Consider the following 72,089-nt stretch of genomic DNA (forward strand, 5'->3'; position numbering starts at 1 on the left):
ATATGTACACAGTGTGATAAAGTAATGAGATCTGATTATACCTACAGATATAAGATAAAGACACATGTATATGTACACAGTGTGATACAGTAATGATATCTGATTATACCTACAGATATAAGATACAGACACATGTATATGTACACAGTGTGATACAGTAATGAGATCTGATTATACCTACAGATATAAGATACAGACACATGTATATGTACACAGTGTGATACAGTAATGAGATCTGATTATACCTACAGATATAAGATACAGACACATGTATATGTACACAGTGTGATACAGTAATGAGATCTGATTATACCTACAGATATAATATACAGACACATGTATATGTACACAATGTGATATAGTAATGAGATCTGATTATACCTACAGATATAAGATAGACACGTGTATATGTACACAATGTGATACAGTAATGTGATCTGATTATACCTACAGATATAAGATACAGACACATGTATATATACACAATGTGATACTGTAATGAGATCTGATTATACCTACAGATATAAGATAAAGACACATGTATATGTACACAGTGTGATAAAGTAATGAGTTCTTATTATACCTACAGATATAAGATACAGACACATGTATATGTACACAGTGTGATAAAGTAATGAGATCTGATTATACCTACAGATATAAGATACAGACACATGTATATGTACACAATGTGATACAGTAATGAGATCTGAATATACCTACAGATATAAGATAAAGACACATGTATATGTACACAATGTGATAAAGTAATGAGATCTGATTATACCTACAGATATAAGATACAGACACATGTATATGTACACAATGTGATAAAGTAATGAGATCTGATTATACCTACAGATATAAGATACAGACACATGTATATGTACACAGTGTGATACAGTAATGAGATCTGATTATACCTACAGATATAAGATACAGACACATGTATATGTACACAATGTGATAAAGTAATGAGATCTGATTATACCTACAGATATAAGATACAGACACATGTATATGTACACAGTGTGATACAGTAATGAGATCTGATTATACCTACAGATATAAGATACAGACACATGTATATGTACACAGTGTGATACAGTAATGAGATCTGATTATACCTACAGATATAAGATACAGACACATGTATATGTACACAATGTGATAAAGTAATGAGATATGATTATACCTACAGATATAAGATACAGACACATGTATATGTACACAATGTGATACAGTAATGAGATCTGATTATACCTACAGATATAAGATACAGACACATGTATATGTACACAGTGTGATACAGTAATGAGATCCGATTATACCTACAGATATAAGATACAGACACATGTATATGTACACAATGTGATACAGTAATGAGATCTGATTATACCTACAGATATAAGATACAGACACATGTATATGTACACAATGTGATACAGTAATGAGATCTGATTATACCTACAGATATAAGATACAGACACATGTATATGTACACAGTGTGATACAGTAATGAGATCTGATTATACCTACAGATATAAGATAAAGACACATGTATATGTACACAGTGTGATAAAGTAATGAGATCTGATTATACCTACAGATATAAGATACAGACACATGTATATGTACACAGTGTGATACAGTAATGAGATCTGATTATACCTACAGATATAAGATACAGACACATGTATATGTACACAATGTGATACAGTAATGAGATCTGATTATACCCTACAGATATAAGATACAGACACATGTATATGTACACAATGTGATACAGTAATGAGATCTGATTGTACATACAGATATAAGATACAGACACATGTATATGTACACAATGTGATAAAGTAATGAGATCTGATTATACCTACAGATATAAGATAAAGACACATGTATATGTACACATTGTGATACAGTAATGAGATCTGATATACCTACAGATATAAGATACAGACACATGTATATGTACACAATGTGATAATGTAATGAGATCAGATTATACCTACAGATATAAGATACAGACACATGTATATGTACACAATGTGATAATGTAATGAGATCAGAGTATACCTACAGATATAAGATACAGACACATGTATATGTACACAATGTGATAATGTAATGAGATCAGATTATACCTACAGATATAAGATACAGACACATGTATATGTACACAGTGTGATAAAGTAATGAGATCTGATTATACCTACAGATATAAGATAAAGACACATGTATATGTACACAGTGTGATACAGTAATGATATCTGATTATACCTACAGATATAAGATACAGACACATGTATATGTACACAGTGTGATACAGTAATGAGATCTGATTATACCTACAGATATAAGATACAGACACATGTATATGTACACAGTGTGATACAGTAATGAGATCTGATTATACCTACAGATATAAGATACAGACACATGTATATGTACACAGTGTGATACAGTAATGAGATCTGATTATACCTACAGATATAATATACAGACACATGTATATGTACACAATGTGATATAGTAATGAGATCTGATTATACCTACAGATATAAGATAGACACGTGTATATGTACACAATGTGATACAGTAATGTGATCTGATTATACCTACAGATATAAGATACAGACACATGTATATATACACAATGTGATACTGTAATGAGATCTGATTATACCTACAGATATAAGATAAAGACACATGTATATGTACACAGTGTGATAAAGTAATGAGTTCTTATTATACCTACAGATATAAGATACAGACACATGTATATGTACACAGTGTGATAAAGTAATGAGATCTGATTATACCTACAGATATAAGATACAGACACATGTATATGTACACAATGTGATACAGTAATGAGATCTGATTATACCTACAGATATAAGGTACAGACATATGTATATGTACACAATGTGATACTGTAATGAGATCTGATTATACCTACAGATATAAGATACAGACACATGTATATGTACACAGTGTGATACAGTAATGAGATCTGATTATACCTACAGATATAAGATACAGACACATGTATATGTACACAATGTGATACCGTAATGAGATTTGATTATACCTACAGATATAAGATACAGACACATCTATATGTACACAATGTGATAATGTAATGAGATCTGATTATACCTACAGATATAAGATAAAGACACATGTATATATACACAATGTGATACTGTAATGAGATCTGATTATACCTACAGATATAAGATACAGACACATCTATATGTACACAATGTGATAATGTAATGAGATCTGATTATACCTACAGATATAATATACAGACACATGTATATGTACACAGTGTGATACAGTAATGAGATCTGATTATACCTACAGATATAAGATAAAGACACATGTATATGTACACAATGTGATACAGTAATGAGATCAGATTATACCTACAGATATAAGATACAGACACATGTATATGTACACGGTGTGATACAGTAATGATATCTGATTATACCTACAGATATAAGATACAGACACATGTATATGTACACTGTGTGATAAAGTAATGAGATCTGATTATAGCTACAGATATAAGATACAGACACATGTATATGTACACAGTGTGATACAGTAATGATATCTGATTATACCTACAGATATAAGATACAGACACATGTATATGTACACTGTGTGATAAAGTAATGAGATCTGATTATAGCTACAGATATAAGATACAGACACATGTATATGTACACAATGTGATACAGTAATGAGATATGATTATACATACAGATATAAGATACAGACACATGTATATGTACACAATGTGATACAGTAATGAGATCTGATTATACCTACAGATATAAGATACAGACACATGTATATGTACACAGTGTGATAAAGTAATGAGATCTGATTATACCTACAGATATAAGATAAAGACACATGTATATGTACACAGTGTGATAAAGTAATGAGATCTGATTATACCTACAGATATAAGATACAGACACATGTATATGTACACAATGTGATACAGTAATGTGATCTGATTATACCTACAGATATAAGATACAGACACATGTATATGTACACAGTGTGATAAAGTAATGAGATCTGATTATACCTACAGATATAAGATACAGACACATGTATATGTACACAATGTGATACAGTAATGAGATCTGATTATACCTACAGATTTCAGATACAGACACATGTATATGTACACAATGTGATACAGTAATGAGATCTGATTATACCTACAGATATAAGATAAAGACACATGTATATGTACACAATGTGATACAGTAATGAGATCTGATTATACCTACAGATATAAGATAAAGACACATGTATATGTACACAATGTGATACAGTAATGAGATCTGATTATACCTACAGATATAAGATAAAGACGCATGTATATGTACACAGTGTGATAAAGTAATGAGATCTGATTATACCTACAGATATAATATAAAGACACATGTATATATACACAATGTGATACAGTAATGAGATCAGATTATACCTACAGATATAAGATAAAGACAGATGTATATGTACACAGTGTGATACAGTAATGAGATCTGATTATACCTACAGATATAAGATACAGACACATGTATATGTACACAATGTGATACAGTAATGAAATCTGATTATACCTACAGATATAAGATACAGACACATGTATATGTACACAATGTGATAAAGTAATGAGATCAGATTATACCTACAGATATAAGATAAAGACACATGTATATGTACACAATGTGATACAGTAATGAGATCTGATTATACCTACAGATTTCAGATACAGACACATGTATATGTACACAATGTGATACAGTAATGAGATCTGATTATACCTACAGATATAAGATAAAGACACATGTATATGTACACAATGTGATACAGTAATGAGATCTGATTATACCTACAGATATAAGATAAAGACACATGTATATGTACACAATGTGATACAGTAATGAGATCTGATTATACCTACAGATATAAGATAAAGACGCATGTATATGTACACAGTGTGATAAAGTAATGAGATCTGATTATACCTACAGATATAATATAAAGACACATGTATATGTACACAATGTGATACAGTAATGAGATCAGATTATACCTACAGATATAAGATAAAGACAGATGTATATGTACACAGTGTGATAAAGTAATGAGATCTGATTATACCTACAGATATAAGATACAGACACATGTATATGTACACAATGTGATACAGTAATGAGATCAGATTATACCTACAGATATAAGATAAAGACGCATGTATATGTACACAATGTGATACAGTAATGAGATCTGATTATACCTACAGATATAAGATAAAGAAGCATGTATATGTACACAGTGTGATACAGTAATGAGATCTGATTATACCTACAGATATAAGATACAGACACATGTATATGTACACAATGTGATACAGTAATGAAATCTGATTATACCTACAGATATAAGATACAGACACATGTATATGTACACAATGTGATAAAGTAATGAGATCAGATTATACCTACAGATATAAGATAAAGACACATGTATATGTACACAATGTGATACAGTAATGAGATCTGATTATACCTACAGATTTCAGATACAGACACATGTATATGTACACAATGTGATACAGTAATGAGATCTGATTATACCTACAGATATAAGATAAAGACACATGTATATGTACACAATGTGATACAGTAATGAGATCTGATTATACCTACAGATATAAGATAAAGACACATGTATATGTACACAATGTGATACAGTAATGAGATCTGATTATACCTACAGATATAAGATAAAGACGCATGTATATGTACACAGTGTGATAAAGTAATGAGATCTGATTATACCTACAGATATAATATAAAGACACATGTATATGTACACAATGTGATACAGTAATGAGATCAGATTATACCTACAGATATAAGATAAAGACAGATGTATATGTACACAGTGTGATAAAGTAATGAGATCTGATTATACCTACAGATATAAGATACAGACACATGTATATGTACACAATGTGATACAGTAATGAGATCAGATTATACCTACAGATATAAGATAAAGACGCATGTATATGTACACAATGTGATACAGTAATGAGATCTGATTATACCTACAGATATAAGATAAAGAAGCATGTATATGTACACAGTGTGATACAGTAATGAGATCTGATTATACCTACAGATATAAGATACAGACACATGTATATGTACACAATGTGATACAGTAATGAGATCTGATTATACCTACAGATATAAGATACAGACACATGTATATGTACACAGTGTGATACAGTAATGAGATCTGATTATACCTACAGATATAAGATAAAGACACATGTATATGTACACAGTGTGATACAGTAATGACATCTGATTATACCTACAGATATAAGATAAAGACACATGTATATGTACACAATGTGATACAGTAATGAGATCTGATTATACCTACAGATATAACATACAGACACATGTATATGTACACAGTGTGATAAAGTAATGAGATCTCATTATACTTACAGATATAAGATAAAGACACATGTATATGTACACAGTGTGATACAGTAATGAGATCTGATTATACTTACAGATATAAGATACAGACACATGTATATGTACACAGTGTGATACAGTAATGAGATCTGATTATACATACAGATATAAGATAAAGACACATGTATATGTACACAGTGTGATACAGTAATGAGATCTGATTATACATACAGATATAAGATACAGACACATGTATATGTACACAATGTGATATAGTAATGAGATCTGATTATACCTACAGATATAAGATACAGACACATGTATATGTACACAATGTGATACAGTTATGAGATCTGATTATACCTACAGATATAAGATAAAGACACATGTATATGTACCCAATGTGATACAGTAATGAGATCTGATTATACCTACAGATATAAGATACAGACACATGTATATGTACACAGTGTGATACAGTAATGAGATCTGATTATACCTACTGATATAAGATACAGACACATGTATACGTACACAATGTGATACAGTAATGAGATCTGATTATACCTACAGATATAAGATAAAGACACATGTATATGTACACAGTGTGATACAGTAATGAGATCTGATTATACCTACAGATATAAGATAATGACACATGTATATGTAAACAATGTGATACAGTAATGAGATCTGATTATACCTACAGATATAAGATACAGACACATGTATATGTAAACAATGTGATACAGTAATGAGATCTGATTATACCTACAGATATAAGATACAGACACATGTATATGTACACAGTGTGATATAGTAATGAGATCTGATTATACCTACAGATATAAGATACAGACACATGTATATGTGCACAATGTGATACAGTAATGAGATCTGATTATACCTACAGATATAAGGTAAAGACACATGTATATGTACATAATGTGATACAGTAATGAGATCTGATTATACCTACAGATATAAGATACAGACACATGTATATGTACACAATGTGATACAGTAATGAGATCTGATTATACCTACAGATATAAGATAAAGACACATGTATATGTACACAGTATGATACAGTAATGAGATCTGATTATACCTACAGATATAAGATACAGACACATTTATATGTACACAGTATGATACAGTAATGAGATGTGATTATACCTACAGTTATAAGATACAGACACATGTATATGTACACAATGTGATACAGTAATGAGATCTGATTATACCTACATATAAAAGATAAAGAAGCATGTATATGTACACAATGTGATAAAGTAATGAGATCTGATTATACCTACAGATATAAGATACAGACACATGTATATGTACACAGTGTGATAATGTAATGAGATCTGATTATTATACCTACAAGCTCAACCCATTGTATTAAGTTGTGGCTTCAAAACACAAAATCAGCTAATTCATATACACAAATAAGCCTTAAAAAAGCAAATTCTCATACATTTTATACTCTGCAGCTGGTAAAAAAAAGTAATTGGAAACACATTAAAAAGGGTCAGTCAAGTAAAAAAAAAACTTTCATGATTTAAATAGGGCATGTAATTTTAAACAACTTTCCAATTTACTTTTATTACAAATTTTGCTTTGTTCTCTTGGTATTCTTAGTTGAAAGCTAAATCTAGGAGGTATATATGCTAATTTCTTAGACCTTGAAGGCCACCTCTAATCTGAAAGCATTTTGACAGTTTTTCACCACTAGAGGGCGTTAGTTCATATGTTTCATATAGATAACATTGAGCTCAGGCACGTGAAGCTCCTAAGAGCAAGCACTGATTGGCTAAAATGCAAGTCTGTCAAAAGAACTGAAATAAGAGGGCAGTTTGCAGAGCCATAGATACAAGGTAATCACAGAGGTAAAAAGTATATTATTATAACTCTGTTGGTTATGCAAAATTGGGGAATGGGTAATAAAGGGATTATCTAACTTTTTAAACAACAAAAATTTTGGTGTTTACTGTCCCATTAAAGGAAAAAACTATTTAATTTTACAGTATACTGTCCCTTTAAGTTGCATACTAGACTGAGATTTTTGAGCCCTGTGTTTGTTCCTTTAACTCACATCTATTTCTTTATTCTAGGCTGGGATTACACTGCCCAATGACTGACACTCCTTGGCTTCTGCGGAACGACTCACCCACACCATGGGCAATTTGGTCAGCAGACCCAGCTGCTTGGGGGAAAAGAGCAGAAAGTCTGAGAAGCTTCTTAAGGAGTGCTGTCTGAAGAAGGAGACAGTGGTTGACATTACAAGCCTTAGGAATAACGCAGAGATCTGCACAAGCTCAGGGGAAAAGAAACAGAATGAACTGGTGATCGAAAAAGAGTTAAATGTCACACCTACGTCTTGTAAGAGCTCAAGGAACGAGCCTCTGCCTAAGCAGAACAACACTGAAGCCAAGATCCAGAATGGGGCAGTCAGAACCCAATCGCCCAAATCCACTCCAGACCATGTGGCAAATGTCTGGACTCCACAAAGGGGGACACTGCAAAGAGCATCTGGGAGTAGTTGGTCATGGAAGCCTTATGCCACCAAAGAGGTGACAGAAGTGACAGAGGTGACAGAAACCGTTGTCACAGAGATTGTGGAGGTTACTCAGTACCCGTCAGGTGACAAGAGTGGGGAGCCTATTGTCACCAGGACTGTGAAGGTGCTAACAGGATGTGCAGGGGAGATGTCCGAGGTTAATATCTGTCCTACTTCATAGGTCTGGTCTGATGCTGTATTTGTAGCTACAGCCTTTTACCAAGCTACTTGATAACGCCCATGATAATCAGCATACATTTGCATGACAAATTGTACAGCTGCTAGGGCTGATTTTATATCATCATCAATTGTTTAATATTATTCATTATCTACATCAGGGACAATCTTAGCTTTTGCGGGCCCTGGGCACGGAAAACTTGTGAGGCCCCACAGCCCAGTGCTCTTATTTCCCTCCCCTGTATGGCCCACCATTGTCCCATTTATTGTTACCTATTTAAAGAATAACCATATATTTTACATCTCCTGATACAATAAAACACTTATTCATAAACTAAATACAGGATATTGCACCTTCACATACCCTCAACCCTGAAAGCACGGAGCCCAGGGAGGATGCCCCTCTTGCCCTGCCCAAAGGGAAGGCCTTATCTACATTAACCTAACACTTATACATATCGTTCATAGCAGTGTACCAGCTGGTGAAAAATCTACTAACCTCTTCAAGTGCCTAATGTCTCATATTGGGCTACATTATAAGCTTTGGGTAATTGATAACTTACAGCGTGTTATTTTGAGCTCGGCCTCGCACAACCAATAATACACAATCAGATGTTAAATATTGTTGGTTAAAATGTTTCCCCAAACCACACTTATATAGCATGTCCTATATCCTATACTATTGCGGTACCAGTGCACGCGTGATCATATTAGAAAGCATCGGTTAAGTGTTGCACTCGAGTACAATACGAAATACCACTGTCTCTTTTAACGCTTTTGATAACCAGTGATAACATATTCTTTTCTATTGCACAGTAAAATAATATGGAAGATGTAGTGACGAACTTAATCAAAAGCCTGGCTACTTGAGAGGAATTCCTGTTTTCACTTAGCGTTATTCAGTATTAATATTAGTGCAGCTTACGCCTCAATCTGCATCTGCACTATCTAATATTAACTCCTATATAAATTTACTGTCATCTGCATAGTGAAAAAAACCACAACAGACAATCGGCTTCATCAGTTCACACTTTGCTTTACTGTGATCTCATGGGGTGTCATGGGACAATCATCCTGATTGGATGTTTAAAGCTGCTTCACAATGGGATGGGGTTAATTAAGACATTTGAGGAAAAATATCTTCCTTTCTTACATGAAGATTATATGTACATGATATTTGTTAGTCAGCTTTTTACAGACATGATGCATCACTTTTAAGTTATCCAGCATTTGGGTATCATTACTCATTACTTGCACATCTGTATCATGAAACATTTTAGTACAACAACCTCTGGTGCCAGGAGATGCCCCTATATACTAAGCACATACTGAGAGTAGTATAGAAATCAGATAGAACAGTCAGGAGATGCCCCTATATACAAAGCACATACTGAGAGTGTGGCAAACCTTGCCACTTATGAACTATGCAGGAATTGTTATTTAGGCTAATGGTTAAAATGTATGTTAAACTGTATGTTACTGTTTAAACTCCCTGCTGTTTCAGTTGGGAAACCCCTTGTAGGGGAGACTGTTTTTAAAAAGTGTTTGTTTTTCCAGTTGTTGAATAAGTTGTTGTTGACTCCCAAGCTATGTGTCGTCTAGTTCTTGGTGGAAAGGGGTTATTATTACAATTACCAAGAGTAGTTACTTGCTTGTCTCTGCTTACCCAAAAGATATTACAGATCCCACCGCTGCCACCAATTGTAGCAGAGAGGCAGTAGGATCTGTAATATATTTTGGGTAGGCAGAGACAAGCAAATAACTACTATTGGTAATTGTAGCAGAGAGGCAGTAGGATCTGTAATATCTTTTTGGTAAGCAGAGACAAGCAAATAACTACTCTTGGTAATGGCACTAACTTGGCAAGTGGGCCTGGCACACACTGCAATAAGATTACACTAGCAGACTGATGTCTCACAGTCAAAAAAGTTTTTTTTTTAAATATTTAAACTACTGTTATAAACGCTGGCAGGCAGGATACTGCAATTAAATTACACTAGCAGACTGATGTAAAAGTTTTTTTTTTTAAATTTACACTAATGTTACACCAGATATGACTGGTGGCACTGAGCAAGTAGGCACAGTATATGCTGTAAGCCTGACACACAGGCTGGATGGCAGTGGCAGGCTGGCCTGGCAACTGAAATTAGATTACAATAGCAGACTAATGTAAACGTTTTTTTTTTTTTTAATTTACACTAATGTTACAACAAATATGACTGGTGGCAAGCGACGGGATTCAAACCGCACAGCAAGTCATAGGACATGTGATGTATATGAACAGACGGTGAATGGGGACAGATTATACCAGACTAAAGAGAACTGCATTGAAGGAATTACTGGAGGCGAGAGGAATTATTGCCAGCAATAAAACCAAAGCAAGGCTGATTGCAGAGCTCATGGAGGGAGACCGGGTAGCAGGTACGTACCCATGGCGAACAACAAAACTGAATTCCAAAAAGAGATGCGGACCCGGTTGGCTTTTTTTCCGCTACCCCATTCGGAGGAGCTTCTGACATGGACATCAGCAGACGTACAGGAGTACTTGATGGTGACCTGACAAACCACCCCGAGACCCGGAGAGCGGCTACCAGTACACTCCAGTGCTCAGTACACTCCAGTGCTGGTACAGGGAAAGCTAAGATTCCCTACCACGCATTCAAGGATCATACAGACACGGAGGATATCGATGGGTACCTACAGGACTTTGAGCGATTATGCCAACTGCATAATATTAGTACCGCTGACCAAGTTCCCCTACTGGCTGGCAAGTTATCTGGGCGGGCCGCTGAAGCCTACCGCACCATACCAGATGAGGACAGCAGGGACTACCAGAAGGTAAAACAGGCCATCCTGACTAGGTATGCTATTACACCGGAGGCATACAGACAGCGGTTCCGAGACCTGAAGAAGCTGGAGAAAGATACCCACACTGAGTGGGCGCATCGTCTAACCAGTGCCGCTAAAGGCTGATTGCAGGCAGCCCAAGTCACCCAGTTGGAAGACCTTTTACAACTCCTGTTGATGGAGCAATTCTTCCAAGGGGTGTCCACTGAATTGCAAAACTGGCTGAGAGATCGAAAACCGTGCACGGTACATACCGCAGCGACCTTGGCCGATGAATACCAAGACGCTCGGAGAGCTCAACGAACACAGCAACGCTCCAGTATTGGGGTCACCCCAACCCCCACTGCAGCTCCCACACCTCTGCTACCCCATCCTGGAGGGGGAATCTACCCACCCCCTCACCGATACCAGACTTGATCAGCTATCCGTTGCCATCTTTGTAACCAACAAGGGCACATTCAGAGAGACTGTCCCAGGAACAAGAACAAGAACCGATCCACATGGAACAACCAGAACAACTTGTCAAACACCATAACCTTGCTCCGGCAACATTTAGTTTCCACCAATCAACTCACCGGAGACTGTGTAGCTGTCCGGGTGGCCGGGGGAGCCATTTACAAGATTCCCACGGCCAAAGTACACTTGGATTGGGGAGCAGGGTCGGGGAACATAGAAGTGGGCCTTATGCAAAATTTGCCCGCAGACGTTATTTTGGGCAACGACTTAGGGGAGCTGACTTCAGCGTTTGCACCCCGAACCTCCACACAAGCAGCACTGCCCGTGGTTACCCGACAACAGGCCCGCACCAACACACTGACTGATCACTCTGAGGCTCAGGTAAGCAATCACCCCCCTAATGTCTCTTGGGCCCCTCCACTAGAGTTTGGTAGCGAAGTGGCCACTGACCCCTCATTGCAAGTATATAGGGATAAGGTAAACCAGAATCAGGCGGGGTTGGAAGGAGAGAGGTATGGTTGGAACAAGGGGTTACTGTACAGGTATACTGAGAAGATAGTGGCCGGATCTATTCCCCTGTCCGTTCAGCAGTTAATAGTACCTCAGAGGTATAGACGAGAACTGCTACGGGTTGCCCATGATATTCCGCTGTCAGGCCACCTAGGAGTTAGTCGGACGAAGCACCGCCTAACTCAGAATTTCTTTTGGCCAGGGATCACCAAAGATATTAGGCAGTATTGCCAGACGTGTGACACCTGCCAACGAGTAGGGAAAAGAGGAGACCGATATAAGGCAAAGCTACACTCCCTCCCCATAATTGAGGAGCATTTTAGTTGAGTGGCGGTGGACTTCATTGGCCCCCTAGCCAAGCCTAGTCCCTCAGGGAAGAGGTATATACTCACGGTCGTGGATTATGCCACCCGATATCCCGAGGCGGTGGCTCTGGCTAATATTCATGCCGAGACCGTGGCGGATACCCTCATCAAAATCTTCTCCCGCATGGGATTTCCCCGGGAGATTATTTCGGACCGGGGCACCCAGTTTACGGCTGAGATTACCCACCAGTTGTGGAGAGCATGTGGGGTGAAACCCATTGTAAATTCCGCTTATCACCCCCAGTCTAATGGGCTCAGTGAACGGTTTAATGGAACACTGAAACAGATGCTCCGCACGTTCATAGATACCCAGAAGAACTGGGAGCGGTTTCTACCCCATTTGCTTTTCGTCTACCGGGAGGTACCTCAGGAGTCCACGGGGTTCTCTCCCTTTGAATTATTATTCGGAAGGAGGGTACGGGGTCCCCTAGATTTAATCCGAGAGCATTGGGAGGGGGAAGTCACTAGTGACGGTACTCCTATCGTATCATACGTGCTGGAGTTTAGGGAGCGCCTGGAGGCCCTGACTCGGACCGTCCGCTCCAACCTTTAGGCGGCTCAAACCCGTTGGCGCCGTTGGTATGATAGGGGCGCCAGGGACCGCAGTTTTCAGACTGGGCAGAAGGTGTTAATCTTAAAACCGGTCAAAATGATAAACGGCAGGCCTCCTGGCAGGGCCCATGCAAGGTGGTGGAACAAATCTGTGACACCACATATGTGATCGGCCCATGTACTGGAGCAGGCGGTAGACGCATGCTCCATGTAAATATGTTGAAGCCGTACCAAGAATGTGCAGAGGAGGTGAATGCTATTTGCGCCCCTGCCGTGGACGACGCAGACAGTTTACAATTGGGTGAGCAGTTAAGTCCTCGGGAATGAGCTCAAATAGCAGAGCTACTGCAGGAAAAGAGAGACACGTTCTCCAACGTGCCTGGATATACCAGACTGGCCACCCATAGGGTAGAAACCCCAGGTCACCTCCCCATGCGTCAACCTCTTTATCGCATACCAGAATCGGTGAGAGAACATATGCGGAAGGAGATTGACGAGATGCTACAGTTAGGAGTGATTGAGCACTCGGACAGCCCCTTGGCCTCGCCGGTAGTTCTAGTGCCGAAGCGAGACGGCACGACCCGCTTCTGCGTAAACTATCGGAAACTTAATGATAAAACCGTCTCTGACGCCTACCATATGCCCCGGATAGATGAGCTCCTGGATAAAATGGCTCAAGGCCAGTACCTCACCACCATAGATCTGTGTAAGGGGTACTGGCAGATCCCACTAGCCGAGGATGCCATTCCCAAATCAGCGTTCGTCACCCCGTTTGGCCTGTACCAATTCAAGGCCATACCATTCAGGATGAAGAACGCTCCGGCTACTATCCAGCGAATGGTAGATCGGCTACTGGATGGGTCCCAAGAGTACGCATGCGCCTATTTAGACGACATAGCTATATTTAGCAGCTCCTGGGACGAGCATTTGAACCATATAGGGGTGATCCTAGATCGCATTAGGGAGGCAGGATTAACCCTTAAGCCTAGCAAATGGGCACCGAGTAGGTAGCGGGCAGCAGAAGCCCAAACCGGCCAAGGTAGAGGCTGTAGCCAAGTGGCCCACTCCCCGTACCAAGACCCAAGTGCTAGCCTTTCTAGGTACCGCAGGCTATTATAGGACGTTTGTACCTAATTATAGTACCCTAGCCAAACCCCTCACCAACCTCACCCGTAAAAACCTTCCTAAGATTGTTACCTGGAGCCCAGAGTGTGAACAAGCATTCCAAGAACTGAAAAACGCTCTCGTAAATGCCCCTATCCTTGCTGCCCCGGATCCAACTAAACGCTTTCTCGTCCATACAGACGCTTCTATGTTTGGATTGGGAGCCGTGTTGAGCCAAGTCGGGGCTGATGGAGGCGAGCATCCTGTGGCCTACCTAAGCAGGAAACTGTTACCCCGAGAAGTTAGCTATGCCGCCATTGAAAAGGAATGCCTGGCCGTGGTGTGGGCCCTCAAGAAACTTCAGCCATATCTATATGGACAACAATTTTCCCTGCTCACAGATCACAACCCGTTGGTGTGGCTGAACAGGGTATCCAGAGACAATGCCCGGCTGTTGCGCTGGAGTTTGGCGCTGCAGCCGTTTGACTTAACAATCCATTACCTACCTGGGAAGCAAAACGGCAACGCCGACGGGTTGTCCAGACAAACTGAACTTGAACCTTGATCTGTGAACACTCCTCCGGACCTCCCCAAGCCAATCCGTTGGGATCAGACTGGGTATGCCGGTTTGGTTCTGGGGGAGCATTGTGGCAAACCTTGCAACTTATGAACTATGCAGGAATTGTTATTTAGGCTAATGGTTAAAATGTATGTTAAACTGTATGTTACTGTTTAAACTCCCTGCTGTTTCAGTTGGGAAACCCCTTGTAGGGGAGACTGTTTTTTAAAAAGTGTTTGTTTTTCCAGTTGTTGAATAAGTTGTTGTTGACTCCCAAGCTATGTGTCGTCTAGTTCTTGGTGGAAAGGGGTTATTATTACAATTACCAAGAGTAGTTACTTGCTTGTCTCTGCTTACCAAAAAGATATTACAGATCCTACTGCCTCTCTGCTACAATTACCAATAGTAGTTATTTGCTTGTCTCTGCCTACCCAAAATATATTGCAGATCCTACTACCTCTCTGCTACAGAGAGTAGTATAGAAATCAGATAGAGCAGCCAGGAGATGCCCCTATATACTAAGCACATACTGAGAGTAGTATAGAAATCAGATAGAGCAGCCAGGAGATGCCCCTATATACTAAGCACATACTGAGAGTAGTATAGAAATCAGATAGAACAGCCAGCAGATGCCCCTATATACTAAGCACATACTGAGAGTAGTATAGAAATCAGATAGAACAGCCAGCAGATGCCCCTATATACTAAGCACATACTGAGAGTAGTATAGAAATCAGATAGAACAGCCAGGAGATGCCCCTATATACTAAGCACATGCTGAGAGTAGTATAGAAATCAGATAGAGCAGCCAGGAGATGCCCCTATATACTAAGCACATGCTGAGAGTAGTATAGAAATCAGATAGAGCAGCCAGGAGATGCCCCTATATACTAAGCACATACTGAGAGTAGTATAGAAATCAGATAGAGCAGCCAGCAGATGCCCCTATATACTAAGCACATACTGAGAGTAGTATAGAAATCAGATAGAGCAGCCAGGAGATGCCCCTATATACTAAGCACATACTGAGAGTAGTATAGAAATCAGATAGAACAGCCAGGAGATGCCCCTATATACTAAGCACATACTGACAGTAGTATAGAAATCAGATAGAGCAGCCAGGAGATGCCCCTATATACTAAGCACATACTGAGAGTAGTATAGAAATCAGATAGAACAGCCAGGAGATGCCCCTATATACTAAGCACATACTGAGAGTAGTATCGAAATCAGATAGAGCAGCCAGGAGATGCCCCTATATACTAAGCACATACTGAGAGTAGTATAGAAATCAGATAGAACAGCCAGCAGATGCCCCCTATATACAAAGCACATACTGAGAGTAGTATAGAAATCAGATAGAACAGCCAGGAGATGCCCCTATATACTAAGCACATACTGAGAGTAGTATAGAAATCAGATAGAACAGCCAGGAGATGCCCCCTATATACAAAGCACATACTGAGAGTAGTATAGAAATCAGATAGAACAGCCAGGAGATGCCCCTATATACTAAGCACATACTGAGAGTAGTATAGAAATCAGATAGAGCAGCCAGCAGATGCCCCTATATACAAAGCACATACTGAGAGTAGTATAGAAATCAGATAGAGCAGCCAGGAGATGCCCCTATATACTAAGCACATACTGAGAGTAGTATAGAAATCAGATAGAGCAGCCAGGAGATGCCCCTATATACTAAGCACATACTGAGAGTAGTATAGAAATCAGATAGAACAGCCAGGAGATGCCCCTATATACAAAGCACATACTGAGAGTAGTATGGGAATCTGATAGAACAGCCAGGATATGCCCCTATATACTAAGCACATACTGAGAGTAGTATATAAATCAGATAGAGCAGCCAGGAGATGCCCCTATATACTAAGCACATATTGGGAGTTGTATAGAAATCAGATTGAGCAGCCAGGAGATGCCCCTATATACTAAGCACATACTGAGAGTAGTATAGAAATCAGATAGAGCAGCCAGGAGATGCCCCTATATACAAACCACATACTGAGAGTAGTATGGGAATCTGATAGAACAGCCAGGATATGCCCCTATATACTAAGCACATACTGAGAGTAGTATAGAAATCAGATAGAACAGCCAGGAGATGCCCCTATATACAAAGCACATACTGAGAGTAGTATAGAAATCAGATAGAGCAGCCAGGAGATGCCCCTATATACTAAGCACATATTGAGAGTAGTATAGAAATCAGATAGAACAGCCAGGAGATGCCCCTATATACAAAGCACATGCTGAGAGTAGTATAGAAATCAGATAGAGCAGCCGGGAGATGCCCTTATATACTAAGCACATACTGAGAGTAGTATAGAAATCAGATAGAGCAGCCAGGAGATGCCCCTATATACTAAGCACATACTGAGAGTAGTATATAAATCAGATAGAGCAGCCAGGAGATGCCCCTATATACTAAGCACATACTGAGAGTAGTATAGAAATCAGATAGAGCAGCCAGGAGATTCCCCTATATACTAAGCACATACTGAGAGTAGTATAGAAATCAGATAGAGCAGCCAGGAGATGCCCCTATATACTAAGCACATACTGAGAGTAGTATAGAAATCAGATAGAGCAGCCAGGAGATGCCCCTATATACAAAGCACATACTGAGAGTAGTATAGAAATCAGATAGAACAGCCAGGATATGCCCCTATATACAAAGTACATACAGAGAGTAGTATAGAAATCAGATAGAACAGCCAGGAGATGCCCCTATATACAAAGCACATACTGAGAGTAGTATAGAAATCAGATAGAGCAGCCAGGAGATGCCCCTATATACAAAGAACATACTGAGAGTAGTATAGAAATCAGATAGAGCAGCCAGGAGATGCCCTTATATACTAAGCACATACTGAGAGTAATATAGTAATCAGATAGAGCAGCCAGGAGATGCCCCTATATACAAAGCACATACTGAGAGTAGTATAGAAATCAGATAGAACAGCCAGGAGATGCCCCTATATACAAAGTACATACAGAGAGTAGTATAGAAATCAGATAGAACAGCCAGGAGATGCCCCTATATACTAAGCACATACTGAGAGTAGTATAGAAATCAGATAGAGCAGCCAGGAGATGCCCCTATATACTGAGCACATACTGAGAGTAGTATAGAAATCTGATAGAGCAGCCAGGAGATGCCCCTATATACTAACCACATACTGAGAGTAGTATAGAAATCAGATAGAACAGCCAGGAGATGCCCCTATATACAAAGTACATACAGAGAGTAGTATAGAAATCAGATAGAGCAGCCAGGAGATGCCCCTATATACTAAGCACATACTGAGAGTAGTATAGAAATCAGATAGAACAGCCAGGAGATGCCCCTATATACTAAGCACATACTGAGAGTAGTATAGAAATCAGATAGAACAGCCAGCAGATGCCCCCTATATACAAAGCACATACTGAGAGTAGTATAGAAATCAGATAGAACAGCCAGGAGATGCCCCTATATACTAAGCACATACTGAGAGTAGTATAGAAATCAGATAGAACAGCCAGGAGATGCCCCCTATATACAAAGCACATACTGAGAGTAGTATAGAAATCAGATAGAACAGCCAGGAGATGCCCCTATATACTAAGCACATACTGAGAGTAGTATAGAAATCAGATAGAACATCCAGCAGATGCCCCTATATACTAAGCACATACTGAGAGTAGTATAGAAATCAGATAGAGCAGCCAGGAGATGCCCCTATATACTAAGCACATACTGAGAGTAGTATAGAAATCAGATAGAGCAGCCAGCATATGCCCCTATATACAAAGCACATTCTGAGAGTAGTATAGAAATCAGATAGAACAGCCAGGAGATGCCCCTATATACAAAGCACATACTGAGAGTAGTATAGAAATCAGATAGAATAGCCAGGAGATGCCCCTATATACAAAGCACATATTGAGAGTAGTATAGAAATCAGATAGAACAGCCAGGAGATGCCCCTATATACAAAGCACATACTGAGAGTAGTATAGAAATCAGATAGAACAGCCAGGAGATGCCCCTATATACTAAGCACATATTGAGAGTAGTATAGAAATCAGATAGAACAGCCAGGAGATGCCCCTATATACAAAACACATACTGAGAGTAGTATAGAAATCAGATAGAACAGCCAGCAGATGCCCCTATATACTAAGCACATACTGAGAGTAGTATAGAAATCAGATAGAGCAGCCAGGAGATGCCCCCTATATGCTAAGCACATACTGAGAGTAGTATAGAAATCAGATAGAGCAGCCAGGAGATGCCCCATATATACAAAGCACATGCTGAGAGTAGTATAGAAATCAGATAGAACATCCAGCAGATGCCCCTATATACTAAGCACATACTGAGAGTAGTATAGAAATCAGATAGAACAGCCAGGAGATGCCCCTATATACAAAGCACATACTGAGAGTAGTATAGAAATCAGATAGAACAGCCAGGAGATGCCCCTATATACTAAGCACATATTGAGAGTAGTATAGAAATCAGATAGAACAGCCAGGAGATGCCCCTATATACAAAACACATACTGAGAGTAGTATAGAAATCAGATAGAACAGCCAGCAGATGCCCCTATATACTAAGCACATACTGAGAGTAGTATAGAAATCAGATAGAGCAGCCAAGAGATGCCCCCTATATGCTAAGCACATACTGAGAGTAGTATAGAAATCAGATAGAACAGCCAGGAGATGCCCCTATATACTAAGCACATACTGAGAGTAGTATAGAAATCAGATAGAGCAGCCGGGAGATGCCCTTATATACTAAGCACATACTGAGAGTAGTATAGAAATCAGATAGAGCAGCCAGGAGATGCCCCTATATACTAAGCACATACTGAGAGTAGTATATAAATCAGATAGAGCAGCCAGGAGATGCCCCTATATACTAAGCACATACTGAGAGTAGTATAGAAATCAGATAGAACAGCCAGGAGATGCCCCTATATACAAAGCACATACTGAGAGTAGTATAGAAATCAGATAGAGCAGCCAGGAGATGCCCCTATATACAAAGAACATACTGAGAGTAGTATAGAAATCAGATAGAGCAGCCAGGAGATGCCCTTATATACTAAGCACATACTGAGAGTAATATAGTAATCAGATAGAGCAGCCAGGAGATGCCCCTATATGCAAAGCACATACTGAGAGTAGTATAGAAATCAGATAGAACAGCCAGGAGATGCCCCTATATACAAAGTACATACAGAGAGTAGTATAGAAATCAGATAGAACAGCCAGGAGATGCCCCTATATACTAAGCACATACTGAGAGTAGTATAGAAATCAGATAGAACAGGCAGGAGATGCCCCTATATACTAAGCACATACTGAGAGTAGTATAGAAATCAGATAGAGCAGCCAGGAGATGCCCCTATATACTGAGCACATACTGAGAGTAGTATAGAAATCTGATAGAGCAGCCAGGAGATGCCCCTATATACTAAGCACATACTGAGAGTAGTATAGAAATCAGATAGAACAGCCAGGAGATGCCCCTATATACAAAGTACATACAGAGAGTAGTATAGAAATCAGATAGAGCAGCCAGGAGATGCCCCTATATACTAAGCACATACTGAGAGTAGTATAGAAATCAGATAGAACAGCCAGGAGATGCCCCTATATACTAAGCACATACTGAGAGTAGTATAGAAATCAGATAGAACAGCCAGCAGATGCCCCCTATATACAAAGCACATACTGAGAGTAGTATAGAAATCAGATAGAACAGCCAGGAGATGCCCCTATATACTAAGCACATACTGAGAGTAGTATAGAAATCAGATAGAACAGCCAGGAGATGCCCCCTATATACAAAGCACATACTGAGAGTAGTATAGAAATCAGATAGAACAGCCAGGAGATGCCCCTATATACTAAGCACATACTGAGAGTAGTATAGAAATCAGATAGAACATCCAGCAGATGCCCCTATATACTAAGCACATACTGAGAGTAGTATAGAAATCAGATAGAGCAGCCAGGAGATGCCCCTATATACTAAGCACTTACTGAGAGTAGTATAGAAATCAGATAGAGCAGCCAGCATATGCCCCTATATACAAAGCACATTCTGAGAGTAGTATAGAAATCAGATAGAACAGCCAGGAGATGCCCCTATATACAAAGCACATACTGAGAGTAGTATAGAAATCAGATAGAATAGCCAGGAGATGCCCCTATATACTAAGCACATATTGAGAGTAGTATAGAAATCAGATAGAACAGCCAGGAGATGCCCCTATATACAAAGCACATACTGAGAGTAGTATAGAAATCAGATAGAACAGCCAGGAGATGCCCCTATATACAAAGCACATATTGAGAGTAGTATAGAAATCAGATAGAACAGCCAGCAGATGCCCCTATATACTAAGCACATACTGAGAGTAGTATAGAAATCAGATAGAACATCCAGCAGATGCCCCTATATACTAAGCACATACTGAGAGTAGTATAGAAATCAGATAGAGCAGCCAGGAGATGCCCCTATATACTAAGCACATACTGAGAGTAGTATAGAAATCAGATAGAGCAGCCAGCATATGCCCCTATATACAAAGCACATTCTGAGAGTAGTATAGAAATCAGATAGAACAGCCAGGAGATGCCCCTATATACAAAGCACATACTGAGAGTAGTATAGAAATCAGATAGAATAGCCAGGAGATGCCCCTATATACTAAGCACATATTGAGAGTAGTATAGAAATCAGATAGAACAGCCAGGAGATGCCCCTATATACAAAGCACATACTGAGAGTAGTATAGAAATCAGATAGAACAGCCAGGAGATGCCCCTATATACTAAGCACATATTGAGAGTAGTATAGAAATCAGATAGAACAGCCAGGAGATGCCCCTATATACAAAACACATACTGAGAGTAGTATAGAAATCAGATAGAACAGCCAGCAGATGCCCCTATATACTAAGCACATACTGAGAGTAGTATAGAAATCAGATAGAGCAGCCAGGAGATGCCCCCTATATGCTAAGCACATACTGAGAGTAGTATAGAAATCAGATAGAGCAGCCAGGAGATGCCCCATATATACAAAGCACATGCTGAGAGTAGTATAGAAATCAGATAGAACATCCAGCAGATGCCCCTATATACTAAGCACATACTGAGAGTAGTATAGAAATCAGATAGAACAGCCAGGAGATGCCCCTATATACAAAGCACATACTGAGAGTAGTATAGAAATCAGATAGAACAGCCAGGAGATGCCCCTATATACTAAGCACATATTGAGAGTAGTATAGAAATCAGATAGAACAGCCAGGAGATGCCCCTATATACAAAACACATACTGAGAGTAGTATAGAAATCAGATAGAACAGCCAGCAGATGCCCCTATATACTAAGCACATACTGAGAGTAGTATAGAAATCAGATAGAGCAGCCAGGAGATGCCCCCTATATGCTAAGCACATACTGAGAGTAGTATAGAAATCAGATAGAACAGCCAGGAGATGCCCCTATATACTAAGCACATACTGAGAGTAGTATAGAAATCAGATAGAGCAGCCGGGAGATGCCCTTATATACTAAGCACATACTGAGAGTAGTATAGAAATCAGATAGAGCAGCCAGGAGATGCCCCTATATACTAAGCACATACTGAGAGTAGTATATAAATCAGATAGAGCAGCCAGGAGATGCCCCTATATACTAAGCACATACTGAGAGTAGTATAGAAATCAGATAGAGCAGCCAGGAGATTCCCCTATATACTAAGCACATACTGAGAGTAGTATAGAAATCAGATAGAGCAGCCAGGAGATGCCCCTATATACTAAGCACATACTGAGAGTAGTATAGAAATCAGATAGAGCAGCCAGGAGATGCCCCTATATACAAAGCACATACTGAGAGTAGTATAGAAATCAGATAGAACAGCCAGGAGATGCCCCTATATACAAAGTACATACAGAGAGTAGTATAGAAATCAGATAGAACAGCCAGGAGATGCCCCTATATACAAAGCACATACTGAGAGTAGTATAGAAATCAGATAGAGCAGCCAGGAGATGCCCCTATATACAAAGAACATACTGAGAGTAGTATAGAAATCAGATAGAGCAGCCAGGAGATGCCCTTATATACTAAGCACATACTGAGAGTAATATAGTAATCAGATAGAGCAGCCAGGAGATGCCCCTATATACAAAGCACATACTGAGAGTAGTATAGAAATCAGATAGAACAGCCAGGAGATGCCCCTATATACAAAGTACATACAGAGAGTAGTATAGAAATCAGATAGAACAGCCAGGAGATGCCCCTATATACTAAGCACATACTGAGAGTAGTATATAAATCAGATAGAACAGGCAGGAGATGCCCCTATATACTAAGCACATACTGAGAGTAGTACAGAAATCAGATAGAGCAGCCAGGAGATGCCCCTATATACTGAGCACATACTGAGAGTAGTATAGAAATCTGATAGAGCAGCCAGGAGATGCCCCTATATACTAAGCACATACTGAGAGTAGTATAGAAATCAGATAGAACAGCCAGGAGATGCCCCTATATACAAAGTACATACAGAGAGTAGTATAGAAATCAGATAGAGCAGCCAGGAGATGCCCCTATATACTAAGCACATACTGAGAGTAGTATAGAAATCAGATAGAACAGCCAGGAGATGCCCCTATATACTAAGCACATACTGAGAGTAGTATAGAAATCAGATAGAACAGCCAGCAGATGCCCCCTATATACAAAGCACATACTGAGAGTAGTATAGAAATCAGATAGAACAGCCAGGAGATGCCCCTATATACTAAGCACATACTGAGAGTAGTATAGAAATCAGATAGAACAGCCAGGAGATGCCCCCTATATACAAAGCACATACTGAGAGTAGTATAGAAATCAGATAGAACAGCCAGGAGATGCCCCTATATACTAAGCACATACTGAGAGTAGTATAGAAATCAGATAGAACATCCAGCAGATGCCCCTATATACTAAGCACATACTGAGAGTAGTATAGAAATCAGATAGAGCAGCCAGGAGATGCCCCTATATACTAAGCACATACTGAGAGTAGTATAGAAATCAGATAGAGCAGCCAGCATATGCCCCTATATACAAAGCACATTCTGAGAGTAGTATAGAAATCAGATAGAACAGCCTGGAGATGCCCCTATATACAAAGCACATACTGAGAGTAGTATAGAAATCAGATAGAATAGCCAGGAGATGCCCCTATATACTAAGCACATATTGAGAGTAGTATAGAAATCAGATAGAACAGCCAGGAGATGCCCCTATATACAAAGCACATACTGAGAGTAGTATAGAAATCAGATAGAACAGCCAGGAGATGCCCCTATATACTAAGCACATATTGAGAGTAGTATAGAAATCAGATAGAACAGCCAGGAGATGCCCCTATATACAAAACACATACTGAGAGTAGTATAGAAATCAGATAGAACAGCCAGCAGATGCCCCTATATACTAAGCACATACTGAGAGTAGTATAGAAATCAGATAGAGCAGCCAGGAGATGCCCCCTATATGCTAAGCACATACTGAGAGTAGTATAGAAATCAGATAGAGCAGCCAGGAGATGCCCCATATATACAAAGCACATGCTGAGAGTAGTATAGAAATCAGATAGAACATCCAGCAGATGCCCCTATATACTAAGCACATACTGAGAGTAGTATAGAAATCAGATAGAACAGCCAGGAGATGCCCCTATATACAAAGCACATACTGAGAGTAGTATAGAAATCAGATAGAACAGCCAGGAGATGCCCCTATATACTAAGCACATATTGAGAGTAGTATAGAAATCAGATAGAGCAGCCAGGAGATGCCCCCTATATGCTAAGCACATACTAAGAGTAGTATAGAAATCAGATAGAGCAGCCAGGAGATGCCCCATATATACAAAGCACATGCTGAGAGTAGTATAGAAATCAGATAGAACATCCAGCAGATGCCCCTATATACTAAGCACACACTGAGAGTAGTATAGAAATCAGATAGAGCAGCCGGGAGATGCCCCTATATACTAAGCACATACTGAGAGTAGTATAGAAATCAGATAGAGCAGCCAGGAGATGCCCCTATATACTAATCACATACTGAGAGTAGTATAGAAATCAGATAGAACAGCCAGGAGATGCCCCTATATACAAAGCACATACTGAGAGTAGTATAGAAATCAGATAGAACAGCCAGGAGATGCCCCTATATACTAAGCACATACTGAGAGTAGTATAGAAATCAGATAGAACAGCCAGGAGATGCCCCCTATATTCAAAGCACATACTGAGAGTAGTATAGAAATCAGATAGAGCAGCCAGGAGATGCCCCTATATACAAAGCACATACTGAGAGTAGTATAGAAATCAGATAGAGCAGCCAGGAGATGCCCCTATATACTAAGCACATGCTAAGAGTATTATATAAATCAGATAGAGCAGCCAGGAGATGACCCTATATACTAAGCACATACTGAGAGTAGTATAGAAATCAGATAGAGCAGCCAGGAGATGCCCCTATATACTAAGCACATACTGAGAGTAGTATAGAAATCAGATAGAGCAGCCAGCAGATGCCCCTATATACTAAGCACATACTGAGAGTAGTATAGAAATCAGATAGAACAGCCAGGAGATGCCCCTATATACTAAGCACATACTGAGAGTAGTATGGGAATCAGATAGAGCAGCCAGGAGATGCCCCTATATACAAAGCACATACTGAGAGTAGTATAGAAATCAGATAGAACAGCCAGGAGATGCTCCCTATATACTAAGCACATACTGAGAGTAGTATAGAAATCAGATAGAACAGCCAGGAGATGCCCCTATATACAAAGCACATACTGAGAGTAGTATAGAAATCAGATAGAGCAGCCAGGAGATGCCCCTATATACTAAGCACATACTGAGAGTAGTATAGAAATCAGATAGAACAGCCAGGAGATGCCCCTATATACAAAGCACATACTGAGAGTAGTATAGAAATCAGATAGAACAGCCGGGAGATGCCCTTATATACTAAGCACATACTGAGAGTAGTATAGAAATCAGATAGAACAGCCAGGAGATGCCCCTATATACTAAGCACATACTGAGAGTAGTATAGAAATCAGATAGAACAGCCAGGAGATGCCCCCTATATACAAAGCACATACTGAGAGTAGTATAGAAATCAGATAGAACAGCCAGGAGATGCCCCTATATACTAAGCACATACTGAGAGTAGTATAGAAATCAGATAGAACATCCAGCAGATGCCCCTATATACTAAGCACATACTGAGAGTAGTATAGAAATCAGATAGAGCAGCCAGGAGATGCCCCTATATACTAAGCACATACTGAGAGTAGTATGAGAATCAGATAGAGCAGCCAGGAGATGCCCCTATATACAAAGCACATACTGAGAGTAGTATAGAAATCAGATAGAACAGCCAGGAGATGCTCCCTATATACTAAGCACATACTGAGAGTAGTATAGAAATCAGAGAGAACAGCCAGGAGATGCCCCCTATATACAAAGCACATACTGAGAGTAGTATAGAAATCAGATAGAACAGCCAGGAGATGCCCCTATATACTAAGCACATACTGAGAGTAGTATAGAAATCAGATAGAACATCCAGCAGATGCCCCTATATACTAAGCACATACTGAGAGTAGTATAGAAATCAGATAGAGCAGCCAGGAGATGCCCCTATATACTAAGCACATACTGAGAGTAGTATAGAAATCAGATAGAGCAGCCAGCATATGCCCCTATATACAAAGCACATTCTGAGAGTAGTATAGAAATCAGATAGAACAGCCAGGAGATGCCCCTATATACAAAGCACATACTGAGAGTAGTATAGAAATCAGATAGAACAGCCAGGAGATGCCCCTATATACTAAACACATATTGAGAGTAGTATAGAAATCAGATAGAACAGCCAGGAGATGCCCCTATATACAAAGCACATACTGAGAGTAGTATAGAAATCAGATAGAACAGCCAGGAGATGCCCCTATATACTAAGCACATATTGAGAGTAGTATAGAAATCAGATAGAACAGCCAGGAGATGCCCCTATATACAAAACACATACTGAGAGTAGTATAGAAATCAGATAGAACAGCCAGCAGATGCCCCTATATACTAAGCACATACTGAGAGTAGTATAGAAATCAGATAGAGCAGCCAGGAGATGCCCCCTATATGCTAAGCACATACTGAGAGTAGTATAGAAATCAGATAGAGCAGCCAGGAGATGCCCCATATATACAAAGCACATGCTGAGAGTAGTATAGAAATCAGATAGAACATCCAGCAGATGCCCCTATATACTAAGCACATACTGAGAGTAGTATAGAAATCAGATAGAGCAGCCGGGAGATGCCCCTATATACTAAGCACATACTGAGAGTAGTATAGAAATCAGATAGAGCAGCCAGGAGATGCCCCTATATACTAAGCACATACTGAGAGTAGTATAGAAATCAGATAGAACAGCCAGGAGATGCCCCCTATATACAAAGCACATACTGAGAGTAGTATAGAAATCAGATAGAACAGCCAGGAGATGCCCCTATATACTAAGCACATACTGAGAGTAGTATAGAAATCAGATAGAACAGCCAGGAGATGCCCCCTATATTCAAAGCACATACTGAGAGTAGTATAGAAATCAGATAGAGCAGCCAGGAGATGCCCCTATATACAAAGCACATACTGAGAGTAGTATAGAAATCAGATAGAGCAGCCAGGAGATGCCCCTATATACTAAGCACATGCTAAGAGTAATATATAAATCAGATAGAGCAGCCAGGAGATGACCCTACATACTAAGCACATACTGAGAGTAGTATAGAAATCAGATAGAGCAGCCAGGAGATGCCCCTATATACTAAGCACATACTGAGAGTAGTATAGAAATCAGATAGAGCAGCCAGCAGATGCCCCTATATACTAAGCACATACTGAGAGTAGTATAGAAATCAGATAGAACAGCCAGGAGATGCCCCTATATACTAAGCACATACTGAGAGTAGTATGGGAATCAGATAGAGCAGCCAGGAGATGCCCCTATATACAAAGCACATACTGAGAGTAGTATAGAAATCAGATAGAGCAGCCAGGAGATGCCCCTATATACTAAGCACATACTGAGAGTAGTATAGAAATCAGATAGAACAGCCAGGAGATGCCCCCTATATACAAAGCACATACTGAGAGTAGTATAGAAATCAGATAGAACAGCCAGGAGATGCCCCTATATACTAAGCACATACTGAGAGTAGTATAGAAATCAGATAGAACAGCCAGGAGATGCTCCCTATATACTAAGCACATACTGAGAGTAGTATAGAAATCAGATAGAACAGCCAGGAGATGCCCCTATATACAAAGCACATACTGAGAGTAGTATAGAAATCAGATAGAGCAGCCAGGAGATGCCCCTATATACTAAGCACATATTGAGAGTAGTATAGAAATCAGATAGAACAGCCAGGAGATGCCCCTATATACAAAGCACATACTGAGAGTAGTATAGAAATCAGATAGAGCAGCCAGGAGATGCCCCTATATACTAAGCACATACTGAGAGTAGTATAGAAATCAGATAGAGCAGCCAGGAGATGCCCCTATATACAAAGCACATACTGAGAGCAGTATAGAAATCAGATAGAGCAGCCAGGAGATGCCCTTATATACTAAGCACATACTGAGAGTAGTATAGAAATCAGATAGAGCAGCCAGGAGATGCCCCTATATACTAAGCACATACTGAGAGTAGTATATAAATCAGATAGAGCAGCCAGGAGATGCCCCTATATACTAAGCACATACTGAGAGTAGTATAGAAATCAGATAGAGCAGCCAGGAGATTCCCCTATATACTAAGCACATACTGAGAGTAGTATAGAAATCAGATAGAGCAGCCAGCAGATGCCCCTATATACTAAGCACATACTGAGAGTAGTATAGAAATCAGATAGAACAGCCAGGAGATGCCCCTATATACTAAGCACATACTGAGAGTAGTATGGGAATCAGATAGAGCAGCCAGGAGATGCCCCTATATACAAAGCACATACTGAGAGTAGTATAGAAATCAGATAGAACAGCCAGGAGATGCTCCCTATATACTAAGCACATACTGAGAGTAGTATAGAAATCAGACAGAACAGCCAGGAGATGCCCCTATATACAAAGCACATACTGAGAGTAGTATAGAAATCAGATAGAGCAGCCAGGAGATGCCCCTATATACTAAGCACATATTGAGAGTAGTATAGAAATCAGATAGAACAGCCAGGAGATGCCCCTATATACAAAGCACATACTGAGAGTAGTATAGAAATCAGATAGAGCAGCCAGGAGATGCCCCTATATACTAAGCACATACTGAGAGTAGTATAGAAATCAGATAGAGCAGCCAGGAGATGCCCCTATATACAAAGCACATACTGAGAGTAGTATAGAAATCAGATAGAGCAGCCAGGAGATGCCCTTATATACTAAGCACATACTGAGAGTAGTATAGAAATCAGATAGAGCAGCCAGGAGATGCCCCTATATACTAAGCACATACTGAGAGTAGTATATAAATCAGATAGAGCAGCCAGGAGATGCCCCTATATACTAAGCACATACTGAGAGTAGTATAGAAATCAGATAGAGCAGCCAGGAGATTCCCCTATATACTAAGCACATACTGAGAGTAGTATAGAAATCAGATAGAGCAGCCAGGAGATGCCCCTATATACTAAGCACATACTGAGAGTAGTATAGAAATCAGATAGAGCAGCCAGGAGATGCCCCTATATACTAAGCACATACTGAGAGTAGTATATAAATCAGATAGAGCAGCCAGGAGATGCCCCTATATAGTAAGCACATACTGAGAGTAGTATAGAAATCAGATAGAGCAGCCAGGAGATGCCCCTATATACTTAGCACATACTGAGAGTAGTATAGAAATCAGATAGAACAGGCAGGAGATGCCCCTATATACTAAGCACATACTGAGAGTAGTATATAAATCAGATAGAACAGCCAGGAGATGCCCCTATATACTAAGCACATACTGAGAGTAGTATATAAATCAGATAGAACAGCCAGGAGATGCCCCTATATACAACGCACATACTGAGAGTAGTATAGAAATCAGATAGAGCAGCCAGGAGATGCCCCTATATACTGAGCACATACTGAGAGTAGTATAGAAATCAGATAGAGCAGCCAGGAGATGCCCCTATATACTAAGCACATACTGAGAGTAGTATAGAAATCAGATAGAACAGCCAGGAGATGCCCCTATATACAAAGTACATACAGAGAGTAGTATAGAAATCAGATAGAACAGCCAGGAGATGCCCCTATATACAAAGTACATACTGAGAGTAGTATAGAAATCTGATAGAGCAGCCAGGAGATGCCCCTATATACTAAGCACATACTGAGAGTAGTATAGAAATCAGATAGAGCAGCCAGGAGATGCCCCTATATACTAAGCACATACTGAGAGTAGTATAGAAATCAGATAGAACAGCCAGGAGATGCCCCTATATACTAAGCACATACTGAGAGTAGTATAGAAATCAGATAGAACAGCCAGGAGATGCCCCTATATACTAAGCACATACTGAGAGTAGTATAGAAATCAGATAGAACATCCAGCAGATGCCCCTATATACTAAGCACATACTGAGAGTAGTATAGAAATGAGATAGAGCAGCCAGGAGATTCCCCCTATATACAAAACACATACTGAGAGTAGTATAGAAATCAGATAGAACAGCCAGCAGATGCCCCTATATACAAAGCACATTCTGAGAGTAGTATAGAAATCAGATAGAACAGCCAGGAGATGCCCCTATATACAAAGCACATACTGAGAGTAGTATAGAAATCAGATAGAACAGCCAGAAGATGCCCCTATATACTAAGCACATACTGAGAGTAGTATAGAAATCAGATAGAGCAGCCAGGAGATGCCCCCTATATACTAAGCACATACTGAGAGTAGTATAGAAATCAGATAGAACAGCCAGCAGATGCCCCTATATACTAAGCACATACTGAGAGTAGTATAGAAATCAGATAGAGCAGCCAGGAGATGCCCCCTATATGCTAAGCACATACTGAGAGTAGTATAGAAATCAGATAGAGCAGCCAGGAGATGCCCCATATATACAAAGCACATGCTGAGAGTAGTATAGAAATCAGATAGAACATCCAGCAGATGCCCCTATATACTAAGCACATACTGAGAGTAGTATAGAAATCAGATAGAGCAGCCGGGAGATGCCCCTATATACTAAGCACATACTGAGAGTAGTATAGAAATCAGATAGAGCAGCCAGGAGATGCCCCTATATACTAAGCACATACTGAGAGTAGTATAGAAATCAGATAGAACAGCCAGGAGATGCCCCCTATATACAAAGCACATACTGAGAGTAGTATAGAAATCAGATAGAACAGCCAGGAGATGCCCCTATATACTAAGCACATACTGAGAGTAGTATAGAAATCAGATAGAACATCCAGCAGATGCCCCTATATACTAAGCACATACTGAGAGTAGTATAGAAATGAGATAGAACAGCCAGCAGATGCCCCTATATACAAAGCACATTCTGAGAGTAGTATAGAAATCAGATAGAACAGCCAGGAGATTCCCCCTATATACAAAACACATACTGAGAGTAGTATAGAAATCAGATAGAACAGCCAGCAGATGCCCCTATATACAAAGCACATTCTGAGAGTAGTATAGAAATCAGATAGAACAGCCAGGAGATGCCCCTATATACAAAGCACATACTGAGAGTAGTATAGAAATCAGATAGAACAGCCAGAAGATGCCCCTATATACTAAGCACATACTGAGAGTAGTATAGAAATCAGATAGAGCAGCCAGGAGATGCCCCCTATATACTAAGCACATACTGAGAGTAGTATAGAAATCAGATAGAACAGCCAGCAGATGCCCCTATATACAAAGCACATTCTGAGAGTAGTATAGAAATCAGATAGAACAGCCAGGAGATGCCCCTATATACAAAGCACATACTGAGAGTAGTATAGAAATCAGATAGAACAGCCAGAAGATGCCCCTATATACTAAGCACATACTAAGAGTAGTATAGAAATCAGATAGAGCAGCCAGGAGATGCCCCCTATATACTAAGCACATACTGAGAGTAGTATAGAAATCAGATAGAGCAGCCAGCAGATGCCCCTATATACTAAGCACATACTGAGAGTAGTATAGAAATCAGATAGAACAGCCAGGAGATGCTCCCTATATACTAAGCACATACTGAGAGTAGTATAGAAATCAGATAGAGCAGCCAGGAGATGCTCCCTATATACTAAGCACATACTGAGAGTAGTATAGAAATCAGATAGAGCAGCCAGGAGATGCCCCCTATATACTAAGCACATACTGAGAGTAGTATAGAAATCAGAACAGCCAGCAGATGCCCCTATATACTAAGCACATACTGAGAGTAGTATAGAAATCAGATAGAGCAGCCAGGAGATGCCCCCTATATACTAAGCACATACTGAGAGTAGTATAGAAATCAGAACAGCCAGCAGATGCCCCTATATACTAAGCACATACTGAGAGTAGTATAGAAATCAGATAGAGCAGCCAGGAGATGCCCCATATATACAAAGCACATGCTGAGAGTAGTATAGAAATCAGATAGAGCAGCCAGGAGATGCCCCCTATATACTAAGCACATACTGAGAGTAGTATAGAAATCAGAACAGCCAGCAGATGCCCCTATATACTAAGCACATACTGAGAGTAGTATAGAAATCAGATAGAGCAGCCAGGAGATGCCCCCTATATACTAAGCACATACTGAGAGTAGTATAGAAATCAGAACAGCCAGCAGATGCCCCTATATACTAAGCACATACTGAGAGTAGTATAGAAATCAGATAGAGCAGCCAGGAGATGCCCCATATATACAAAGCACATGCTGAGAGTAGTATAGAAATCAGATAGAGCAGCCAGGAGATGCCCCCTATATACTAAGCACATACTGAGAGTAGTATAGAAATCAGAACAGCCAGCAGATGCCCCTATATACTAAGCACATACTGAGAGTAGTATAGAAATCAGATAGAGCAGCCAGGAGATGCCCCCTATATACTAAGCACATACTGAGAGTAGTATAGAAATCAGAACAGCCAGCAGATGCCCCTATATACTAAGCACATACTGAGAGTAGTATAGAAATCAGATAGAGCAGCCAGGAGATGCCCCATATATACAAAGCACATGCTGAGAGTAGTATAGAAATCAGATAGAGCAGCCAGGAGATGCCCCTATATACTAAGCACATACTGAGAGTAGTATAGAAATCAGATAGAACAGCCAGGAGATGCCCCTATATACTAAGCACATACTGAGAGTAGTATAGAAATCAGATAGAACAGCCAGGAGATGCCCCTGTATACAAAGCACATACTGAGAGTAGTATAGAAATCAGATAGAGCAGCCAGGAGATGCCCCCTATATACTAAGCACATACTGAGAGTAGTATAGAAATCAGATAGAACAGCCAGGAGATGCCCCTATATACTAAGCACATACTGAGAGTAATATAGAAATCAGATAGAGCAGCCAGGAGATGCCCCTATATACTAAGCACATACTGAGAGTAGTATAGAAATCAGATAGAACAGCCAGGAGATGCCCCTATATACTAAGCACATACTGAGAGTAGTATAGAAATCAGATAGAACAGCCAGGAGATGCCCCTATATACAAAGCACATACTGAGAGTAGTATAGAAATCAGATAGAGCAGCCAGCAGATGCCCCTATATACAAAGCACATACTGAGAGTAGTATAGAAATCAGATAGAACAGCCAGGAGATGCCCCTATATACTAAGCACATATTGAGAGTAGTATAGAAATCAGATAGAACAGCCAGGAGATGCCCCTATATACTAAGCACATACTGAGAGTAGTATAGAAATCAGATAGAGCAGCCGGGAGATGCCCCTATATACAAAGCACATGCTGAGAGTAGTATGGGAATCTGATAGAACAGCCAGCAGATGCCCCTATATACTGAGCACATACTGAGAGTAGTATAGAAATCTGATAGAGCAGCCAGGAGATGCCCCTATATACTTAGCACATACTGAGAGTAGTATAGAAATCTGATAGAGCAGCCGGGAGATGCCCCTATATACAAAGCACATGCTGAGAGTAGTATGGGAATCTGATAGAACAGCCAGGAGTTGCCCCATATATACAAAGCACATACTGAGAGTAATATAGAAATCAGAGCAGCCAGGAGATTTCCCTATATACAATGCACATACAGAGAGTAGTATAGAAATCAGATAGAGCAGCCAGGAGATGCCCCTATATACTAAGCACATACTGAGAGTAGTATAGAAATCAGATAGAACAGCCAGCAGATGCCCCTATATACTAAGCACATACTGAGAGTAGTATAGAAATCAGAGCAGCCAGGAGATGCCCCTATATACAAAGCACATGCTGAGAGTAGTATGGAAATCAGATAGAGCAGCCAGGAGATGCCCCATATATACTAAGCACATACTGAGAGTAGTATAGAAATCAGAGCAGCCAGGAGATGCCCCTATATACAAAGCACATGCTGAGAGTAGTATGGAAATCTGATAGAACAGCCAGGAGATGCCCCTATATACTAAGCACATACTTAGAGTAGTATGGAAATCTGATAGAGCAGCCAGGAGATGCCCCTATATACTAAACACTGGCTTGCCTTGGCCTCATGTGCAACACCTCTCTGCCTATCCCTCCACTGGCTTCTCTTAGCCGTATCTGCTGCACCTCTCTGCATATCCCTTCACTGGCTTTCCTTAGCCTCATCTGTCACACCTCACCGCTGATTCCTCCATTGGCTTACCATAGCCTCATCTGCTGCAACTCTCTGCCTATCCCTCCATTAGCTTCTTTTAGCATCATCTGCTTCACCTCTATGCCTAGACCTCCACTGGCTTCCCTTAGCCTCATCTGATGCACTTATCTGCAAATCCCTCCACTGGCTTCCCTTTGAATCATCTGCTGTACCTCTCTGCCAATCCCTTCACTGGCTTCCTATAGCCTTATCTGCTGCACTTCTCTCTGCCAATCCCTCCACTGGGTTCCCTTAGTCTAATCTGCTGCACCTCTCTACCAATCCCTCCACTGGTTTCCCTTAGCCTCATCTGCTGCACATTTCTCTGCCAATCCCTCCACTGGCTTCCCTTAGCCTCATCTGCTGCACCTCTCTCTGCCAATCCCTCCACTGACTTCCCTTAGTCTCATTTGCTGCACCTCTCTCTGCCAATCCCTCCACTGACTTCCCTTAGCCTCATCTGCTGCACCTCTCTACTAATCCATCCACTGGCTTCCCTTAGCCTCATCTGCTGCAACTCTCTCTGCCAATCCCTCCACTGGCTTCCCATAGCCTCATATGCTGCACCTCTCTCTACCAATCCCTCCACTGACTTCCCTTAGTCTCATCTGCTGCACCTCTCTCTGCCAATCCCTCCACTGAATTCCCTTAGCCTCATCTGCTGCACCTCTCTACCAATCCATCCACTGGCTTCCCTTAGCCTCATCTGCTGCAACTCTCTCTGCCAATCCCTCCACTGGCTTCCTATAGCCTCATCTGCTGCACCTTTCTCTACCAATCCCTCCACTGGCTTCCTTTAGCCTCATCTGCTGCAACTCTCTCTACCAATCCCTCCACTGGCTTCCTTTAGCCTCATCTGCTGCACCTCTCTCTGCCAATCCCTCCACTGGCTTCCCTTAGCTTCATTTGCTGCACCTCTCTACCAATCCCTGCACTGGCTTCCTATAGCCTCATCTGCTGCACCTCTCTCTACCAATCCATCCACTGACTTCCCTTAGCCTCATCTGCTGCACCTCTCTCTACCAATCCCTCCACTGGCTTCCCTTAGCCTCATCTGCTGCACCTCTCTCTGCCAATCCCTCCACTGGCTTCCCTTAGCCTCATCTGCTGCACCTCTCTCTACCAATCCATCCACTGGCTTCCCTTAGCCTCATCTGCTGCACCTCTCTCTACCAATCCCTCCACTGGCTTCCCTTAGCCTCATCTGCTGCAGCTCTCTCTACCAATCCCTCCACTGGCTTCCCTTAGCCTCATCTGCTGCACCTCTCTCTGCCAATCCCTCCACTGACTTCCCTTAGCCTCATCTGCTGCACCTCTCTCTGCCAATCCATTCACTGGCTTCCCTTAGCCTCATCTGCTGCACCTCTCTACCAATCCCTCCACTGGCTTCCTATAGCCTCATCTGCTGCACCTCTCTCTACCAATCCATCCACTGGCTTCCCTTAGCCTCATCTGCTGCACCTCTCTCTACCAATCCATCCACTGGCTTCCCTTAGCCTCATCTGCTGCACCTCTCTCTGCCAATCCCTCCAGTGGCTTCTTAAGCTTCATCTGCTAAACCCGACCCTTATATGGTGGGACAAATAACATAGCACTCTCTCTGCCCCTGTGCTCTGCCAAAGACCTGCTTCTTTCCTCGTCTCTTGTTACCATATTACATTGCCACCTACAGGGCTTTCTTTAGAACTGTACCTGTTTTATGCAATTCTCTACTGTGCACCAAGGTTTTGGAGCTTCAAGCATTCCTTAATAACTAATATTCAAGGATACATTTGAATACAAACTATGCTAACCCTATTATAATCACTTCTCCTTGTACTAATTGTTTGCCCTATGAGCGATGATTTGTTTACACATTGACTCAAGAGATATATTTTGGTGTCTCCCGAATAGAAATGTTTAAAAAAAAAGCCTTGAACTTTAGACATAAAGGCTTATTTAACAAAGGCCAATCGACCGCCAGCAGGGAGGTGTCAATCAACCCAATTGTACTCGATCGGGTTGAATTGTGGCGATCTCTGTCCACCTACTCAGAGCAGGCGGACAGGTTAAGGAGCAGCGGTCTTTAGACCGCTGCTCCATAACTTGCGTTTCTGGTGATTCTGAAGACTCGTCAGAAACACGGGCCCTCAAGCTCCATTCAGAGCATGATAAATGGGCCTCATTTGCTGTCGGCATTTATCATTGCACAAGCAGTTGACCAGAACTTCTTGTGCAATACCGCCCCCTGCAGATTCGCAGCCAATCGGCCACTAGCAGGAGGTGTCAATCAACCGGATCGTATTCAATCGGGTTGATTTCTATCTGCCGCCTCAGAGCAGGCGGAAAAGTTATGGAGCAGCGGTCTTTAGGCTCTCCGGAAACAAGGGGCATCAAGCTTCATTCGGAGCTTGATAATTCGGCACCTAAATCTAATGCTCAGATTCTCCATATAAAAAAAGTAGATGGCAAAACTTTTTATTTATGACATCTTTACTAAATATAACTCTTTCATAATTTTTATTTAGATTTCAGCTTGGAGAAGCCGTATAAGTACAGTTAGTGGAGATGGTAAAATAGCAGAGTATTACTGTAAGTAGCAAAAGCTAACTAATGGACTAGATTACAAGTGGAGCTCAAAAATATTAGTGGTATTGTGAGTTAACATTACTCAAGTGCGATCAACAGTGCTTCTGTTTTTGTGCTCATATTACCAGTCTAATGTTTTCTTTAACGCTCAAGCAATAGTTTAGTGCAGACTAACATCTACATGTTGTATATCACATTAAAATTCATGTTGGATATCGCTTGAGCGCCGAGGAGCATTGTTGATTGTGCACAACTATTAGTTCTTAATGCAGTTCTGTGGTAAACTATTAATAACAAAGGGTTACTTCAGGTCTTCATTATATAGTGGTATTTTAGATTGCGATAAACTTAACTCACCACTAAAGGGAGCGCAATGAGCTCGCTAATAATGCTCAATATGCTATCCAATAAAAGTATAATGTGCATTAATATACTTTGGTAAAATATTTAACCTAAAGTGGCGCAAAAGACAACGTACCCTGCGCTATCTAATGCACTCCAATTGTAATCTAGCCCAATGCATATTAAAAGATAAGCTTTTAAGACTTTCCTCAAGAATGAAGTCACGACCAGTTGAGCTCATATATGCATGAGCAGTGTATTCTCTGCTCCCTTTCTACAGTTTTGTTTAGTAATTTGTTAGGCTGTATTGTTGTATAAAATGCCCTTTAATATGATCCACAATTGTATTGGGAACCACAAATTATCTTTATTTATCATATCCTGGGATAACAATGTGGTCTAGTTGAATTCACCTGTGTGGCTGTCCAGCGACTTTGCACCAAGGTAACTTCAGTGATACTTTGCATTGAGAGAATACAGCTGCCATATTTAATAGTAAAACACTTTTTTTGTGTCTTTCTAGTTCAACAGCACTGATCTCTTGACCTTGGCATATTTTGTCCGCTTGCAGCCGTTTTTTTTGCAATATTACGTTTTTGTTCATGTTCAGCTCATAATCATTTTCTTGTTTGCTAAAGAATAAAAATACTGCTTAATTCACACTGTGAAACTTGGACACATTTACACGAGGATCAGAATTTTAATTTATGGCTGCAATAAAGCAAGAAGCTGCATTTAAAAAAAATGTTTATTCATAAAATTACCTACATTATTAATTGCACACAACATGTACTGATTTTGAGCTAGATTACGAGTGGAGCACCATATTGCGCTTACACGAGGGCTGTATTTGTGCTCCACTCAGTAATATTAGCGCACGTAAATGGGCGCTGGTATTGTTCGCATTGCCAGGAAGCCAAACGCTCACAAAAGCGCACTTCCATAGCCTTTAATGGGAGCCTTGTTTTCATTCCGACAGACACGGCAAACCACCTAGCGCAGCGCAGGGAGCAAATCGCACAGTTTTGGGCAGCAATGAATAAATATATATGTATATAGTTATATTCATATATATTTATATGTTTATATGTGTATATACATATATACTTATGTGTTTATATGTGTATATACATATATATTTATGTGTTTATATACATATATATTTATGTGTTTATATGTGTATATACATATATATGTATGTGTTAGTATGTGTATATACATATATATTTATATGTTATGTGTATATACATATACTGTATATTTATGTGTTAGTATATGTATATACAGATATATTTATGTTAGTATGTGTATATACATACATATTTATGTGTTTATATGTGTATATACCTATATATTTATGTGTTACTATGTGTATATACATACATATTTATGTGTTTATATGTGTATATACCTATATATTTATGTGTTTATATGTGTATATACATATATATTTATGTGTTTATATGTGTATATACATATATATTTATGTGTTTATATGTGCATATACATATATATTTATGTGTTACTATGTGTATATACAGATATATTTATGTGTTACTATGTGTATATACATATATATTTATATGTTATTATGTGTATATACATATATATTTATGTGTTACTATGTGTATATACATATATATTTATGTGTTATTATGTGTATATACATATATATTTATGTGTTACTATGTGTATATACATATATAGTTATGTGTTATTATGTGTATATACATATATATTTATGTGTTACTATGTGTATATACATATATATTTATGTGTTACTATGTGTATATACATATATAGTTATGTGTTACTATGTGTATATACATATATATCTATGTGTTATTATGTGTATATACATATATATTTATGTGTTATTATGTGTATATACATATATATTTATGTGTTACTGTGTGTATATACATATATATTTATGTGTTATTATGTGTATATACATATATATTTATGTGTTACTATGTGTATATACATATATATTTATGTGTTACTATGTGTATATACATATATATTTATGTGTTACTATGTGTATATACATATATATTTATGTGTTACTATGTGTATATACATATATATTTATGTGTTACTATGTGTATATACAGATATATTTATGTGTTAGTATGTATATATGCATATATATTTATGTGTTACTGTGTGTATATACATATATATTTATGTGTTACTATGTGTATATACATATATATTTATGTGTTACTATGTGTATATACAGATATATTTATGTGTTAGTATGTATATATGCATATATATTTATGTGTTACTGTGTGTATATACATATATATTTATGTGTTATTATGTGTATATACATATATATTTATGTGTTACTATGTGTATATACATATATATTTATGTGTTACTATGTGTATATACATATATATTTATATGTTAGTATGTGTATATACATATATATTTATGTGTTACTATGTGTATATACATATATATTTATGTGTTAGTATGTGTATATACAGATATATTTATGTGTTATGTGTTTATACATATATATTTATGTGTTAGTATGTGTATATACATATATATTTCTGTGTTATTATGTGAATATACATATATATTTATGTGTTTATATGTGTATATACATATATATTTATGTGTTACTATGTGTATATACATATATATTTATGTGTTACTATGTGTATATGCATATATATTTATGTGTTATTATGTGTATATACATATATATTTATGTGTTATTATGTGTATATACATATATATTTATGTGTTACTATGTGTATATACATATATATTTATGTGCTACTATGTGTATATACATATATATTTATGTGTTATTATGTGTATATACATATATATTTATGTGTTACTATGTGTATATACATATATATTTATGTGTTACTATGTGTATATACATATATATTTATTTGTTACTATGTGTATATACATATATATTTATGTGTTACTATGTGTATATACATATTTATGTATGTGTTACTATGTGTATATACATATATATTTATGTGTTACTATGTGTATATATACATATATTTATGTGTTACTATGTGTATATACAGATATATTTATGTGTTACTGTGTGTATATACATATATATTTATGTGTTACTATGTGTATATACAGATATATTTATGTGTTATTATGTGTATATACATATATATTTTTGTGTTACTGTGTGTATATACATATATATTTATGTGTTATTATGTGTATATACATATATATTTATGTGTTACTGTGTGTATATACATATATATTTATTTGTTACTATGTGTATATACATATATATTTATGTGTTACTATGTGTATATACATATTTATGTATGTGTTACTATGTGTATATACATATATATTTATGTGTTACTATGTGTATATATACATATATTTATGTGTTACTATGTGTATATACATATATATTTATGTGTTACTATGTGTATATACATATATATTTATGTGTTACTATGTGTATATACATATATATTTATGTGTTACTATGTGTATATACATATATATTTATGTGTTAGTATGTGCATATACATATATATTTATGTGTTATTATGTGTATATACATATATATTTATGTGTTTATATGTGTATATACCTATATATTTATGTGTTTATATGTGTATATACCTATATATTTACGTGTTTATATGTGTATATACATATATATTTATGTGTTTATATGTGTATATACCTATATATTTATGTGTTACTATGTGTATATACATATATATTTATGTGTTTATATGTGTATATACAGATATATTTATGTGTTTATATGTGTATATACATATATATTTATGTGTTATGTGTATATACCTATATATTTATGTGTTTATATGTGTATATACATATATATTTATGTGTTATTATGTGTATATACATATATATATTTATGTGTTTATATGTGTATATACATATATATTTATGTGTTATTATGTGTATATACTTATATATTTATGTGTTTATATGTGTATATACCTATATATTTATGTGTTTATATGTGTATATACATATATATTTATGTGTTTATATGTGTATATACCTATATATTTATGTGTTTATATGTGTATATACATATACTGTATATTTATGTGTTTATATGTGTATATACCTATATATTTATGTGTTTATATGTGTATATACCTATATATTTATGTGTTTATATGTGTATATACCTATATATTTATGTGTTTATATGTGTATATACCTATATATTTATGTGTTTATATGTGTATATACATATATATTTATGTTTTTATATGTGTATATACCTATATATTTATGTGTTTATATGTGTATATACATATATATTTATGTGTTTATATGTGTATATACCTATATATTTATGTGTTTATATGTGTATATACCTATATATTTATGTGTATATACCTATATATTTATGTGTTTATATGTGTATATATCTATATATTTATGCATTTATATGTGTATATACCGATATATTTATGTGTTTATATGTGTATATACCTATATATTTATGTGTTTATATGTGTATATACCTATATATTTATGTGTTTATATGTGTATATACCTATATATTTATGTGTTTATATGTGTATATACATATATATTAATAGTGAAAACACAGTCCCCCATGGATATCCATGTAAAGGCACATTAGGTTATTTATAACACCCCACATCCCTTCGCTTTACCCCTTATAACTGCTTCATGCAGTTTATCATTAAAATAAAGGTGCTCATATGTTTATATAATACCACAATAATTGTTCAGCACTCAGTGGAGTAAATCCGTGCAAGCTGCCAGGGTCTATACCAAAGCCCAAACAAATAGCAAACAGTTCATACAACGTTTCGGACATCAGTCCTTAGACAGATGTCCGAAACGTTGTATGTGATTTTTTGGCTTTAATAAATCTTTTTATATAAATGGTGCTACTGCATTCTGGACTGTTTGATATGTTTATTTAATGATACTCTGCTGTCCTCTTTATTTTGGGGGCAATTGGGGCAACTTTTTTCATTAACCAGAGATCTGATCTCTGGTTAATGATTTCTAGTGCAAAGTGAAAACGATGAGCTTGCGGTCACATAACCAGCCACTTGTAATAGCTGGCTATTTAATGTGCACCCGTAAACGGACAAATTTGCCCATTTACGGACACACAATAAATTAGCGATCCAACCATAATCTGGCCGTTTATTGGTTTAGACACATTAGGTGCCATCATTTATAGTAGTCGGGTTTTACTCTCACACATATCATTTGTCTCCATGAGGATGCACTAAAACTCTTGCAAACCCCCCTGAAATGACTGAAGTGACTGAAAATTGTACACTTTATCTGAATCATGAAAGAAAAATTGTGTTCTGTCACTTTAAGGGGGTGTAACTTTGTTCTCTCATGTTTTTGTCTGGAATCAGGGTACATAAAATAACTCAAAGACAACATGTATGTGCAGGATAACAATCAACTCTCTATCAGGTGTGATGCCCACTGTATTTGTGTGGTTTTGTTTGCGTACAGTGAACCATTAAAGGGACTTTCTACAGTAATAATAGACTGATCTTTTTGTTTCTGAGTTTAACCCTTGCAATGTGGTTAAATGCATAGTCAAAGTTGTGTCCTGTGTCACTCCAAATGAGAATACATGAGCAAATGGGAGGCAGGATACATGAGTATGCTTCAGTCACCAGCCTTGTCCTCAGCTGGAGCAGAATGGGCTGTTGCAGGAACTGAGCTTTGACCACAAGGCTTAACCGGTTTCAAGGAGTAAAATACAAGAATCAAATTTGTTTACAAATAAAATGATGGAAGAAAATAGAATATTATTATGGTTACAATATAATTTTACTTCCTTTTCCCCTTTATTCTGTACTTTATTCTCAACACACCTTATATTAGGTGTTGTCTGGCCCAGGAAATGTTGTTCCAAATATATCATTTCTATAAATAGTTATAAATAAAATCAACGCTAACAGTCGGAATGCGTAGTGTTATGCACAAAGGTTGAGGCCCTGTTTAGGGAACTTCTGATTATGCCGTATGTCACTAGTTAGGTGCTTCATTCCCAGTACTGTGATCAGTTTTCAGCACCTGATAATAGGTCACAATTTTATGATCTGTATGACATTTGTAATCACGATTTATTTAAAAAATTTTTTACGCTCTTCAGAACAAGGGGTGATGATCTCAAGTTGAAGTGCAGTGGGTTTAGGAGTAATTTCCAGAAGTCTTAATTTATAGAAAGGGTGGTTTGTTTATTGAATAAACTTTCATTAGAGGTGGGGGACTAACAGACTACTTAAGCATATACTTTATAGGAATTAAAGGCAGACTTGATAGGCCTATGAATATTTACCATCAAAATCTATATGTTTCATTTGGGTAATGGGGAGAATGCCTGCTGGTTAATCATTCCAGGCCTCTTCCAGAATGAGGTCTATGAGAGATGCTTCTTATAAAACCAATATGTAAATACTACGCAAGGGGACACTCTGTGACAGTGGCAGTTTTCTTCACAGGTGCAGTCCAGCAGAGAGGTACAGACAGAATCTCAGTATCGAATGGGCCAATGGGACTCCTTCAGCCATACAGTATGTATAAAACTAATTCAAATATATTATTCACAGCCAGACAAATTACAGACTCTGCAACAGCAAATAAGGGGTTAAGCCAATTTTACATGAGAAGCCAATGAACTAGCTAGTATATACCTGTGATGTGGAGGGAGTAATTACATTGTATAATGTATATGTATGAATATTAGGTTATAACATGACTGTCTCTCCTTCAATCTTCTGACTTCCCAGATTGCTCAGCGAGCTCTCACATTGCCAGAGGATTGGCAGAGCTCAGAGCCCCAAGAGTCATTGGAAACTATCTTGACATGGATAACAGATATGGAAGAGCTTACTGAGGTCCAGAAATCTCCATCATCTGAAGCCAAAGTTGTCAAAGCTCAGCTTCAGGAGCAGAAGGTGACAAATATACAAATCCAAACTGTGAAGTCCATAAGTATGGACACAGTTTTTGCCTGGTCACTTACCATCATGATAGGCTAAGAAAGTGTTTCCATATGCTGGGATTTCCATGTGCATGTGTCCATTTTGTTAGACGTGTAATCTCCTTAATACGTTGAGCTCACCTACAATACAATTACACAGATGGACAACATACTTGATTTCCATGTCTAAAAAGTTGTTTTTGATTACTTTATCTTCCAGCTTCTCCAACGGCTGTTAGAGGAGAGGAGGCCCAAGATAGAGAGAGTTCTACATGACAAGAAGTCACCATCGCAGCCTCTTCCTATTGAGGGTGTAGAAGCAAAGCAACTAGTCAATCCACTCTCACACCTTCAGGAGCGATTTGATACACTCATCCAAAAGGCAGAGGCCAGGTGTGTGTAGGGTTTACTGGGCTGTAATTATGCCTTTATAATGATAAGTTTAGAAGGAGTAAAACAGCACATACATTCTAGAACTGTGTGAGGATAGTTGTACCACATGCCTAGTGAATAAGGTCTAGAACAGCTGCTTTATGACCTAGTAAATGAGGTCTAAAACAGATGCTCCATGATCTGGTGAATGAGGTCTAGGAGAACATGTGTTTCATGACCTGGTAAATGAGGTCTAAGGCACATGCTTTGTGACCTGATGAATGAGGTCTAAGGCACATACTGTATGACCTGCTGAATGAAGTCTAGGGAAGGTAGTTTATGGCCTGGTGAATGAGGACTAAGGCACAACTTATTGGCCTGCTGAATGAAGTCTAGGGCAGGTGGTTTATGATCTGGTGAATGAGATCTAAGGCACATACATTATGACCTGCTGAATTAAGTTTAGGGCAGGGGGTTTATGGTGAATGAGATCTAAGGCAGATGCTTTATGACTTGTTGAATGAAGTCTATGGCATGTGTTTTATGACCTTGTAAATGGGGGCTAAATACATTTTTATAACCTAGTGAATGAATTCTTTGTGATGTGTTTTGTGACCTTACTAATAAGATATACTGCAGGTGTTTCACGATTTGGCAAATATGGCCTAAGGCAAGTGTTTCATGACCTACTGAATGAGGGTTAGGGCAGGTGTTTTATAAGCTAGTAAATGATATCTAGGGAAGTGCCTCTTGACCTTTTGAATAAGTACTAAAGCAGGTGTTTCAAGACCTGGAAAATGTTTTTTTAGGAGAGTTGTTTTAAGATCTGGTGAATGTGGTCTGGGGGAAGAGTTTCATGATCTAGTCAAAAAGTTGTAGGACAGTTGTTTTATGACCTGGTGAATGTGGTCTAGGGGAAGAGTTAAATGATCTAGACAATGGCCCTTATTTATCAAAGTCTGGCGACCCTGATCCGACAGTGCGGATCAGGTCCGCCAGACCTCGCTGAATACAGAGAGCAATACGCTCTCCGTATTCAGCATTGCACCAGCAGCTCACAAGAGCTGCTGGTGCAACGCCGCCCCCTGCAGAATCGCGGCCAATCGGCCGCCAACAGGGGGGTGTCAATCGACCCGATCGTACTTGATCGGGTTGAATTGCGGCGATGTCTGTCCGCCTGCTCAGAGCAGGTGGACAGGTTATGGTGCAGCGGTCTTTGTGACCGCTGCTTCATAACTGCTGTTTCTGGCGAGTCTGCAGGCTCACCAGAAACACGGGGCATCAAGCTCCATTCGGAGCTTGATAGATAGGCCCCAATAAGTCTAGGACAGTTGTTTTATGACTTGGTGAATGTGATCTAGGGGAGGTGTTTCATGATCTAGTGAATGAGGTGTAGTGAGGTATTTCATGATCTAGAAAATGAGGTATAGGACAGGTGTTTAATTACCCGGTGAATGTGTTCTAGAGGAAGCATTAAATGATATAGTCCATAAAGTCTAGGACAGTTTTTTCATGACCTGTTTATGTGGTCTAGAGCAGTGTTTCTCAACCACAGTTCTCAAGTACCCCCAACATGCCAGGTTTTCATTATAGCTGACATAGAGCACAGTTGAAATAATCAGCTGATCAGTAACCATGGTTACTAACCTGCTCTCACCCATCAGCTGATTACGTCATTTGTGCATTAGTTTAGCTATAATAAAACCTGGTCTGTTGGGGGTACTTGAGGACTGCAGTTGAGAAAAACTGCTCTAGGGGAGGTGTTTTGTTATCTGGTGAATGATGTATAGGGAGGTATTCCATGATCTAGTAAATGAGATCTAGGGCAGGGGTTTTATGACAGGTGTGTCATAACCTGGTGTATCAGGTCTACAACAAGTTCTTCATAACCTGGTGTATGAGGCCTAGAGCAGATGTTTAATAACCTGGTGAATGAGGTCTACAGCAGGTTCATTATGACCTTTTGAACATGGTCTACAGCAGGTGTTTCGTGATTTGTTGGATGTGATTTAGGCAGACGTTTCATGAAGTTGTGAATGAGATGTAGGTCAAATGTCTCATATACTGGTGAATGAGGATGACAGTAGTTGCTTTATGTGTGGTATCCTCCCTTTACAGGCATCGTCACTTGGAGCAGATTGTTCCAGCCGCACAAAGATTTCAGGAAGCACTAGATGCCTTCCAAGACTGGGTTAATGCCACAGAGAGACAGCTGGCCGAACTCTGGAGAGCCAAAGGGTCTATGAGTCAAATTGAGAATGTTCACCAGCAGGTCCAGGTATGGCCACAACATGGCTTCAAACACCCATCATAACCTCAGTTTTTTTTAACATGCATTGGATCTATATTTGGATCCGAGTGCTGCCAGTTTATATTACCTGTGCTCTCCAGCAACTGTACACTACTTGGTAGTTGCATTTACACCTGCATATTGCTGGAAGGCAGCTATGTTCAATGCATACTTAAAGTTACGTGCAGTTCTAATATTGCTATTTTTGTACAATCTTGGTGTTAAATGTAATCTAATGGTGACTATTTAACCTGTATATGGATAGGTTTTCTGTGCTGTGACTCATCTTTTTATATAATACACATACACATCAACCAAAGCTACTACTTTTAATAGTGACTTTTCTCTTTTGCAAGATGGAAGTCTGTATTCCCAGCTGCTCTCGTAACTATGGCACATTTGACTCAAAAGGATTTTCCTATGGTACCTGGTGAGGGTTCTATCTTTATATTGTTGTCTGTTTTTTTAGCTTCTGTGTCAGGAAATTCAGTCTAAGCCAGGAGATTTGGAAGATGTTCTGGAGAGAGGCCAGATGTTGCTGGAAATGGTGGCAGGTGAGTGGGCTTTAAGCGAGGTGCATTCATATCAGCTAAAGAAAAACCTGACAACATTTTGAAGATTTCAGAATATGAACATTTATAGTTAAATTACATTCTAATCCCTTTTATGAACTGTGTCACAGTGTAATCAAATTCAAAATCATTGTAATCCTCAGAACCCCCCCCCCCCATTTTTTTGTGTTTTTGTGATGGTGCAATACCACATTACTGTCACCAATACTTCACACTCATCAGAGATATTAAAGTCCTTCAAAAAACACTTTTTGAGGATTTTTAAAATATTATTAAATTCAACAGTTTTTTTTTTTTTTATATATTTATTTATCAGTTTTTTCAAGATTACATACAAAGCAAAACAAATCGATCCACAATACAAAGAAAAAGAAACAGAAAAGTAATAGATTGTGGAGACGCAGCTCCTGATCATATTGTAACTTCCATGGAGACGCAGCTCCACCTCAGCAAGAAAAATAAAAAATATAACAATCTACCCTACTGGATAGCCATTATCTTAGCTTTTGTCATTTTTCTATACAGTATGATTCTAAACATCAGAATAAACCTAGATTAAACAGTTACAGCTCCAATTCACGATATCACATTCTCGAAGACGGAGCTCAAAGAGGGAAAAAAAAAAAAAAACACAAAATAAAGTCCCCACCCCCTGTCTCCCTTCATATTGACCCCTAATTATATCACACTACTCAGGTGAAAGGTTGACTTACTAGTTTTATAACCATTAGTATATTTCTCTATATAGTGAGATCCATGATGCAGGGAATTCATCTAATAACACTAATTCAGCAAAACTATTGGAACTCAAAAAAGGGTTCAATATACGTTTTTGGATTTGATGAGGGTAGGTTTTAATTATGGGGAGCCATCCTACTAAGAATTTTTTAATTTTTTGTTCCCCTAATAACTGTGTATGAAATGATTCAAAAATGATTTGGTTCTGTATTTCTCTAATAAAAAGCGAGAAGCTAGGAGCTGTTCTACCCTTCCAGGCTTTCAGTATTAGGTGCCTGGACAATAAGATTACTGTATTTAGTATGTTTCTGAAGGGATTTTGATTATCTGTTTGAGCCTCAAGAAATATAATCTCTTCAAGCCCAATAGAGACATCAGTCCCATAGTTTTTATTAAACCAGTAGGTGACCTTGTTCCATAAAATTCAACAGCTTTGACCTCTTTAAAACCTATTTATGCCTCTATCAAAAGATGCATGAGCCTACTTCAGTATGCTGTAATGGAATATATGCAGTTTGATAGAGGTCTACAAGAAGACTAAGAGACAGAAGCACATTTGATACATTTTTCGCCATTGGAACAACCACAATATAAATAAACTATTTCGGATTGGATATTGGAAAAGTCATGCATACAACGCATACAACACAATTTACTTTGCTAATCAGAATCTACCTGACCACAAGTTATTGAAATATGAGCAACAAAATTCAACAGCCAGAGGCACTTGATAAAGTGCAATATTGGCCTGTTTGACATATTTGTTTATTTGAAATGAATTTGGATGCCTTTTTAGATGTTTGAGTTTCTAGGGTCACTAAAGCTTGTCACTTAGAGGTTTTGTGATTTACAGTATAAGAATTATTATAGAATATAAGTCGCGGCCACTTTCTTCTTATGTAAATTAATTTTAAATGAAAATCTCAAATTGGAAAACCAGGTTCTCAAAATTATTGAGTAAACAAGCCAGCTTATCCATCATGCCCATATAGAAAAGGCAATGAGATTGTTTATCAGAAGCAACACTCTATGTAATTGCTAAACACACACATGGACTCCATTAAACCCATCAACTTGCTTTGGTTTCAGTGAGTGGCAACCAGTATCAGCTGTTTATTGTGCTGTCATGGAGAAATGGAGAAATGGGAATTTTTAACCTTGACTTTATTTACTCACATTTTTTAGATTGTTTAAAAACTAAACAAAGAAAAACAAACAAGAAAAAATGGCCGTTCTGTTTTTTTTTATATTAAATGAGAATAAACATCATTATTGGTTGGGTAAAAAAACATAATTTAACCATATTTGGCAGTCAGAATTAATATTGAACTAGTTTGCCTGCACATCCTATGCATATGTGTTGGTCTGTGTACATTCCACAGAAACCCTTCTTGAGAAGTTTTGGCTGTAAGTTCTGGTATTTATTTCATTTATAAACATGGATGCCTGATGCCTAGCTATGCCTAATTTTATAATTTTTTTGTTTGACACAACATGTAAAAACTGAAGTTCAGCATAAAAGAATTACCAGATAATGGTTGCAGATGTCATAACTTTTGAGGCACATCAGTCTGTTCTATGTTATAGGAGAGGAAGCTCAGCTGAGTCAGGAGAAGATGGATGCTCTGAGGGTGCGATACTTAATTATATCACAGAGCACAGGGGATATCCTGCTGAGACTGGAGCAGACACTGGAAGCCACATCACGACTTGACCCTTCACAGGAAGATGTGTCCCTCTGGCTGGGACGTATGGAGAAGCTGGTGTCTTCCTGCAGCAGTGAGAGGGAAGAACTGACCTTAACTGACACTGAGAAGGTGTGAAACTAAATCTTATACATGTCCTTCTAGAAAATATCAGAGCTGCTGGCTATTATGTTCACTCACATGCAGAGTGTCCATGCAATGGGGGTCCACAGGATGTTGGTAAATGTTCCCACTAGCTTTGCCATGCCTCAAGTCTACTGTGCAAAAAGGGAAACATATCTTTCTCTTTTAAATGAGTTATCATGTGTCCAAAAAAGGGAAATTTCCTAGTCCCTTAGAATAAAACGTTAAGTGAAACCCTGATACTCTCTTCCAATTACTATTTCACCTACTGCCAAATGATTTATATAGCAACGGGAATGTTATGATAGGTCCACAAGGTATTATTAGACATTAGAGACTTCTATAACCAGGACATTTTTGGCCCCCTCATCTCATACCAGATAATTTGGTGCTTTGAGTGTCTGCAATATTCCCCTCACCACTGGCTTAAATTGATTCATGTAAATTGATTATATCTCTACAATGAGTTATGGTGTTGCACCTTTATTTATTACATTATAGTTATAACTAATCAAAACATTACAATAATATTCAGGGCTGAAAAAAATACCTATAGTTTGCCAGTTAGGGAAACATGCTGGTTAGCAGAGATGTCAGTTTTCATCTTAAGAGGGGGAAAGAAAAGTCTTATTTTGCTTTGCTGCACCAGAAAAAGATGCCAAAATACCCTTCAGTGAAAGAAACCATATTTATTCATGGACAAGGAAGTAGTAGCTACAGCATGGATAAGGACGTAGTAGCTACAGCATGCCAGGAGATGATTAGGGTTATTGTTCACATTCAGCCAAGGAACTTTATTAGTGCCACACAGTACAGGGAAAACCACAAAACTATGTCTGTGACTCAAGAAGCAGTTATGCAGCAGGAGGAGAGGGATAAGTGGCAAATTACAAGAATCTGGGATGGTCAAAAGAAACCCCTCTGTCTGACCCAGATGAGTAGATATTAAACTGTGATCAATAACACATAGATGTTTGGTGCAAAGCTGTATGAGCTTAGCAGACGAGGGTGATAATCAGAATCATTTCAGCACCACAGACAACCATTATAAGATCATTCTGTTGAGTGACTGTTTTTAGCTGACTGTATCTGTCTCCTGTTCATCAGATCTCCATGGTCTTCTTATGGGGATTTCTTGTGCTACCTCTCTCCTCTGTTCTGTGCTAATAACTTTATTTATCTTTCACTTTTGTGACAATCATTTCTTTTATACTTCTACTGTTCATCCCTCTATTTCTTGCTGGTCTCTGCATCTCTGTCACAGTGTGGTACCCTCCAGTCTCTAGGTGTCCACAACTGTATCTGAGGGTCTTGTTGTCTTCTCCTGATCATATATCCACCACTCACCTTTCCCCTTGGTCTCTCTCTCATCCTCTGTGGTCTGCATTTCAGCTGGAGCAAGTTGTGTCCTCGGAACTCACCCATCTCTTGAGGACTGAGGAACGTCTTGGAGAGCTGAGCTGCATTAAACTGGATACAGAAACCATACACTCCCAGCTCAGGGAACTTAAGGTACTTTTTACAGAATTATACAGCAAATTGCTGGTCTATAAATTAGAATAAGATTGGAAAAAAAAAAAAACCTTTACTAATCCAGAAAGTTACAATCTGTAAATGAAATGTTAAAATAAGATTCCTTTTAAATGCGCCTTGAGATTTTAACATGAAATGTTTAGCTATGGGTAATAAAACAACTCTGCAATATACTTTCAGTATTTATTTTGACCCCTTTTCATGTAATTTAGCTGAGAACATTTATGATTTTCTAATTCTCAGAGCTTAAAATGCACCTGCAGACTTCTTAATGCTAAATCTGCTACATGTCTGCCCCTAACCAGCATCAGCGGATAACAACTGTAAAACAATGAATATTATGCTAACTTTTTTTTTATTTAAAAAAACCCATTTTATATTGAGGTTATTGTTTATCAACATAACAAAGATACAAGGTATTGTCAGGTTAAGACAGTATAGGGGTTGGACAATGAAACAATACTTCACTTGTAAAGGCAACAACCTGGCATAAATGTGAATGCAAGGCATGTACTGTATAAGTGAAACCTCATTTTCTATATAATGTAACATAAAATGTGATAGTAGATGGAATTTTTTTTGGGGGGTGAAATTGGCAGGCAAGAGCTGCCCAAAATTAAGGGGTAGAGGGGGCGAACCTTCTGAATGTTAATATGGGTGGTTAGAGAGGTAACATTGAGCACGCAATTAAATGGACATAATGACAGTAAGCCAAAACAGGGGAATGTAGTGGGCAGGATGTTAGAATAGGGGCAATGGGAGATATAATTAGTGGGAAGTAAATAATCTGTTTAACATTACGCTAACTTAATGCCTCCCATATGTATTGTTTCAGCTATTGTCAGTGGAGATTCTGCAGCACGGAGGGATCATAGAGAGGCTGCTCTGTATCGTGGACCTTCTACTCGCCATGTGCCCTGAGCCCACTCAGGGCAGACTCCTGGTGAGATGGCAGTGGACATGGCAATGGTTTGGGAACCAATTATTTGTTCTCTCCTATATATGGGGCTCTATTGGCATCTACTAATTATATGTCTAATATCAATTCTCCACTTTCTTGCACCTAATTATGGCTTATCTGACCCAGTTTATACAAATAAATAATTAAGCTGCCAGTGTGCAAAATATGTCCACCATTCCCCAGCCATCTAACCCTGACACTAACCGTAACCATTCCCCAGCCATCTAACCCTGACACTAACCGTAACCATTCCCCAGCCATCTAACCCTGACACTAACCCTAACCATTGCCCAGCCATCTAACCCTGACACTAACCCTAACAATTCCCCAGCCATCTAACCCTGACACTAACCCTAACCATTCCCGAGCCGTCTAACCTTCACACTAACCCTAATCATTCCCGAGCCGTCTAACCTTGACACTAACCCTAACCATTCCCCAGCCATCTAACCCTGACACTAAAGCTACTCATAACCCTAACCTAAACTTAATTACTCACACTCAACCTAACCCTAACTCAAGTACTAACCCTAACTCTAGTACTAACCCTAACCTTAACTTAATTACTCACACTCATCCTAACCCTAACTCTAGTACTAACCCTAACTCTAGTACTAGCCCTAACTCTAATACTAACCCTAACCTTAACTTAATTACTCACACTCATCCTAACTCTAACTCTAGTACTAACCCTAACTCTAGTACTAACCCTAACCTTAACTTAATTACTCACACTCATCTTAATCCTAACTCTAGTACTAACCCTAACTCTAGTACTAGCCCTAACTCTAATACTAACCCTAACCTTAACTTAATTACTCACACTCATCCTAACTCTAACTCTAGTACTAACCCTACCCTTAACTTAATTACTCACACTCATCCTAACGCTTAACCCTAACTTTAGTACTAACCCTTACTCTAGTACTAACCCTAACTCTAGTACTAACTCTAATACTAACCCTGACTCTAGTACTAACCCTTACTCTAGTACTAACACTAACCTTAACTTAATTACTCACACTCATCCTAACCCTAACTCTAGTACTAACCCTTAACTTAATTACTTACACTCATCCTTACCCTAATTCTTAACCCTAATGCTAGTAATAACACTTACTCTAATACTAACTCTAACTCTAATACTAACTCTAATACTAACCCTAACTCTAGTACTAACCCTAACCTTAACTTAATTACTCACACTCATCCTAACACTAACTCAAGTACTAACCCTAACTCTAGTACTTACCCTAACCTTAACTAAATTACTCATAGTAATCCTAACCCTAACTTTAGTACTACTAACCCTAACTCTAGTACTAGCCCTAACTCTAGTACTAGCCCTAATCCTAACTGAATAACTCACACTCATCCTAACCCTAACTCTTGTACTAACCCTAACTCTAGTACTAACCCTAACTCCAGTACTAGCCCTAACCCTAACTTAATTACTCACACTCATCCTAACCCTAACTCTAGTACTATTTATTTATTTATAAAATATTTTACCAGGAAGGATACTAACCCTAACTCCAGTACTAGCCCTAACCCTAACTTAATTACTCACACTCATCCTAACCCTAACTCTAGTACTAACCCTAACTCCAGTACTAGCCCTAACCCTAACTTAATTACTCACACTCATCCTAACGCTAGTACTAACACTAACTCTAGTACTAACCCTAACCTTAACTTAATAACTCACACTCATCCTAACCCTAACTCTAGTACTAACCCTAACTCTAGTACTAAACTTAACTTAATTACTCACACTCATCTTAACCCTAACTCTAGTACTAACCATAAGTCTAGTACTAACCCTAATCTTAACTTAATTATTCACACCCATGCTAACCCTCACTCTAGTATTAACCCTAAGTCTAGTACTAACCCTAACCTTAACTTAATTATTCACACTCATCCTAACCCTCACTCTAGTACTACCCCTAACTCTAGTACTAACCCTAACCTTAACTTAATTACTCACACTCATCCTAACCCTCACTCTAGTACTAACCCTAACTCTAGTACTAGCGCTAACTAGTGCCATGCTCAGTACAGATCTCTGACATTGTGCTAAAGTCTCACTTTCTCTGGATACACAGCACTTTAAATAGTAAAAATGATCATAAAGACGACTTTACCATAACAAAACAAACTATTTTACAAGTGGGATAACGCACTATCCTTGAAAACATTCACCTCCCTTATACCGACCCTATATAACATCCTGTATAGCGCTCCTATTCTGCCCCATCCTATCCTGATCACTGTGCTTCTCCCACAGCAACCCATAGCATCTCTCAGGGAGACTTCCCCCCGGGTCCTAACTCAGAGTTCTACCTCACCTGCTGGCCTGGAGCACGCCCTCTCCCTGATCATGCAGTTTGCAGAGGCAGAAGAAGAGTTGTTGCCCTGGTTACAGGAGACAGAGACTACAGTATCAGAGTTATCTCTCAGCGATGTGAGCTACAGTGACTTCAGGGAGCGACAAGAGAAGCTGCAGGTGAGTGATGTACACTGGTATCTGCCCCTTGTAGCCCCACCTGTGTCCTGGTACTTACCTCTAAATCAGTGATTTTTAACCTTTTTTTTGCCGTGGCACACTTTTTTACATTAAAAAATCCTGTGGCACACCACCATCCCAAAATTTAAAAAAAATCACACATTGTAGCCTAATACAGCATATTTATATACACATACACACAAACACACACATACTGTATGTAGTAGCCTAATACAGCATATATATATACACATACACACAAACACACACATACTGTATGTAGTAGCCTAATACAGCATATATATATACACATACACACAAACACACACATACTGTATGTAGTAGCCTAATACAGCATATATATATACACATACACACAAACACACACATACTGTATGTAGTAGCCTAATACAGCATATATATATATATACATACACACAAACACACACATACTGTATGTAGTAGCCTAATACAGCACATATATATACACATACACACAAACACACACATACTGTATGTAGTAGCCTAATACAGCATATATATATATACATACACACAAACACACACATACTGTATGTAGTAGCCTAATACAGCACATATATATATACACATACACACAAACACACACATACTGTATGTAGTAGCCTAATACAGCATATATATATACACATACACACAAACACACACATACTGTATGTAGTAGCCTAATACAGCACATATATATATATATACACATACACACAAACACACACATACTGTATGTAGTAGCCTAATACAGCACATATATATATATATATATATACACATACACACAAACACACACATACTGTATGTAGTAGCCTAATACAGCACATATATATACACATACACACAAACACACACATACTGTATGTAGTAGCCTAATACAGCATATATATATACACATACACACAAACACACACATACTGTATGTAGTAGCCTAATACAGCATATATATATATATACATACATACACACAAACACACACATACTGTATGTAGTAGCCTAATACAGCACATATATATATATACACATACACACAAACACACACATACTGTATGTAGTAGCCTAATACAGCATATATATATATACATATACACACACACACACACACATACTGTATGTAGTAGCCTAATACAGCATATATATATATACACATACACACAAACACACACATACTGTATGTAGTAGCCTAATACAGCATATATATATACACATACACACAAACACACACATACTGTATGTAGTAGCCTAATACAGCACATATATATACACATACACACAAACACACACATACTGTATGTAGTAGCCTAATACAGCATATATATATATACACATACACACAAACACACACATACTGTATGTAGTAGCCTAATACAGCACATATATATATATACACATACACACAAACACACACATACTGTATGTAGTAGCCTAATACAGCATATATATATATATATACACATACACACAAACACACACATACTGTATGTAGTAGCCTAATACAGCACATATATATACACATACACACAAACACACACATACTGTATGTAGTAGCCTAATACAGCACATATATATACACATACACACAAACACACACATACTGTATGTATTGTGCTGTTATGCCATGCCTCCTACAAACTACCCCTGCACTGGGAGTAAAAACAAGCAAAGTTTAAAAAATATGTCACACTGTTGTCTGTCTGCCGTGGCACACCTGAGGATCTCTCACGGCACACTAGTGTGCCACGGCAGACTGGTTGTAAAACACTGCTCTAAATGACCAGTAATGTGTACACACTCACCGCCACTTGCTATATACACACAGCTATCTCACTGACCACTCCTGTATGCACACAGCTATCTTACTGACCACTCTTGTACACACAGCTATCTTACTGACCACTCTTGTACACACAGCTATCTTACTGGCTGCTCCTGTATACACACAGCTATCTCACTGACCACTTCTGTATGCACACAGCTATCTTACTGACCACTCCTGTATGCACACAGCTATCTTACTGACCACTCTTGTACACACAGCTATCTTACTGGCTGCTCCTGTATACACACAGCTATCTCACTGACCACTTATGTATACACACAGCTATCTTACTGACCACTCCTGTATGCACACAGCTTTCTTACTGACCACACCTGTATGCACACAGCTATCTCACTGACCACTCCTGTATGCAGACAGCTAACTTACTGACCACTCTTGTACACACAGCTATCTCACTGACCACTCCTGTATACACACAGCTATCTCACTGACCACTTCTGTATACACATAGCTATCTCACTGACCACTCTTGTATACACACAGCTATCTCACTGACCACTCCTGTATACACACAGCTATCTCACTGACCACTTCTGTATACACATAGCTATCTCACTGACCACTCTTGTATACACACAGCTATCTCACTGACCACTTCTGTATACACACAGCTATCTTACTGACCACTCCTGTATGCACACAGCTATCTCACTGACCACTCCTGTATGCACACAGCTATCTTACTGACCACTCTTGTACACACAGCTATCTCACTGACCACTCCTGTATGCACACAGCTATCTCACTGACCACTCCTGTATGCACACAGCTATCTTACTGACCACTCTTGTACACACAGCTATCTTACTGGCTGCTCCTGTATACACACAGCTATCTCACTGACCACTTCTGTATACACACAGCTAACTTACTGACCACTCCTGAATGCACACAGCTATCTTACTGACCACTCCTGTATGCACACAGCTACCTCACTGACCACTTCTGTATACACACAGCTATCTTACTGACCACTCCTGTATGCACACAGCTATCTTACTGACCACTCTTGTACACACAGCTATCTCACTGACCACTCCTGTATGCACACAGCTATCTCACTGACCACTCCTGTATGCACACAGCTATCTTACTGACCACTCTTGTACACACAGCTATCTTACTGGCTGCTCCTGTATACACACAGCTATCTCACTGACCACTTCTGTATACACACAGCTATCTTACTGACCACTCCTGTATGCACACAGCTATCTTACTGACCACTTCTGTATACACACAGCTATCTTACTGACCACTCATGTACACACAGCTATCTTACTGACCACTCCTATATACACAAAGCTATCTTACTGACCACTCCTATATACACAAAGCTATCTTACTGACCACTCCTATATACACACAGCTATCTTACTGACCACTCTTGTACACACAGCTATCTTACTGACTACTCCTATATACACAAATCTATATTACTGACTGACCACTTCTGCATACTCACTACTATCTCACTGACTGCTCCTGTATACACACAGCTATCTTACTAATCGCTCCAAAATACACACAGCTATCTTATGGACCACTCTTGTACACACAGCTATCTCACTGACTACTCCTATATACACAAATCTATCTTACTGACCACTCTTGCACACACAGCTATCTCACTGACTGCTCCTGTATGCACACAGCTATCTTACTGATCGCTCCAATATACATAAAGCTATCTTACTGACCACTCTTGTACACACAGCTATCTCACTGACTACTCCTGTATACACTAAGCTATCTTACTGACCACTCTTGTGCACACAGCTATCTTACTGACCACTCTTGTACACACAGCTATCTTACTGACCACTCTTGTACACACAGCTATCTCACTGATAACTCTTGTACACACAGCTATCTCACTTATAACTCTTGTACACACAGCTATCTCACTGATAACTCTTGTACACACAGCTATCTTACTGACCACTCTTGCACACACAGCTATCTCACTGATAACTCTTGTGCACACAGCTATCTTACTGACCACTCTTGTACACACAGCTATCTTACTGACCACTCTTGTACACACAGCTATCTCACTGATAACTCTTGTACACACAGCTATCTTACTGACCACTCTTATACACACAGCTATCTTACTGACCACTCTTGCACACACAGCTATCTTACTGACCACTCTTGTGCACACAGCTATCTTACTGACCACTCTTGTACACACAGCTATCTCACTGACTACTCCTATATACACAAATCTATCTTACTGACCACTCTTGCACACACAGCTATCTCACTGACTGCTCCTGTATGCACACAGCTATCTTACTGATCGCTCCAATATACATAAAGCTATCTTACTGACCACTCTTGTACACACAGCTATCTCACTGACTACTCCTGTATACACTAAGCTATCTTACTGACCACTCTTGTGCACACAGCTATCTTACTGACCACTCTTGTACACACAGCTATCTCACTGATAACTCTTGTACACACAGCTATCTCACTTATAACTCTTGTACACACAGCTATCTCACTGATAACTCTTGTACACACAGCTATCTTACTGACCACTCTTGCACACACAGCTATCTCACTGATAACTCTTGTGCACACAGCTATCTTACTGACTACTCTTGCACACACAGCTATCTCACTGATAACACTTGTACACACAGCTATCTTACTGACCACTCTTGCACACACAGCTATCTCACTGATAACTCTTGTGCACACAGCTATCTTACTGACCACTCTTGTACACACAGCTATCTTACTGACCACTCTTGTACACACAGCTATCTCACTGATAACTCTTGTACACACAGCTATCTTACTGACCACTCTTATACACACAGCTATCTTACTGACCACTCTTGCACACACAGCTATCTTACTGACCACTCTTGTGCACACAGCTATCTTACTGACCACTCTTGTACACACAGCTATCTTACTGACCACTCTTGTACACACAGCTATCTCACTGATAACTCTTGTACACACAGCTATCTTACTGACCACTCTTATACACACAGCTATCTTACTGACCACTCTTGTACACACAGCTATCTTACTGACCACTCTTGTACACACAGCTATCTTACTGACCACTCTTGTACACACAGCTATCTCACTGACCACTTCTCTATACATAGTCTATATCACAGAGATGGGCACAGCAATGTATAAGTTGTATAACTCAATATGATGCACTTGGTATGGGTCACTGTGGTCCCTTTTTATAATCTAATCCACCCAAGTGCAGAGCACCACAAACTGCTGATGTAAAACACAGATTCCTTTTATTAAAGCTGTCAGATAAACAAAATGCGCAATCATTGTCTAGCAGCAAACACTCAATTAGTTGTCTTGATACGAGAGTCTACAGTAAACTTAAAGGGACAAGAAAGCCAAAATAAACTTGCATGAGTCAGATAGAGCCGGTTATCTTAAGACACTTATAAATTAATTTCTATTTTCAAATGTGCTTTGTTCTCTTAGTATCCCTTGTTAAAAAAGAATACGCACATATCATACACCAGTGGGAGCTGCTGCTAATTGGTGCTGTACACATTTGTCTCTTGTGATTGGCTAAATAGATGTGTTTAGCTAACTGCCAGTACTGCAATGCTGTTCTGCAGCAAAGGATAACAAGAGAAAAAAGCAAACTGTATAATATAAGTAAATTGTAAAGTTGTATAAAATAATATGTTCTATCTAAATCAAATATTTTGGGGTTTCCTGTCCCTTTAATGTAGTTTAATTTAGAAAAACATCAGATAGAAACACACTTTTATCTATTGAGAGTTTTCATCCCCTATGGTTGAAGGAGTCAACTCCTTAGGGTAAATACAAAAGTAATTCACATAAAGTAATGAGGGGATACCCTGAGCAGTTGCTTCAACAGGAGATCAATAGATTAAGAAATGAACCTAAGTCAGATAGAAGATTAGTGTTAACTTCCCAAACCAATACTCACAATAGGATAGTTACTGAAATCATACAGAAACACTGGGATATTTAGGAGGCTATAAACTCTACTTGATGCTTTAGTAAGGACTGATGAAGGCTCAGAAAGAAAAATAGGCCAGAGCTATATCATTTAGAAGTCCTTAGGCTGCTACTTCTGTTTGTTGTGTTCTAACTCAATGATTAAAGGCAAAAAATGTCTATACCTGAGAACAGGCCATGCATTTTATACCAATGGTTATATTACACACAGCCTATGTTATATATCTTATAAAGAGCCTGTGTTCCTACAGTGGGGCAAAAACATTTTCTGTAAGTCTTCACAAGGTTGTCACACACTGTTGCTGGTATGTTGGCCCATTCCTGCATGCAGATCTCCTCTAGAGCAGTGATGTTTTGGGGCTGTCGCTGAGCAACACAGACTTTCAACTCCCTCCAAAGGTTTTCTATGGGGTTGAGATCTGGAGACTGGCTAGGCCACTCCAGGACCTTGAAATGCTTCTTACAAAGCCACTCCTTCGTTGCCCGGACAGTGTGTTTGGGGTCATTATCATGCTGAAAGACCCAGCCACGTTTCATCTTCAATGTCCTTGCTGATGGAAGGAGGTTTGCACTCAAAATCTCACGATACATGGACCCATTCATTCTTTCATGTACATGAATCAGTCGTCCTGTTCCCTTTGCAGAGAAACAGCCCCAAAGCATGATGTTGCCCCCCCCCCCATGCTTCACAGTAGGTATGGTGTTCTTTGGTTGCAACTCAGCATTCTCTCTCCTCCAAACACGATGAGTTGTGTTTCTACCAAACAGTTCTACTTTGGTTTCATCTGACCATATGACATTCTCCCAATCCGCTTCTGGATCATCCAAATGCTCTCTAGCATACTTCAGACGGGCCCGGACATGTACTGGCTTAAGCAAGGGGACACGTCTAGCACTGTAGGATCTGAGTCCCTCGCGGCGTAGTGTTTTACTGATGGTAGCCTTTGTTACATTGGTCCCAGCTATCTGCAGGTCATTTACTAGGTCCCCCGTGTGGTTCTGGGATGTTTGCTCACTGGGATTTTGTCTCTCATAGTTGAGGTATACCTATGATGAAAATTACAGGCCTCTCTCATCTTCTTAAGTGGGGGAACTTGCACAATTGGTGGCTGACTAAATACTTTTTTGCCCCACTGTATATAAATATAAATCCACAAGAAAAGCACATGAGCAAATTAACTATCCAACATAAGATGCAGAGAAGATCAAGCCACAGTTTCTAGCCATATCATAAAATGTTGTCACAATGTGATCCAGTTGAGATGGCAAATAATTGACCATATAGGTATATATACTAAGGGCAGGAGGGAAATGTATTGCATATACCATCTAGATACCATGTACCCCAGGGGGTTAAATAGGGAGATAGACTTCTCTGTATCAGTGTAAATAAATTGGAAGTTTTGTTTTGTATTATTTTTCTCTATTATGCCTGTGATACAGTTACTTATGTTGGGTAAAATTGATACAGTTACTTATGTTGGGAAAAGTGGATACAGTTACTTATGTTGGGTAAAGTGAACACAGTTACTTATGTTGGGTAAAGTGGATACAGTTACTTATGTTGGATAATATTGACACAGTTACTTATGTTGGGTAAAATTGTTACAGTTACTTTTGTTGGGTAAAATTGTTACAGTTACTTATGTTGGTTACAATTGATACAGTTACTTATGTTGGGTAAAATTGACACAGTTACTTATGTTGGGTAAAGTGGATACAGTTACTAATGTTGGGTAAAATTGATACAGTTATTTATGTTGGGTAAAGTAGATATAAAGTTACTAATGTTGGGTAAAATTGATACAGTTATTTATGTTGGGTAAAGTGGATACAGTTACCTATGTTGGTTACAATTGATACAGTTATTTATGTTGGTTACAATTGATACAGTTATTTATGTTGGTTACAATTGATACAGTTATTTATGTTGGTTACAATTGATACAGTTACTAATGTTGGGTAAAATTGATACAGTTACTTATGTTGGATAAAATTGATACAATTGTGTTATGAGTTTCTGAAATGATAAAACCTTTTATGTATATTACTTTGTATATAACTTTGAATTTAACAAAAAGTCCACTAGATGGAGACAAAGGATTAACTACAGCTATACCTCACTTTAATGCGCTTCACTTTACAGCGCTTCGCTAATACAGCGCTTTATGGAGCTGAAGTTCAACATCCAAATATTTGAAACAGTGCTGTAATCTTTGTGAGATTGCGAGAAAAGTGACTGGCGCCATTTTGTTATGCACAGTTCACTCTGTTTACAGCATTACAGTGCAATCTGTGTCTCAGTGCTATACTCTGGCAAATTGTACTACAGTGATTGTCACTATTTTACAGGTACAGTATTTATTGAATACTGTGCTGAGCGAGTGTTAAACTAAACATAGCAATATTGCACCTCTAATATATGTTAGTTTAAACATGTTTTTAAGTTTTTAAACTGCCTTGTTTCACTTTACAGCGGGGCTCCGGTCCCTAACCCGCTGTATGAGTGGGGTATACCTGTACGTGTAATACCTTTATTATCTGTTTAAAATTGAATATGATTAGCTGGTGTGATCCATAGCTTATGAATGATTAAGGCCTTATATCACTGACTTCTGTATACACACAGCTATCTCACTAACCATTCTGTATGCACACAGCTATCTCACTAACCATTCTGTATGCACACAGCTATCTCACTAACCATTCTGTATGCACACAGCTATCTCACTAACCATTCTGTATGCACACAGCTATCTCACTAACCACTTCTGTATATACACAGCTATCTCACTGACCACGTCTGTATACATACAGCTATCTCACTGACTTCTGTATACACACAGCTATCTCACTGACTTCTGTATACACACAGCTATCTCACTAACCACTTCTGTATGCACACAGCTATCTCACTGACTTCTGTATACACATAGCTATCTCACTAACCACTTCTGAATACACACAGCTATCTCACTGACTTCTGTATACACACAGCTATCTCACTGACTTCTGTATACACACAGCTATCTCACTAACCACTTCTGTATGCACACAGCTATCTCACTAACAACTTCTGTATACACACAGCTATCTCACTGACCACGTCTGTATACATACAGCTATCTCACTGACTTCTGTATACATACAGCTATCTCACTGACTTCTGTATACACACAGCTATCTCACTAACCACTTCTGTATGCACACAGCTATCTCACTAACCACTTCTGTATACACACAGCTATCTCACTGACCACGTCTGTATACATACAGCTATCTCACTGACTTCTGTATACACACAGCTATCTCACTGACTTCTGTATACACACAGCTATCTCACTAACCACTTCTGTATGCATACAGCTATCTAACTAACCACTTCTGTATACACACAGCTATCTCACCGACCACGTCTGTATACATACAGCTATCTCACTGACTTCTGTATACACACAGCTATCTCACTGACTTATGTATACACACAGCTATCTCACTAACTTCTGTATACACACAGCTATCTCACTAACCACTTCTGTATACACACAGCTATCTCACTAACCACTTCTGTATACACACAGCTATCTCACTGACTTCTGTATACACACAGCTATCTCACTAACCACTTCTGTATACACACAGCTATCTCACTAAACACTTCTGTATACATACAGCTATCTCACTAACCACTTCTGTATACACTCAGCTATCTCACTAACCACTTCTGTATACACACAGCTATCTAACTAACCACTTCTGTATACACACAGCTATCTCACTAACTTCTGTATACACACAGCTATCTCACTAACCACTTCTGTATACACACATCTATCTCACTAACCACTTCTGTATACACACAGCTATCTCACTAACCACTTCTGTATACACACAGCTATCTCACTAACCACTTCTGTATACACACAGCTATCTCACTAACCACTTCTGTATACACACAGCTATCTCACTAACCACTTCTGTATACACTCAGCTATCTCACTAACCATTTCTGTATACACACAGCTATCTAACTAACCACTTCTGTATACACACAGCTATCTCACTAACTTCTGTATACACACAGCTATCTCACTGACTTCTGTATACACACAGCTATCTAACTAACCACTTCTGTATACACACAGCTATCTTACTAACCACTTCTGTATACACACAGCTATCTCACTGACTTCTGTATACACACATCTATCTCACTAACCACTTCTGTATACACACAGCTATCTCACTAACCACTTCTGTATACACACAGCTATCTCACTAACCACTTCTGTATACACACAGCTATCTCACTAACCACTTCTGTATACACTCAGCTATCTCACTGACGTCTTTATACACACAGCTATCTCACTGATTTCTGTACACACAGCTATCTCACTGACCACTTCTGTATACACACAGCTATCTCACTAACCACTTCTGTATACACACAGCTATCTCACTAACTACTTCTGTATACACACAGCTATTTTACTGACTTCTGTATGCACACAGCTATCTCACTGACCACTTCTGTATACACACAGCTATCTCACTAACCACTTCTGTATACACACAGCTATCTCACTGACTTCTGTATACACATAGCTATCTCACTAACCACTTCTGTATACACACAGCTATCTCACTAACCACTTCTGTATACACACAGCTATCTCACTAACCACTTCTGTATGCACACAGCTATCTCACTAACCACTTCTGTATGCACACAGCTATCTCACTAACCACTTCTGTATACACACAGCTATCTCACTGACCACTTCTGTATACAAACAGCTATCTCACTGACTTCTGTATACACATAGCTATCTCACTGACCACTTCTGTATACACACAGCTATCTCACTGACTTCTGTATACACATAGCTATCTCACTAACCACTTCTGTATACACACAGCTATCTCACTAACCACTTCTGTATGCACACAGCTATCTCACTAACCACTTCTGTATACACACAGCTATCTCACTGACCACTTCTGTATACAAACAGCTATCTCACTGACTTCTGTATACACACAGCTATCTCACTGACTTCTGTATACACACAGCTATCTCACTGACTTCTGTATACACACAGCTATCTCACTGACTTCTGTATACACACAGCTATCTCACTAACCACTTCTGTATGCACACAGCTATCTCACTAACCACTTCTGTATACACACAGCTATCTCACCGACCACGTCTGTATACATACAGCTATCTCACTGACTTCTGTATACACACAGCTATCTCACTGACTTCTGTATACACACAGCTATCTCACTAACCACTTCTGTATACACACAGCTATCTCACTAACCACTTCTGTATACACACAGCTATCTCACTAACCACTTCTGTATACACACAGCTATCTCACTAACCACTTCTGTATACACTCAGCTATCTCACTAACCACTTCTGTATACACACAGCTATCTAACTAACCACTTCTGTATACACACAGCTATCTCACTAACCACTTCTGTATACACACAGCTATCTCACTAACCACTTCTGTATACACACAGCTATCTAACTAACCACTTCTGTATACACTCAGCTATCTCACTGACGTCTTTATACACACAGCTATCTCACTGATTTCTGTACACACAGCTATCTCACTGACCACTTCTGTATACACACAGCTATCTCACTAACCACTTCTATATACACACAGCTATCTCACTGGCTTCTGTATACACATAGCTATCTCACTAACCACTTCTGTATACACACAGCTATCTCACTAACGACTTCTCTATACACACAGCTATCTCACTAACCACTTCTGTATACACACAGCTATCTCACTAACCACTTCTCCATACACACAGCTATCTCACTAACCACTTCTCCATACACACAGCTATCTCACTAACCACTTCTGTATACACACAGCTATCTCACTAATAACTTCTGTATACACACAGCTATCTCACTAACTACTTCTGTATACACACAGCTATCTCACTAACTACTTCTGTATACAAACAGTTATCTCACTAACCACTTCTGTATACACACAGCTATCTCACTAACCAGTTCTGTATACACACAGCTATCTCACTAACTTCGGTATACACAAAGCTATCTCATTGACTTCTGTATACACACAGCTATCTTACTAGCCACTTCTGTATACACACAACTATATCACTAACCACTTCTGTATACACACAGCTATCTCACTGACCACTTCTGTATACACACAGCTATCTCACTGACCACGTGTGTATATACACAGCTATCTCACTGACTTCTGTATACACACAGCTATCTCACTAACCACTTCTGTATACACACAGCTATATCACTGACCACTTCTGTATACACACAGCTATCTCACTAACCACTTCTGTATATACACAGCTATCTCACTAATCACTTCTGTATACACACAGCTATCTCACTAACCACTTCTGTATACACACAGCTATCTCACTTACCACTTCTGTATACACACAGCTATCTCACTAACCACTTCTGTATACACACAGCTATCTCACTGACCACTTCTGTATACACACAGCTATCTCACTAACCACTTCTGTATACACACAGCTATCTCACTAACCACTTCTTTATGCACACAGCTATATCACTGACCACTTCTGTATACACACAGCTGTCTCACTGACCACTTCTGTATACACACAGCTATCTCACTAACCACTTCTGTATACACACAGCTATCTCACTAACCACTTCTGTATACACACAGCTATCTCACTGACCACTTCTGTATACACACAGCTATCTCACTAACCACTTCTGTATACACACAGCTATCTCACTAACTACTTCTGTATACACACAGCTATTTTACTGACTTCTGTATGCACACAGCTATCTCACTGACCACTTCTGTATACACACAGCTATCTCACTAACCACTTCTGTATACACACAGCTATCTCACTGACTTCTGTATACACATAGCTATCTCACTAACCACTTCTGTATACACACAGCTATCTCACTAACCACTTCTGTATGCACACAGCTATCTCACTAACCACTTCTGTATACACACAGCTATCTCACTGACCACTTCTGTATACAAACAGCTATCTCACTGACTTCTGTATACACACAGCTATCTCACTGACTTCTGTATACACACAGCTATCTCACTGACTTCTGTATACACACAGCTATCTCACTGACTTCTGTATACACACAGCTATCTCACTAACCACTTCTGTATGCACACAGCTATCTCACTAACCACTTCTGTATACACACAGCTATCTCACTAACCACTTCTGTATACACACAGCTATCTCACTGACCACTTCTGTATACACACAGCTATCTCACTAACCACTTCTGTATACACACAGCTATCTCACTAACTACTTCTGTATACACACAGCTATTTTACTGACTTCTGTATGCACACAGCTATCTCACTGACCACTTCTGTATACACACAGCTATCTCACTAACCACTTCTGTATACACACAGCTATCTCACTGACTTCTGTATACACATAGCTATCTCACTAACCACTTCTGTATACACACAGCTATCTCACTAACCACTTCTGTATGCACACAGCTATCTCACTAACCACTTCTGTATACACACAGCTATCTCACTGACCACTTCTGTATACAAACAGCTATCTCACTGACTTCTGTATACACACAGCTATCTCACTGACTTCTGTATACACACAGCTATCTCACTGACTTCTGTATACACACAGCTATCTCACTGACTTCTGTATACACACAGCTATCTCACTAACCACTTCTGTATGCACACAGCTATCTCACTAACCACTTCTGTATACACACAGCTATCTCACCGACCACGTCTGTATACACACAGCTATCTCACTGACTTCTGTATACACACAGCTATCTCACTAACCACTTCTGTATACACACAGCTATCTCACTAACCACTTCTGTATACACACAGCTATCTCACTAACCACTTCTGTATACACACAGCTATCTCACTAACCACTTCTGTATACACTCAGCTATCTCACAAACCACTTCTGTATACACACAGGTATCTCACTAACCACTTCTGTATACACACAGCTATCTCACTAACCACTTCTGTATACACACAGCTATCTCACTAACCACTTCTGTATACACACAGCTATCTAACTAACCACTTCTGTATACACTCAGCTATCTCACTGACGTCTTTATACACACAGCTATCTCACTGATTTCTGTACACACAGCTATCTCACTGACCACTTCTGTATACACACATCTATTTTACTGACTTCTGTATACACACAGCTATCTCACTGACCACTTCTGTATACACACAGCTATCTCACTAACCACTTTTATATACACACAGCTATCTCACTGACCACGTCTGTATACATACAGCTATCTCACTGACTTCTGTATACATACAGCTATCTCACTGACTTCTGTATACACACAGCTATCTCACTAACCACTTCTGTATGCACACAGCTATCTCACTAACCACTTCTGTATACACACAGCTATCTCACTGACCACGTCTGTATACATACAGCTATCTCACTGACTTCTGTATACACACAGCTATCTCACTGACTTCTGTATACACACAGCTATCTCACTAACCACTTCTGTATGCATACAGCTATCTAACTAACCACTTCTGTATACACACAGCTATCTCACCGACCACGTCTGTATACATACAGCTATCTCACTGACTTCTGTATACACACAGCTATCTCACTGACTTATGTATACACACAGCTATCTCACTAACTTCTGTATACACACAGCTATCTCACTAACCACTTCTGTATACACACAGCTATCTCACTAACCACTTCTGTATACACACAGCTATCTCACTGACTTCTGTATACACACAGCTATCTCACTAACCACTTCTGTATACACACAGCTATCTCACTAAACACTTCTGTATACATACAGCTATCTCACTAACCACTTCTGTATACACTCAGCTATCTCACTAACCACTTCTGTATACACACAGCTATCTAACTAACCACTTCTGTATACACACAGCTATCTCACTAACTTCTGTATACACACAGCTATCTCACTAACCACTTCTGTATACACACATCTATCTCACTAACCACTTCTGTATACACACAGCTATCTCACTAACCACTTCTGTATACACACAGCTATCTCACTAACCACTTCTGTATACACACAGCTATCTCACTAACCACTTCTGTATACACACAGCTATCTCACTAACCACTTCTGTATACACTCAGCTATCTCACTAACCATTTCTGTATACACACAGCTATCTAACTAACCACTTCTGTATACACACAGCTATCTCACTAACTTCTGTATACACACAGCTATCTCACTGACTTCTGTATACACACAGCTATCTAACTAACCACTTCTGTATACACACAGCTATCTTACTAACCACTTCTGTATACACACAGCTATCTCACTGACTTCTGTATACACACATCTATCTCACTAACCACTTCTGTATACACACAGCTATCTCACTAACCACTTCTGTATACACACAGCTATCTCACTAACCACTTCTGTATACACACAGCTATCTCACTAACCACTTCTGTATACACTCAGCTATCTCACTGACGTCTTTATACACACAGCTATCTCACTGATTTCTGTACACACAGCTATCTCACTGACCACTTCTGTATACACACAGCTATCTCACTAACCACTTCTGTATACACACAGCTATCTCACTAACTACTTCTGTATACACACAGCTATTTTACTGACTTCTGTATGCACACAGCTATCTCACTGACCACTTCTGTATACACACAGCTATCTCACTAACCACTTCTGTATACACACAGCTATCTCACTGACTTCTGTAT

General features: G+C 38.8%; 1 protein-coding gene across 1 annotated transcript; it reads left to right on the forward strand.

The window, feature by feature from the left end:
* Positions 1-8,692: 8,692 nt before the first annotated feature.
* Positions 8,693-51,356, forward strand: LOC128661758 (microtubule-actin cross-linking factor 1, isoforms 6/7-like). Its single transcript, XM_053715978.1, has 7 exons — positions 8,693-9,265; positions 45,080-45,151; positions 45,368-45,535; positions 45,782-45,954; positions 48,052-48,211; positions 48,693-48,777; positions 51,121-51,356. The coding sequence occupies exons 1-7, from the start codon at positions 8,726-8,728 to the stop codon at positions 51,354-51,356; spliced, it is 1,434 nt and encodes a 477-aa protein (XP_053571953.1). The 5' UTR covers positions 8,693-8,725.
* Positions 51,357-72,089: the final 20,733 nt, after the last annotated feature.

Source organism: Bombina bombina, chromosome 5 (genome assembly GCF_027579735.1).
Source record: "Bombina bombina isolate aBomBom1 chromosome 5, aBomBom1.pri, whole genome shotgun sequence".
NCBI lineage: Eukaryota > Metazoa > Chordata > Amphibia > Anura > Bombinatoridae > Bombina > Bombina bombina.

Excerpts from the sequence above, each read along its gene's own strand:
- LOC128661758 (XM_053715978.1), top strand. The coding sequence starts at position 8,726 with ATGGGCAATTTGGTCAGCAGACCCAGCTGCTTGGGGGAAAAGAGCAGA. Across the intron at positions 45,152-45,367 it reads GGGACTCCTTCAGCCATACA|ATTGCTCAGCGAGCTCTCAC; the intron begins GTATGTATAAAA and ends CTGACTTCCCAG. Across the intron at positions 48,212-48,692 it reads ATGTTCACCAGCAGGTCCAG|CTTCTGTGTCAGGAAATTCA; the intron begins GTATGGCCACAA and ends CTGTTTTTTTAG.